Genomic DNA, 58,398 nt, shown 5'->3' with positions numbered 1-58,398 from the left:
AAGAGTCAAGGTTGTAAAAGGTCATAAGAGACAACAACAAAAAAAGCCTATAGCCGTCTCAAGAAAGGAGATCTGAGATATATAAAACCACATGCAATGAGTGATTCCCGACTGAATACAACACTGGGGGTGGGGCTGGGGGGAGGAGTTGCTATAAAAGCCAATATTGGGACAACTGGTGAAATTTTCATGTGCGCTATTTATTAGATACTATTGTATCAGTGCTAGATTTCCTGAATTTGACCATCAACTTCTGGTTACATAACAGGAGGTGTTTGTTTGCAGGAAATACATGTGGTCGTTTTGTTTTGTTTTGTATTTTGGAGTCAAGGTACGTGATGTTGCCAACTTACTCTCAAATTATTCAGAAAAAATTAAGAAAAAGGATAAAAATGTATATATTCTTTATGCAATAGATTGTATACGTTTAGATTATGTTTATAGAGAAATATAAAGCAAAAGGTTAACTGTAGGAGGCCCTAGCTCAGGGGTCTGCAGACTTTTTCTGCAAAGAGCCAAACAGTAAATATTTTTGGCATTGAAGGCCACACAGTCTGTCACAAGGACTCGATGCTGCTGTCATTGCGAAGGCTGCCCCAGATGAGGTGTAAATGAATGGGCCTGGCCGTGTGCCAGTAAAACTTTATTTACAAAAACACGCTTAGCGCTGGTAGTGACCCCTGACCTAGAGGAAGGGTCTATGGGAGTTCAGGTCACCATCTTGCAACTCCCGTAGGTCTGAAATATTTTCAAAATCAAAAGATGAGTGAAGAAAATGTGGATTTCCTAACTTTGTGGTCAGATTATGGCCTCTAAATGTCATCTCCCATTCAAAGGAAGCGGGGCTCCTTGGAGAAACAGTCAGGTCCAGGGCTGGGGCTGTGAAGTATGGGATGATCAGAAAGCATCTCGCTGTGCCAGAACTATGAGGTTTTTTTTGTTTTATTTTTTTTATTTTTTATTAAAAAAAAATTTTTTTTGCTGCACCACACAGCTTGTGGGATCTTAGTTCCCCAACCAGGGATGGAACCCATGCCCCCTGCATTGGAATTGCAGAGTCTTTACCACCGGACTGCCAGGGAAGTCCCCAGAACTATCAGCTCTTAAGGCCACAGGGTCCCATCAAAAGGACTTAGGGGCCAACTCAAAGAGGTTTCCACTGGCCAAGGACAGAACAATATGGGCATAAGAGAAGAATAAGGGCTTCCTAGGTGGCGCAGTGGTTAAGAATCCACCTGCCAATGCAGGGGACACGGGTTCGATCCCTGCTCCAGGAAGATCCCACATGCCGCGGAGCAACTAAGCCCGTGCACCACAACTATTGAGCCCATGTGCTGCAACTACTGAAGCCCATGCACCTAGAGCCCATGCTCCGCAACGAGAAGCCACTGCAATGAGGAGCCCGCCCACCACACCGAAGAGTAGCCCCCACTCACCGCAACTAAAAAAAGAAAGCCCGCGCACAGCAAAAAAGACCCAACACAACCAATAAAATAAATAAATAAATAAATAAATTAATTTAAAAACAGAGAGAGAAGAATAAGACATGCAGTGGATAGAAACACATCCCACGTTACATCCATGAGTTCACAGACAAAAGAGAAAAAAAAAACTCTCTGGTGATCTTTTGTGGATATTGAGGAAGTAACTCATAACTCATTATTGTTAAAACTGCTACAGAAAAGTCAAGAATCAGGCATTTACCCTGTCTTTCCTGCACAGCCTTTATTTCCAGGTAACGAATTACTTGACAGGGGAAAGCTTTTTAAAATCATACTCCATTTTAAAAAGTGTTTTACATTGTGGTAAAAATACATGTGACATTAAATTACCATTTTAACCATTTTTAAGTGCACAGCTCAGTGGCATTAAATACATTCACATTATCCATCTGCACACTCCATCTCCACAACTTTCCCATCTTCCCAAACTGAAACTCTGTTCCCATGAAACACGGACTCCCCACTCCCTCCCCCAGCCCCTGGCCCCACCATCTACTTCCTGGCTCTGTGGATCTGACTCCTCTAGGGACCTCCTGGGAGTGGAGTCAGAGAGTATATGTCCTTCTGTGTCTGGCTATTTCACTGAGCCTAAGGTCCCCAAGGTTCACGCATGTGGTAGCGTGTGTCAGAATCTCCCTCCACATTCAGGCTGAATACCCCACTGTATGGATGGACCATATTTGTGTATCCATCCATCTCTCCATGGACACCTGGGTAGCTTCTGCCTGTTGGCTGTTGAGAACAATGCTGCAGTGAACACAGGTGTACAAATATCTCTTCAAGACCTTGCTTTCAGTTCTTTTGGGTGAGCTGGGGGGTTTTTTTGATAGAAAAATTCCAGACAATGCAGAAGAAATGAAAAGTATTTGAAGTCACCATTCTGACAAGCCCTAATGATGTATCTAAAAGCAATGACCATCAGTGACCACTAAGACCAGTAGGAGAGGGTTCATGGGGAAATTCACAGTGGATGAACCAGACCCCTGGACACACTGGTCCATTTTAACAAGGAGAGGAGGGAACCAACTGGGTGTTATGTTGTTACATGTCTTATGGAGAAAGACACAGACACAGAGAGAAAACAAACTAGATGTTATGTGTCGTCTGGTGACGCTCACACCACCTAGGAAGTCTGCTCGTGTTTCTAAGTAGATCAATTCACAGGGATCACAGGGGACAGAGGAACCCATTAATCCACACCTGGGAAGCAACTCACCAATCAGGAGGCTGGGAAACTCTACCAGACAAATGACCTGGTTTCTTCAATAAATAACTGGCAAAGAAATAAAGCTTGGGTGATGGTTATAGATGAAAAGAGACTTAAGAGATACAGCAACCAAATGCCACATGTGGGCTTTGTTTGGGTCCTGACTCGGATGAACCAACTGGGAAAAAAATCACGTATGATGTTCCATCGTCAGTGACGAGACATTTTGCCATCGTGGACCCACCCGTCCGATGCACTAAGAGGGACCCTGTGGGATTCTGGCCCAAAATGCATGGCGTTAATTACATCATAAGCAAACATCAGACAAGCCCAAATTGTGGGACGTTCTGCAAAATAACCAGGCAGAACTCTTTAAACAGGTCGTAACACAGACAAAGGCTGAGGAGCTATCACCGAGTAAGGAGACAAAACAGGAGGTGCAACGTGGAATCCTGGCCCGGAAGAACAGGAGAGGGAAAACTGGCCAAATCCTACCAAGTCTAGAGGTTAGGTAATAGGATGATGGTTGATGTTAATTTCCCGGCTTTGATAACCTGGCTTGTAGCATGGTTACCTAGGAGGTTCACATCAGAGGAAGCTGGGTGAACAGCGTTCGGGAACTCTGTGTATTGCTGCAACTTTTCTGTAAGTCTAAAATTATTACGAAATGAAAAGCTTTAGGGAATTCCCTGGTGGTCCAGCAGTTAGGAATCTGCACTTTCACTGCTGAGGGCCCAGGTAGGGGAACTAAGATCCCGCATGCCGCAAGCCCCACAGCCAAGAAAAGGGGGGGAGACTTCCCTGGTGGTGCCACAGCTACCTGAGCCCGGGTGCTGCAAGTACTGAAGCCCGTGTGCCTAGAGCAAGTGCTTTGCACCAAGAGAAGCCACCGCAATGAGAAACCCGCACACCACAATGAAGAGTAGCCCCTGCTCGCGGCAACTAGAGAAAGCCTGCATGCAACAATGAAGACCCAACACAGCCAAAAATAAACAAAAATAAATATTTAAAAGAGATGGATACCTCACTCAGACAGGGGCCCAAGGTCATGTTGACGGCATGTACTCGATATAATGGGACGAAACCTTCTTCACCTCTGTGTTTCTTCCTCCCTAAAATCCTAACCTTAGTCTAATCACAAGAAAAATGTCAGGCGAAATTCAGCCGAGGGATGTTTGACAAAATACCTGTCAGGAGATGTGCCAAAGTCCTAACCCTTGGTATCTGGGAGTGTGACCTTCTTTGGAAATAAGATCATTGCAGATAGAATCAAGTTAGGATGAGGTCATTCAGGTGGGCCTAATTCAGTGTAAGTGGTGTCTCTATAAGGAGAGGGAAATTTGGACACAGACACACACAAGAGGAGATGACCACGTGAAGAAGGGGCAGAGACTGGAAAGATGTGGCCACAAGCCAAGGAACAGATAGAACCACCAGAAGCTGGAGAAGGCAGGAAGGACCTTCCCCGAGAGCCTCTGGAGAGAGCGTAGCCTTGCTGACACTTTAATCTCAGACTTTGCCTCCAGAACTGCGAGAGAACACATTTGTTTGCTTTTAAGCCCCTCTGTCTGTGGTACTTTGTTTCAGCAGCCCTGGGAAAGTAAAAGGATAGCTGACCAGCACTCCTCGAAGGTCATCAAAATTGAGGAAAGCCTGAGAAACCATCACAGCCCAGAGGAACCTAAGAGACGTGATGATGAAACGTCACGTGGGATCCTGGGTGGGGTCCCAGGAGAGAAAAAGGACATTAGGGGAAAACAGGAAGTCTGAATAGAGAATGGATTTCAGTTAATAATGTGTCAATATTGGTTCATTAATTATAAAAAAGTACCATATTAATATATTAATAATATGGGAAATCAGGTGTGGTTTTATAAGGCAACTCTGTATCTGCAATTTTTCTGTAAACCTATTTTTAAAAATAAAGTTTATTTTTAAAAAAGTGGAACAAAACAAAACAAAAAACTGTTGAATGAATAACAGGATCTTGGTTTGGCCACCACCCACATGTGTAGCCTTAGTCAAATTATTCACTTTCTCTGTGCCTTGGTTTCCTCATCTGTAACATGGGGGGTGATGGGGCTTGTGCCACGTGGGGCAGCCCTGAGGATGGTGGGAGACCAGGATCTGGAGTAAGTGGAGTCATCTTCATCTCCATCAGAGATGGGTGGTGTCTGCTGCTGCTGGCATTTTGCATGAGTAGCAACAGAGGGTCGGCTCAAATGTCCCCCGGGGCCAGGGAGACAGGTTGGACTCCACTTCCTGGCTCCAAGTGCACACAATCCCCCACAGCTGTGGGCACCGTACCCTGCATTAGTGGGTGCATGACAAGTAGACCTTTTTCCTTCCTTTGCCATGTCGCTGTCCTGCCTGGGACAAGGCGACTTGAGATGGGACCGCGCGGAGCGGGAGTGGGGGGGAGTGGGGTGGGGGTTGTTACACAGGACGCCCCTGAGAAACCCAAGGTTTCCAGAATGTCATTTCTTTAATGTCCACCCTGCAAGGGGCCCCGCAGCAGGCGAGGGAATAAATACAGAAGGTTGTGAGATGCAGCGCGCCGGGCCCCAGCCTGGGAAGGAAGGGGGCATGCCTGTGGACCTCGGTTTCTTTCATCTGCAGACTGGGGCAGGACACACGCCGAGCCACGAGGCTCTGAAAAGGACAGCGTTTTCCGGGTGTGTCTTTCGCTTAAGGACACGGAAGTCCCTGAGCTGCGCAGACCTCAGGCTGCGGCGCCGGCTCCTGTCCGCCGGGGGGCGCCAGAGTCCGCGTCCCTGCGCACCAGGGTCCACGCCCCCATCCGGCGGCTGGTGCGTCGCCCCCAAAAGGGTCCCAGACACCTGCCCGGGAGGGGACGTACCTGGACGTGGGGGTCCTGAGAGAGCCCTATCCACCCAGGCCCGGGAGCCCCTGCTCTTCCCACCTTCCCCTGCACCCCGGCCTCCCAAACGGCCACCGTGTGCCCTCTCCGAGGAGACACACTGAGTCGCGGGCGGGGGAGAGCACGGAGGCCGGCCCGGCGAGGGGCAGACCAGGGAGGCGGCGGCGACGGGCCTCCCAGCCCGGCTCGCTCGCGGCCCCTCCGCCGCCTGGGCCTGGGGCTGGAGCCTGCGGAGCGCCGGCCCGCCCCGCGCCCAGCGCCCAGCGCCCGCACGTCCCGCCCGCCTCGCGCGGGTCCGAGTCCGGAGTGGAGCGTCGGGCCCGGGTCAGAGCAGGTTGATCTCGTCCAGGTAGCGGGCCAGGACCGAGTCCCGCACGTCCTTGAAGACCTTGCGGATGTTCTGCGTGTCCGTGGCGCACGTGTAGTGGCTGAAGAGGCGGCGGGAGCGCGGGCCCTTCCTGCTCCCGTCCCCGCCGTCCACGCAGCCGGCGTACATGCGGGTGTACATGTCCAGGATGAACTTCTTGGCTGCCTCCGCGTCCTGCTTCGGGCCTGGGGACAGGGGTGGGCAGTCAGGGCACGCGGCTCGCCGTGCTCCCTCCTGGGACCAAGACGGGCTCTGGAGACCGTGTTCCCGGTTTGGACACCCTCAGGACGGCAGGGACCAATCGCCAGCGTGCCTGCCAGCCGCCGCCATCTTTCGCCTTTCTAGCTGGTCACATGACTCAGGCCCAGCCAATAGGAGCATCAGGTATGGGCTCATATGGGTCACGTGACCTGGAACGGCCCAATGAGGCTGGTCTCTAGGACTTTGGGCAGAACTGTGTTAAAGAGAGACCTTCTCTCTTGGCTGGGCCTGGAGCTGGGAGGATGGGCGCCTGGCGCTGCAGAGACATACATGCTGGGGAAATGCAGATGGGGAGACCAAGGCCAAGAGAAGGGGAGGGATGGCTGTCCTGGTGAGGCATACATGGGATTCACCACCACCACCCCCATTCGTGTATGTGTGTGTATATATATATATGATATATACATATAGTGAGTTAAGGGCTTCCTGAGTCCAAGACTCACCGCTACTACATGCTAGTTGGGTTACCTCATGTGTTAATCCACCTAACCTCTATGAACCTTAGCTTCCTCATTTGTAAAATAGGGATCACAACAGTCCCAGGCCTCCCCAAGTCTTTGTGTGGGTTCAACACAATCATGTCTAGGGCTCTGTGCTCAGTAATCAGAAGCCTTCATACGTGTGTGCTATCATTATTCTCTCAGAAAGGCACGTTCACATAGTGGTTACGTCCTGCCAGCTTTGAATCCAGACAACCTGGATTGGAATCCTGCCTCTGCCAGTCATTGGCTGTGTGACTTTTGGCAAATGACTGTACCTCTCTGTGCCTGTTTCCCTATCTCTATAGTGGTGAGAAGGATGAGTGCTACTGAACAGGGATTTTAAATGAGGATTAAACAAACCAATACATGAGGGTGCTTCCATCAGTGTTAGATGTGTTAGCTGTTATTGGTTTATTACTATTATTATTATTATTTTTGTGATCCTGCCACATGGCATGCGGGATCTTAGTTCCCCAACCAGGGATCGAACCCATGCCCCTTGCAGTGGAAGCTCGGAGCCCTAACCACTGGAGCGCCAAGCAATTCCTAGCTTATTATTATTGTCATGAATATTATTTACTACAGAGGAAGGAAGGCTGAGAGCCAGAAGTTAGCAAAGGGCACTTCAGCCTCTGTGGCTGGGAGAAAAGGATGAGTTATGTAGGTTCCCTGTGACATGAAGAAAAACAAACCATCCTGAAAACTATCCACTTCATCCCTGTTCCCAAACTCGCCAAGCTATGGTCCTCCCAGTACTGCCCAGGGGGTGCTCTGGAAAGGGGAGGAAGGGGGGTGCCCAGGCCCCCACCCTGGAACAATTTGACACCTGTCGCCCAGACCCAAAGTCTTCTGGGTACAATTGACTGAGATTGGCCACATAGGCTCTGACAGGCTGGGGGTCACAGCCATGGTGATGTCATCAAAACTTATACACCAAGGGGACTTCTCTGGTGGCCCAGACTCTGCGCTTCCAATGTAGAGGGTGCAGGTTCGATCCCTGGCCGGGGAACTAATATCCCACATACCACAAGGCGTGGCCAAAAAAACATAAAAAAAAAAAACCCACAAGCCAGGCTCATGCTAAGGGCTTCAGTTACCATGGTTAATTGTGTATTAGGGCGAGTCATGTCCCCGGCCCGAGTCATATCCACTCAGAACCTAAAAATATGACCTTATTTGGAAATAGGGGTTTTGCATATGTAATTAGCTAAGTTGAAATGAGGTCATACTAGATTAGGCCAGGCTCTAAATCCAATGACTAGTGTCATTATAAGAAGACAAGAGACATCCAGAGAGAAAGTCATGTGGTGACAGAGGCAGAGATTGGAGACATGCATCTAAAAGTCAAGGAATGCTAAGGAGTGCGGGAGACCCCCAGAAGCTAGCAGAGAGGCCTGGAACAGGTGCTCCCCCGGAGCCTCCGGAAGGAACCAACCCTGCTGACATCTTGATTTCAGACTTCTGCCCTCCTGAACTGTGAGGAAAAAAATTTCTGCTGTTTTCAGCATCCAGTATGAAGGCTTCTGTTCTTTTATCCCTGTTCTACAGAAGGGAAGCTGAGACTCAGAGAGCTTGGGCAGAGGATGGAGATGGGTCTGAAACTGAGGTCTGTCCCTTTGCCTTTGAAACCCCACTGACTCTAGGCTGCGGTAGGGCCTGGGCCAGCATCTGTCTTGGGAGCTGCTTTTGAGAGGTGAAGGGTATAGAAAGTTCTAGAACCACTCACCCCGGAAACTGGGGAAGTAGGTAGCCAGGTGGGAGGTGGGGATCTTCTCCTCCAGGATGTCGGTTTTGTTGAGGAAGAGGATGACAGAAGTGCTTTTGAACCAGGGCAGTTCCAGGATGGTCCCAAACAGGGCCAGGCTCTCCTTCATTCGGTTCTGGATTGGGGGGCAGTTGGGGGGGGGGGCACAGGCAGGTTACTGATTCAGACGGCCAGCTCGGCCCAAACAGGAGCCCTCCCCCTACGTGGAGATGGGGCTGGCAGCCCACCGTCCAGCAGCTTGAGGCTCCCCAATCCCCGCCCGGCTGGGTCTGAGGGTGGTGTGAATGTCCAAGATGGTTTTGTGCCTTACTGGCTTGGCTAGACCCCCGCCGACAAATTCATGTCCACCTGGAACTTCAGAATGAGACCTTATTGGAAAACAGAGCCTTTGAAGATGTAATTAGTTAAGAATCGGTCACACCGGCGTAGGGTGGGCCCCAAGTCCAACGTCTGGTGTCCTTATAAAAAGGGGAAATTAGGACACAGGGAGACGGCCACGTGAAAATGGAGGCAGACATGCGGTGATGTGTCTATAAGCCAAGGGACACCAAAGGTTTCCAGTGGCCACCAGAAGCTGGGAGAGCCTGGAACAGATTCTCCTCCACAGGCTCAGAGGGAACCAGCCCCAATGACACCTTGACCTTGGACTTCTGGCCTCCAAGGCTATGAAATGATGGACTTCTGTTGTTTCAGTTCCGACTTCCCCCCACCCGCCTCCCAGTCTGTGGTACTTCATTACAGCAGCCCTAGCAAACTAGGGCACCTCGTGTGGCTGGATTGGAGCAAGATCTGTATCAGAACGACCTCAAATTGACTCTATCTGATTCAGCCTCAAATTCAAAATTATCACATCTGACCCCTGGATCCCGAAACTGTCTATGCGAAACTGTAACCCTGAAAAGTCCACATGTCAGAGATGATAACGTGCCTGACCTTCACACCGGGGGTTAATTGGGAGAAGGGTTCACAGACAGAAGAAGAGTCCTGAGTAAAAGCAGAGCATCACCGCTGTCCCCACAGTGTGACCCACATTCCCAGGACAGCTTACATTGTGCTCCGGGAGGTGCAGGGTGGGGGGGTGTGTCTTGAGGCTTGAGTGTCTGACCCTGTGTGTGTGTGTGTGTGTGTGTGTGTGTGTGTGTGTGTGTGTTCAGGGTCCCAGCCTCACACATGCTTGTGGATCTGCGTGTTGGAGTTCAATGATCTGACCACAAGAGTGGACTGTGAAACTCAAAGCCACGCCAGACACACAAAGCGCCGCTCAGGAGTGGCGGTGGGGCTTCCTGTTCAGCTGTGGGTCCCCAGGCCAAGGTGGGGGTAAGAAAAGTAGGGGAACTGGTGCCCCTGCATCCACCTTGGCCCCTCACCTCTTGGTTGTTCTCCTCCAGACACTGGTCGTATTCACTCAGCGAGGCCAGGTAGATGAGGGCGATCACGTTCTCGAAGCAGTGGATCCACTTCTTGCGTTCTGACTTCTGGCCCCCGACATCCACGATCCTACCAGGAACCACCCCCTTTTAGAGCTCAGGCCTAATTGGGACCTCTGTGACGAGGCACCCCAGACCCCAGTCATGGCCAGGACTTGCCACGATCGATATTAATAGCAGCAAGAATAGACGCCAGCCACCTTGTATGTTACTGCATTTCACCCCATGGGGCAGGTATCACTATTGTGTCCATTTTACGGGTGAGGAAACTGAGGTATAGGGAGGAGAGGGGACTTTCCTGAGGTTCTACTGCACTGGGCTGCCTGATTTCTACCCCATGGTAGAGGACAGCTGGTTGGACACATCCTCAGTCTGCCCTGGTTCTGGCTAGGTGACCCGGGGGGAAATTGTCAAACCTCTGCAGAACTCAGTTTCCCATCGCCTGTGTTCTGGCTGGTCATGGGAGCGTCCAGTGGCCACGTGGATGGGTGGACACCATACCCTCTGTGTGTGGCCCAGGGCAAGGGTTTGCCTCCACCCCCACACACACCACAACAAAAGCCTGGGCCCTCCCGCCTTCCTGTTCTCTCTTCTAAGAAATGTGGGTTACTGATAACAAACCCTGCGTCATTTCCCTGGGGATGAGACCATTACTCAGGCAGCTGGCAGGAAATGCCAGAAGCCTCAGAGCAAGAAGAGACTTGCCCAGCTGTACAGGAGAAAATCCAGGCTGGGGCCTGCAGCTCCTGATTCCTGAAACCAACCTCTCTCATGCTCCTGAGATTCCCTCAAACCCCGAATCCAGAGCAGGATGGGGGGTGCAGTGGCTGAGAGTGGGGCTCTGGAGGCTGAGATAGGAGTGGCGCAGGCTACTTGCCAGCCTCCCAGCTCGGCGTCTCAGTTTCCTCTGAGTCCTCACCTTTGGCCTAAGAACAGACTCAAGTTTCCCCATCTGAAAATTCCCCTCCTCAGTCCAGCCTTCCCTCTTGAGCTTCCCCAACCACTACTTTTACTCCTAAACTTTTACCGACTCACCCATTCATCTATTCATCCATCCAACTAATCACCCACCCACCCATTTATCCGCCTGTCCACCCACCACCCATCTATTTGTCCATACATCCATAGACCCATCTATCATCTATCTATCTATCATCTATCTATCTATCTATCCATTCATACATATATATACCCACCCACCCATATACCCACCCACCCATATACCCACCCATTGATCCATCCATCCACCCACCTACCCATCCATCCATTCATCCATCCACCCGTCCGTCCATCCACCCACCCACCCATCCTCCCACCCATCTATCCATCCACCCACCCATCCATCCTTCCATCTTTCCAACACTCCCCTCACATTTACAAACTTCCACTCTGACCTTCGGCTGATCATCACTAGTGACGCAGGAGAATCAAACTCAGCCCCTAACTTTGAGAGGTTCTCCATCCATTGGGAGGAGACCCAATGCCAACAGAAAAATTGTGAATCTTCCTGGTAAGAACTATTGCAGAGGCCAGAACAGCATGGGGCCAGGAGCAGGGGCCATTCAAGGAAACAAGGGATCGATCAACATGGGTGGGTTGAACACTGGAGGGTCTCAGGCATCACCCTGCACCCTCCACAGCTCCCTGCCATCATCTTGCTAAAGTCACTGAAGATCCTCTAAAGGCCAATCCCAGAAGTTGCTTCTCTTGCTGTATTCTTCCTGACCTCTTCTTGGCCTTTGACACTGACCATGACTCTGCATAGACCATCCTTTGCTGCACCGGCCACCCACACCTCTGTCTTCCAGTTCAGGCCTGTGTGCACCCAGCCAGCTCCCAGATGCCCCGGACCCCTGAGACCCAACCTGTCCCAAGTAGCTTCATCATATTTTCTAACACATCCCATCCCGTCACCACCACTGTGGCTCCACCATCTACTCTGTCATCTTGATGGGAAACCCATAGGCAGTCACTTTTGACTCCCTGCTCTAATTCACGCTCATCTGGTCCTGCCCATTCTACATCAGAAACAATTCTTGAACCATCCCCTCATTTCCATCCCCAAGGCCACTCACTGCCCAGGCCCTTCTCTACCTTTTCTGCCTGAACCATGGCTCCTGTCTCCTCCTGGGTCTCCTGACCTCCAGCCTCACCCCCTCATTGGCCACTAGAGGGATCACCCTCTGAAATTCACCAGCCCCAAATCAATCCCTCTGGTCTAGCCCTGACCACACAGTTTCTATCTCTTCCTTCCCATCACCTCCTAGCTCTAGTGAGCTCCTATTCATTCTTCAATGCCCTGATACCAATGTCCCCTCCTCCAGGAAGACTTCCCCTCCCAGAGGTCTGGGGGCTCAGTCTGAGGTCCCCCCGGTCCCAGTCCTGACTCTATAGAGGGGCTGGAGGTCTCTATGTCCAGCTTTGCCTCCTTCAGCCTGGCAGCCCCTTTGCAGACTGGGACTAGGCAACTCCTACTCATCCCTCAGTGCCCCAGTTCCTTTGCCCCTCCTACAGGAGCCTTCCCCACCCACCAGGCTATGTGCTCACCGCAGGTTGGTTTTCTGCACAGAGAAGCAGTACTCGTTGATGCCAGTGGTGGGCATGCGGCTGCGGAGCACGTCCTGTGCAGTGGGGATGTAGCCCTCCTCAGTGATGCGGTCCAGATTCGACAGGTAGCTGTGGAGCCAGAAGCCCTGAGTCCCGGCCTTGCAACCTGCCTGTGCTTCTCAAGCCCCCCACCCAGGGCCGGGTGAGGACCTCCTGGGGGATGAGAGCCCCCTGGGGAGGGGCCAGGTCTCTGGGGTCCCAGGTGACTCAGGAGCACAGCCCGATGCCACGGGAGCATCGGGGAGAAGCAGCTTCCCCCTCAGAGCAGCGTGACGCCAGGACAATCTCGCTGAGGAGGGCATGTCACCTGAGGTGTGTCCCTGCCCCCAGAACAGGGATGGCCTGGAGCACGAGACGCCCAGGGCTGCACCCAGGACAGTGTCCCTGTGGGATGATGAACAGTGGCACCCCAGAAACGGTGCCACCCTAGGAATGCTGCCACCCCAGGAACCGTGCCCCCCATGAGCTGTGTCACCTGGGGAGCAGCATCACCCCAGGAACAACCTCACCCGGGGCCAAGACCACCCACAGCATCCCCCAAAGTAAGAGCCGGCCAGCCTGGGGTCCCTCAGTGGGCTCCGATCCCCGGGACTGGGTCTCCTCTGGCTGCGCTTGGGTACCACCTTGCGCTCTGCATCCCGGCCCCGCGCCCTTCCCACTGACCCCAGACTCACTACACTGCAGAGTCAAGCAGGTGGAACTCGCGCCGGCGATCGTAGCAGGCGCGGATGCCGGAGTCCCTCCACAACCACTGCATGGCCATAGCGTAGTGCTTCTCGAAGGTGGTCACCTTGTAGGGGTCCTGGCTCATAATCAGGTTGGCGTGGTGCTGGGGAGGGACAGACGGGGGCAGGTCAGGGCAGCCGGGCGCGACGGGCTGCCCTCCTGACGTCTCCATCCCCTTTCACCTGTGTGACCCTGCCCGGGGCAGTAACCTCTGCTCTGTCTGTCCCCTTTTCTTTGCCCCGGAAGCAGGCTCTCATGTTGTTCATGACTGACGATAGGGTCTTTACAGAGGTAATTAAGTTACAATGAAGTCATGGGGGGGCCCTAATCCAATGTGACTGATGTCCTATAAGAAGAGATTGGGACACAGACACACACAGAAGGATGACCAGGGGAGGACACAGGGAGGAGACGGCCATCTGCAAGCCAAGGAGAGAGGCCTCAGAAAGAAACCAACCCTGAGGTCTTGGGGGTTGGAACCCTCAGACACTGCTGTGGGGAATGCAAACTGGTACAGCCACAGAGGAAAACAGTATGGAGGTTGCCCCCAAAATTAAAAATAGAGCTCCTGGGATTTCCCTGGTGGTCCAGTGGTTAGAACTCTGTGCTTCCACGGCAGGGGGCACGGGTTCGATCCCTGGTCAGGGAACTAAGATCCCACAAGCCGCATGGCACAGCCCATAAATAAATTTTACATATATATATATATATATTTAAATTATATTTTAAATTTAAATTTTATATATATATGTATATATATACATATATATATATATTGGCCACCCATGCAGCATGTGGGATCTTAGTTCGCTGACCAGGGATCAAACCTGTGACCCCTGCAGTGGAAGTGCAGACTCCTAACCACTGGACTGCCAGGGAAATCCCTAATAATAATAATAACTTTTTAAAAATAGAGCTACAGGGGCTTCCCTGGTGGCACAGTGGTTAAGAATCCACCTGCCAATGCAGGGGACACGGGTTTGATCCCTGATCTGGGAAGATCCCACGTGCCGCCGGAACAAGTAAGTCTGTGCGCCACAACTCCCGAGCCTGCCCTCTAGAGCCCGCAAGCCACAAGTACTGAGCCCACGTGCCACAACTACTGAAGCCCATGGGCCTAGAACCCGTGCTCTGCAAGGAGAAGCCACTGCAATGAGAAGCCCACGCATTGTAACAAAGAGTAGCCCCAGCTCACGGCAACTAGAGAAAGCCCGCGTGCAGCAACGAGGACCCAATACAGCCAATAAATAAATAAATTAAATTAAATTAAAATAGAGCTACCACTAGATGATACAGCAATTCCACTCCTGGGTATTTATCCAAAAGAATTGAAATCAGGATCTTGAAAAGATATCTGTACTCCCAGGTTCATTGCAGGGTTGTTTACAGTAGCCAAGAGGTGCAAAGAAAACAGATGTCCATCGATGGATGAATGGATAAAGATATAGGCATAGGAAGTACTAAGAGCCTTTAAAAAGAAGGAAATTCTGCAATGGGGGCAATATGGCTGCACCTTGAGGACATCATATTAAGTGAAATAAGCCAGTCACAGGACAGGTCCTGCATCATCCCATTTATACGAAGCATCTGGAAGAGGCAAGTTCATGGACACAGCGAGTAGAATGGGCTCGGGGGAGGGGGCTGGGGGAGTTGGTATCCATAAAGTTTCCCTTAAGCAAGGGGAATACATTCTAGAGCTCTTCTTGATGACATTGTGTCTGCAGTTACTGCTCCTGTATCGTGCACTTAAAATTTGCTATGAGGGTAGATTTCACGTTGAGTGTTCTTCACACAATAAAATACAAATTTTAAAAAGAGAGGTGGGCTTCCTAGGTGGCGCAGTGGTTAAGAATCCGCCTGCCAATGCAGGGGACACGGGTTGGATCCCTGCTCCAGGAGGATCCCACATGCCGTGGAGCAAATAAGCCAATGCGCCACAACTATTGAGCCCATGTGCCACAACTACTGAAGCCCACGTGCCTAGAGCCCGTGCTCTGCAACAAGAGAAGCCACCGCAATGAGGGGCCCGTGCACCACAACGAAGAATAGCCCCCACTCACCTCAACTAGAGAAAGCCCGTGTGCAGCAACAAAGACCCAACACAGTCAATAAATAAATAATAAATTTATATATTTTTAAAAAAGGGTGATGGGACACACGGTCTGCATAGCAGCCTTCCCCCCAGCAGGGCGGGGCCGGACGTAGGAACCGGTCCACTGTACTAATATTTCTAGAACGCAACGGCGGGCCGAGTCAGGACTGCTACCAGGCATCATGGGGTCCAAGGGAGAGACGGCTGAGCCCTGGGGGTCCTCCATGGGGACCAGCGAGGTTGGTTTGGGGGGCAGAGGTGTGCCTGCTGATGCTGAGCTGCCTGGAATGCACCCCAGGATCCCAGGACACCTTGATGGGGGTGGTTCTTAACAAGGACTTAGGGGATGTGAGGGGATCCCACCCCAAGGCCCTGAGGGAGCCCCTCCCCGGGTGGCGCCCACGGGGCGAGAGCCGGGATGCTCACCTTGCTCTCGGGCCAGCTGAAGGGGATCTGCAGCCGCTCCATGGCCTCGATCATCGTGCGCATGGAGACGAAGATGTTCTGGTAGACCAGGGGCCGGAAGCTCCTGCGGTCCTCCTCCGAGTAGCCCGCCCCATGGATGATCCGCATTTGTTTGATGAACGTGCTCTTCCCGCTCTCTCCCGGGCCTGGGGGGGCGGACAAGGCGGTCAGCGCAGCCTCGGGGAGGGGGCGGGGCGGCCCCCCGCCAGCCCCCGGCCCCCCCGGATTCACAGCCCGGCTGCGTGACCCTGGACCAGCGCCTTCACGGCTCTGTGCCTCAGTGTCTCCACCTGTGAAACGTGGTTTGCTGGGTGGACGTGGAGGGTAAACTCGTTCATTCAAACGTGGTCCCAGGAGGGGCGGCAAACCACAGCCCGTGGGCTGCTGTTTGTGTTTTTGGGGGGGTCTTTTGGTTTTGTTTTTTGTTTTTTTGCAACACCTCCTGGTTTGTGGGATCTCAGTTCTCCGACCAGGGATGGTCCCCTGCAGTGAAAGTGCCCAGTCCTAACCACTGGACCACCAGGGGATTCCCCACCACCACCTGTCTTTCGCATGACCAGAAAATTTTTACAGTCTGCATGGTTTTTACATTTTCTCATTCTTTTCAGGCTTACAGGTTTTGTGTTTTTTTTTTTTAATGGTTACAGTTTTCATATTTTTTAATGGCTGAGAGGAATCCAAAGAACACTATTTGGTGACACCTGAAAATTACATGAAATTCAGGTTTCAGGGCCGGTGAATAAAGTTTTATTGGCACATGGCCATGCAAATGATCTGGGGCTGGTTTCTCACCACAGCAGCAGAGTTGAGTCAGAGACCCTCTGGCTTGCAAACCTGATAAGATTTACTACCTGGCGCTTTACAGAAATAGTCTGTGGAGCCCTGGCTTAGAGCCGTGCTTTGACGTAGTAAGACCTGTATTTGTGTTCACTAATATTAGCAACAGTAGTCGTCACCATAATTATAATTACTATTATTATTATTTTCTATAATAATTTCAGGTAGAGAAAGTTTTATGAAGGAAATACAATAAGAGAAATAGTGATTAAGTGACTACTACAGCTAAGTGTCCTGGAAGGCTTCTTGGTGGAGGTGACATTGGTGTTGAGATCGAAGGCAGGGAAGGTTGGTCTCATGCCAGGATCTGAAGGAGGTGTGCACCAGGCAGTGGGCACAGCACGTGCAAGAGCCCTGGGGCAGGGCCGTGCCTGGTGTGTTGGAGGAACAGCGAGGAGGCCCGTGTGGCTGGAGCAGAGTGAGCGAGGGGGAGAGAGGGAGGAGGTGAATTATGATTGTGAAAGGGGTTCTAAGGAGCCGGGGGTTTTGAGCTAGGCCGGGCAATCTAGGAGGGCTTCACAGAGGAGGTGACATCTCATCTGAGACCTGGCACATGACAGAATTCATTAGAAGAGAAGAGGAGAGAGCATTCCTAGCAGCAGGCACAGCCCATGTAAAGGCCCTGGGGCAGGACCATGCCTGGCGTGTTGGAGGAACAGCGAGGAGACCCGTGTGTCTGGAGCAGAGTGAGCGAGAGGGAGAGAGGGAGGAGGGGAGGGCAGGGAGGGGACGGGGCAGGTCATGCAGGGCCTTGTGGGCCAAGGGGAGGACTTGGCCTTTTACCTCGAGGGAGGTGGGAGCCTGGAGGGCTGTAAGCAGAGGAGGGGCGGGGCCTGACTCAGGTGCTCTCAGGTGCCCTCTGGCTACTGCGGAGAGGGCAGGGTGGGAAGGGGTGGACCCAGCCAGATGGGACTGCTTGTCCAGGCCAGACCCAGGTGGCCAAGTGCAGCTAGAGAAGAGGACATATGCATGAGATATTTGGGAGACGGAATCCACAGAACCTTGCTGCTGGACCAGAGCGGGGAGAGGGGTCCTTGCAGGCTCACCTACAGAATTTCCAGGGCCAAGTGCAGATGGAACCACAGGGAGTACAGGGTCCACTTCCAAAAGCCAGCTATGGGTCTGGGATAATAACACTAGAAGCTTCGGGACCCAGGGCCAGAAGCTCAAAGAGCAAGGCGCAGCTCCCTGCTGTCTGAGGCCCTCTATCTCCCTTTCTGAGCCTTTGTTTTCTCATCTGTGAAATGGGCGTGATAACCTGGTGGGAGGTGCAGGGCCAGGAGGCTCCCCCAACAACTCGTCACACGGCCGGGGGACACGGGCGTGGGGTCCTTCCATGGGCGGGAAGGAGGACTCATGCAGGAGGAACTGGGACCAGCAGCGAAAAGGGAAGGGGTGGCATGGTTGGAGGCAGAAAGAGGAACCGGGAACAGCAGGAACACATCAGGGAGGAGGCGGGGAGCACGGGAAGCGGGGGAAGAGGGGCATGGGCTCTCGTCCCCTCCCATCCCCAGCACATCTGAAGGTAGTGAGGGCGGGACCTGGCGACACCACTGCACTCGAGGTCCAAGGAAAAGAGTCGCTTTTCTGTTCCCCTAAAGGACATTCATGGGGACACCAGGAACGAACGCTGGCGGGATGTGATGGGGACGGGGTCGCAGCACTTGTTCCACCTGCTCTTCACCGTCCTGGGGAGTCTTTGCTTTTTAGTGGGACTCAAACCCACTGAAGTATTTGGGGGATAAAAGGTGTCAGGGCTGCAACTTTACCTGCTAATGGTTCAGAAAACAATGAATATGTACGTATTAAATATAATATATAAATGTATAGGGACTTCCCTGGTGACGCAGCAGTTAAGACTCCACGCTCCTAATGCAGGAGGCCTGGGTCTGATCCCTGGTCAGGGAACCTGACCTCATGTGCATGCCGCAGCTAAGAGTTCACATGCTGCAACTAAGGAGCCCGCCTGCCACAACTAAGGAGCCCACATGCCGCAACTAAGGCACCCACATGCCGCAACTAAGGCGCCCACCTGCTGCAACTAACTGGCACAACCAAAGTAAATAAATAAATAAATAAAACATTAAAATAAATAAATAAATGTATAGCAAATAAACTATAGCTATGCATTATGTAAATTGTAAGTGTATGTACACGTATACTTATATATATATAGTTGTGTGTGTGTGTATGTGTATATATATATAAAGAGAGAGACAGCACAGGGTGGGGTGGGATAAAGGGCGTGTGGTGAAATGTTAACATTTGTGGAAGAATCTGGTGCAACTTTCCTATAACTCTGATAGCATTTCAAAATGGAAAGTTAAGAAAGGGGAGAAAAAAAGACCTCAAATGCCACGTGAGATGTTGCATTGGAGGTTGGAACAGAAAAAGGGCCTTGGTGGGAAAACCAGTGAAATCTAAAGTCTGGAGTTTAGTTCACGGAAACATAGCGGTACGGCTCCCATGTTAACATCTCAGCTGTGATAGTCACACAGCACTTATTTAAGATGTCACCATGAGAAGAACCTGTTTAGACGGAGGCAGGAACTCTCCGGACCATCTTTGCCACTTTTCTGTCCATCGAAAATGATTCCAAAATAAAAAGTTTCCTGCAAACAAACCCACAACAAACAAAAACCACCCCCAGAGCTCCACAATCTGAAATGCTTCGTGTGTACGGAGCCACGTGTGTCTCAGTTTCTGGAATTCCTTGGGATTTCAGGACAGGGATATATCAAACTTGCTCCATATTCCTGCAGTGGAACACCTGAATATCACAGTCAGTGAGATAAACCCACAGCTTCGAGAAACCTGGGGAGACGGGCTGGTCTTCAGGGTTTCTGCAATTTGGAGGTGGCAGAGGTGGCTGTGAGCCTCTCTGTCCTTCCTAGGGTGCTGGGCAGGGCACACGCACCAGCTCGCCTGAGCCTACATGAGGAACAGCTCTTGGCACCACTTTTCACGTGGGGAAACTGAGTCCCACATTGGTTGGGTCCTGCAGCTGGTGAATGACCAAACTGGGACTCAGACCCAGTTCTGAGTCCAGAGCTCACGAGCTCTTTTAATAACCATTCTGGGAAGTTCCCCAGGCACTGCCTGAATCATCATCACCAAGATTCCTGCCGTTTTCCCATTCACGGTGGAGATGTGGGGGCTCAGAGAGGTGAACTGACTTTCCCAGGGTCACACAGCTAATGGAGAAGCAGAGGTATAAACACAAGCCCTTGTGGATCCTTCACCAACAAAATAGGACGTGGCCAGTCGGCTGAGTCAGGTGTCATCAAAGTGTCAGTTCGTGTGATGTTTCTACGGATGCTTGGAAGCTCAGCAGTTTGTCTAGGTTGCCCCCAACAGTGTGGAGAACAAACAAAGATCTGACCAAGCAACAGTTAATTTTGTTGCAATGCACTGATTTTTTTTTTCTCTTCTGTTTCATTAAAGAAAAAAAAAAATCCTGCTTGCCACCCACAAGTTGGGTTTTGTGACTCACAAGTGGGTCACAACCTGAAGTCTGAAAAACTCCACCTTTGCAGCTGTGACTCCCTTCAGAGCCACTGAAGATTCAGGAGACTCTCCATGCCCCGCCCCCACCCCGCTCCTGGTGTGGTTCAGGAAGCCCCCAAATGGGGCTGGGGGCTGCGGGGAGAGCTGTTTCCACCTGGCCAGGCCTCCCAGCCCAGACTGGAAGTGATTGCCTGCTTCCAGGAATGGGTGAGGAAGTGGACACTTGCAGGGGCCAGGCGCCAGGCCAAGCCCCAGGCATCACAAGATGCCGTGTGGCTGCTTCCACGGGTGAAGGCAGCCCCAGCCCCACTGTCCATCCCCAGGAAACAGGGCCCCTGGGACACAGGGAGCTGCCTGAGAGCGGGCAGCTCAGCATCTATGCCCAGCTCTGCCTCAAAACCGGCTGCAGACCCCAGACCCATCCTGCCACCTCCCTGGGCCTCAGTTTCCCCATCTGTCATTGGGGTTCCGTGGAGGCACATTCACAGTGCAGTCAAGTGTGTGGATTTTGGAACCAGAACTCTAGGTTCCGCTCCTGGCTGTGTGACCTTGGGCGAGTCGCTTCACCATTCTGGGTCTCAGTTTCCCCGTCTGGAGGGGTTCCTACCTCACGTAGTACAGACAGAGCTGGCTCCTTTAATTGCTTTGTTCTGACTCTTCCCCTTCCTCAATGTGGTGACTACTTCCTGTCAGGGACAGACCCCCAGCCCCTTGGCCTTCTTCCTCAAAAGGATCAGCCATGTCCCTCCCCCCCAAAAAAACTTTTGGATTCAATTCCTGTTTTTAAGAAGGAGGGCAGGTGTGGAAACAGCCCCCGGGGCTTGGATGGGGTGTTGAAACCACAGTCCAGCGGGATGGCCACAGGGCCACCATTGGTGCTTGGGCACATGGACAACCTCCCCACCCACCTCTCCCTCCCCCACCCCTACCAGCAGACGTGGCTTCCTGATTTGGGGCTGGCTGTGCAGTGGTCAGTGGGACAAGGGACTTTCCCAGCTCCAGGCAGATATGGTACAGCTCTGGGGAAAATCATCCCTGAAACGGGATTCATTTATTCATTCCCTCATTTACAAAGCATGCGTCAGGCATCTGCTCTCTGTCAGGTCACTGTACTCCTGAAATAGACACTGGGGACACAGGAGTGAATAAAATGGACATGGTCCCCACCTCTGTGTGGCATGCCGTGTAACTGGAGAGACAGACAATAAACAAGGAAACAAGAAAACACCTGAGAGAGTGTCAGCGAGTGAGCAGTATGAAGAAAAATCAAGCAGAGGGAAAAGGATGGGGCTGACTTTGAAGCCAGAGAAATCAGGGAAGACTTCTCTGAGGAGGTGACACTTGAGCTGAGACCAGCCTTGAGTGAGAGCAGTGAGAGCACCAGCTGTGCAAAGCCTTGGGGGATGTTGAGAGCCCTTGGCAGGGAGAATGGCAAGTGCAAAGGTCCTGAGGTGCAGTTAAAGGACCTTGAGATGTGCAAGGAAGGATCACTAACACTGGCAAACCCCTAGTCCGATGGGTCAAGAAAAACGGAGCAAAGACAAAGGATGAAAAAGGAGACATCACTACAAATCCTACAGATGTGAAAGGATGACAAGGGAATGTTATAAACAACCTATGCCTATACATTTGATAACTTTGAAGAAATGGACAAATTCTTTGGAAGATACTAATAACCAAAAGAAAAGCAACCTAAATAGCCCTATTTATTAAAAAAAATAGTAAATAACATATCACACATATTGATACTATTAATATAATACGAGCCTAGCTATTTCAGAAAGTGAATAGAGGTAGCTATGAAATTAAATTCTTAATTAAAACTTTCCAGGCTCAGACACCTTCACTGGGGCCCCATGCTCCCAACCCTCTCCTCTCTCTTAACCCTCAGGGCTGCCCCTTCCCACTGAGCAAGAGAAGAGAGAGGGCAGCCATCTAGATGACCAGGCTCTTTGTCCTGGGGCAGGCAGATGGGACTTTGGGTCACTCAGGACCTTCCCCAGCCCTCACCCAGCGCTCAGGCAGTCCCAGGAGACCCTCCAAGGCTGGTGTCCCCGGGCTTAGGCCAGCGGGGCCAAAGGCAGGACAAGGTGGCTGGGGAAGTGGACACACATGGACAATAAGACGTGAGGTCTCAGAGGGCACAACGTCAGCACCTCCCAACCTGCCACACCCGAGTCACCCCCACTCCCTCACTGCGTTCTGTTTTCCTCCTGTTCTTCTTGCCACCGGAAGTTATTTTACCTGCTTATTATTTTTCGGGTTTAAAGTCTGTCTCCCCCACCGGAAGCTGAGGTCCCCGGAGGCAGAGAAACACACCATCTCCTCTGCGGCTGTGCACATCTTGAATGAACTAACTGATCAGTCAATCAATCAATCAAGCAAGCAAGCAGAGGCGCTTGGCCATGCTTTGCCCACAGGACCCATGCTGATAAACCACCGGAACAAACCCAGGTCAAGCCCTCCAGAGGCGGAGGGCGAGGCTGGAGCTCTGGGGCTGGGCGGCTCATTCCCTTCCCATGACGCGGGAGCCGGGCTGGAGGGCTGGGCTGGCCAGGCGGAGCCGGGCCATCTGGCCGAAACATCTCTGTTCCTGCAGATGCCCGGGAGGTGACCCGGCCGGGGGACGGGCCCACAGCTCACCCCTTGGGACTAGCAACCGGGCCTCAGTCAACTCATCCTGAAAGTGGGCTCCCAGGCTGTCCCGCCCGGGGTGGCCGCAGACTCACCCAGCAGCAGGAGCTTCAGCTCCGCCCGGTCCCGCTTCTTCTGCTCCAGGAGGATCTTGTTGATTTCCTGGTCGATCCGGGCCGCCGACTTCTCATCCTCGGTCAGGCACCAGGGGCAGCAGTGCCAGGTCAGCGAGCGGGCCATGGCGGGGCCTCAGCGGGCACGAGGCGGCATCGCCGCCGCCCCCCACGCCCCGGGAGGCACCCCGGCCCGGCCGCTCCGGGAAGGGCTCCTGGCAACCGGCGTGAAGGGTCTCTCCTCGAAGTGGGGGTCGCCCCCCCAGGGGACCCCGCCCCCGGCTTGCGGGCCTCGGGCACCCGACCGCCCAGCTCGGCGAGGCCTGTGCGCCGGGTCGGGGGTGGAGGAGGAGGAGGAGGAGGAAGAGGAGGAGGAGGGAAGATGCCGGCTCACGGCTCCCCGCCCATCCCCAGACCTGCCCGCCCGGCCGGACAGGTTGACGGCCGCAGAGCGAGAGGTGAGGCGGGCGCCCCCGGGGAGGGCGGGGCGGGACGAAAGGCCCCGCCGCCTGCAGCCTGAGTCCGCGCTGGGCTCCTTCCTCATTCTGGAGAAGGGGTGGACCCCGTCCTGCTGGGCCTCTGACGCCGGCCCCGGCCCAGCCCCTCTCCCCCTCCCCCGGGCCAATTAGAAGCTGTCATCGGGAGACCCATCGCGATCTCCTTCAAAAGAACCGCCGAGGCCCGGAGGCACCTACTGTTTTAAGTGCTTTTGTGTTTTGCGGGGGGGAGGGGGTGTCCCGGGGACAGCGCCCCAAGTTCCTCGCCATTCGCGCTGCACAGATGGGGACACGGAGGCACAGCCAGGCAGCGACTCCCCGGGGAGCCTCTCCCACCCGTGGGGTCCCAGAGTCTCAACCGCAGAGCCGGCAGCTTTGGAACTTTGGGTCAGAGCCATCCATTCTTCCTGCAGACATTTATGAGGCGCCTACCGTATGCCAGGCGTTCTACGCGCAGCACGGACCCAAATGACAAACTGCCGACCTCCCCGCCTTATACTCTAGACAGACAGGTAAAGAAATACCTTAAATATATGTCTATCCGAGCCTATCCGATGGCGATAAATTGTGAGAGGAAAATAAAAGCTGGGAAGGGGGATGGGAGATGGGGGGGGTCCCATTTGTGGCTTGAAACAGGGGGGTCAAGGAAGGCCACTCTGAGAAGACGGGCATCTGGGACCAGGAGGAGAAGTCGGACAGGCAGCCTGGCACAGGGAGACCTTGGGAGTCGAACCCGTATCCCAACAACGCGATGAGACCACCGTGCCCTGACCCCTCGGCCCTCGGGACCCTAAAAGTAGGAGGTGACATGGGGGAGCCGGGGTGGGGGGGGAACATGTGGCTGCTTCTGCCCAAAATGTCTTCAATCCGGCAGATCTTTGCCGTGTTTGGGAGCAGAACCCTCTTTGAGAGGTTCTAGAAAGCTCTAGAAAGTTCTCGAACTTCCCTCCCCTGCCCAAGAGATACACAGAATCCGGGAGCCTCCGGGCCCCTCCTAGAGGCACTGGTGAGGCTCAGAGAGGGTGCGGGCCCCGCCTGGGGTCCCACAGCCTCAACCGTCTCCCTCCGCCACACCCCAGCCGGCACCCATGCGGTTTTCTTCGCTGTTAATTTCTAACGACTGGCAGATGGGAAGTTCGATAGGGGCTCCCATTGGGTCACCGGCACTGGGGCCTGGCAGGCGCTGCCCTGCCGACCCCTGTTCCTGTCCCCGACCGGATGGCCGCGAGGAGGGGTGCTCCCCGGGCCCAGTGGCCTGGGTGACTTCCTATTCCGGGGCAGGTGAAGAAAAGCAGAAATAAGTCTGAGCCAGGCAGCGGCAGAACGGAGGTAACCAGCTTGGCAAAACCCCGGAGGCCAGGCTGAGTCACAGACTGGAGAGAGGATGGCCCGGCGAGGCCAGGAGTGGCTGGAGCCACCCCGTGTCCATTTCCAGACGGACCCCAGGCCCCCAGCACGTGACATAGGGTCACAGAGGCAGGTCCTGGTCTAATACCTTCCATGGCTCCTGCTCACCTCAGAAAAAAAAACAGCCAGGCGCCTTGATCCTGCACCACACCCACCACCCCAACTAGGGCCCTGACTCTGTGAATTTCTCCAGACTCATAACAGATTTCCTTCCCACTTCCCCAAACAGGTGAGGAGCTGCTTCCTCTCCACGTGCCAGGTGCCCTACTGGCGGGACACCTGTCATCTATTAGTTCATTCCAGAATAACAGGGTGAGCTGTGTGCGTGTTTAAAAATACACATGGTATATGCTGTTTATTGTCTGTTAACTGTATCTCAATAAAGGTTCTTAAAAAAAAAAAGAAAATACACATACGGACTTCCCTGGTGGTCCAGTGGATAAGACTCTGCCCCCAACGCAGGGGGCGTGGGTTCCACCCCTGGTCAAGGAACTAAAAATCAAACACATACACACACACACACACACACACACACACACAGAAAACACGTAAAACACACACCTAATGATTTCCTGTGAAACCAACACCCACATGATCCCCACCAAGGCCAAGAGTCAGGGCATCTTCAGCCCCACGAAGGTCCCCAGATGCTCCTTCCAACAGGAACCCCTCTTCCTCCTCCTGTCAGGCAGTCAGCACTGCACTGACTTCTATGGCATTTCTCTGTTTAGGGGGTGCTTTTTGGTAACCAGATTTATTTTAGTTTTTGTTTTTCTAATTTATGTGGCTTGGTAGGTGCTTTCTTTGGTGTATGGTTGGGGGGGGGTGTATGTTTTAAATAAATAAATAAATAAATTTATTTATTTATTGGCTGAGTTGGGTCTTCGTTGCTGCATGTGGGCTTTCTCTCGTTGTGGACAGTCGGCGCTACTCTTCATTGCGGTGGGTGGCCTTCTCATTAGGTGGCTTCTCTTGTTGCGGAGCACGAGGTCTAGGCATGCGGGCTTCAGTTGTTGTGGTGCACAAGCTTAGTTTCTCCGTGGCATGTGGGATCTTCGCAGAATAGTGATTGAACCCATGTCCCTTGCATTGGCAGGCAGATTCTTAACCACTGCGCCACCAGGGAAGTCCCCAGTTTGGGTTTTAACAAATGTACAGTGATGTCAATTACGGGTAAAAGTTGACAGAATATGGTTCTGTCACCTGAAGAGCACCCTTCAGGTACCTCTTTGTAGCCAGACCTTCACCCCAGCTCTCACCGTGGAAACCATCAATCTGCTCTTTGTTGCTAAGGTTTTCAGAATCTTTTTGAGAATGTCATATAAATGGAATCACACACTGTAACTTTTGAGGCCGGCTTCTTTCACTTAGCATCTGAGATCCGTCTATGCAGCTGGGAGTGTCAGGAACCCTTTCCTTTGGACTGTTGGGTAGTTTTCCGTTGTGTGGGGGCATCACCCTTTATCTTTTCACCCATAGAAGGCCATTTGGGTTGCTCCCAGTTTGGGGGTGATCACGGAAAGGGACGCTATAAACATACCCTATAATCATCAGGGGTGTTCTTTCTCTAGGATAAATTCCTAGAAGCGGGATGGTCGCGTCATAGGGTCATCGTACGTGTAACTTTGTAAGAAAAGGCTGAATGGTCTTCCGATGTGGCTTTCCCATTTTGCATCCCCACCAGCAACGCCTGAAAGTTCCCCTTTTTCGGCTTCCTCATCAACCATTCTAAGACACGTGTAATGGTACCTCATTGTAGATTTAATCTGCGTCTCCCTGATCAGCTAACGATGTGGAACATCTTTGCATGTGTGTATCTTCTTTGGTGAAGTATCTGTTCAAATATTTTGCCAGTTCCTTTAGGGGGGTTGTTTTCTTATTATTGTGACTTGAGAATACAAGTCATGTATGGATGGGGTGTGGGGTTTGCAAATGTGTTTTCCCAGCCTGTGGTTTGGCTTCTAACCCTCTTGCTGTGTTCTTTGTGTTTCAGTTTGACGATGCTCAGCTTGTCAGGTTTTTTTTCCTTCACGGATCATGCTTTCGGTATTGTCGCTAAGAACTCTTTGCTGAACCCAAGGCCACAAAGAAGTTCTGTGTCTTCTTCCAGGAGTTTTATTGTTTCATATTTTACATTTAGATCTATGATCCATCTTGAGTTCTGTTTCGTTTAGGTGGGGGGGGGGTTCTTTTGTTCAGTTGGTGGGTGGGTGGGTTGGTTTTTTGCATACAGATATCCAGTTTTTCCAGCACCATCTGTTGAAAAGACTGTCCTTTCTCTGTTGAATGGCCTTTGTACCTTTGCCCCAAATCATTTCACTGTATTTGTGTCATTCTGTTTGGTTCACAGTGCCATTTAGATCTCTGTTCTTGCTAATATCCTGTCTGCTGATTTTACCAATTACTGAGAGAGGACTGTGAGAGGTTTGAAATGTACTTGTGAATTTCTCTATTTCTCTTTTCAGTCCTGTCATGTTTTTCTTCATCTGTTTCGTGCAGACACATTTGGGATTATTATGTCCTCTTGGCGAACTGATTCTCCTACGATTCTCTTATGTAATGTCCTCACTTTGCTTTATCAGTTTACAGCTGGATGATGCAACCCTAAAAATTGCGTTCATTGCTTGCCATTTTTGAACTTTCTGTGAATTCTGGTCTGTCTGGTTTCTATCTATCACTCAATGCTTTGCTTGTGTCATAAATCCTACTGTTACATGTGGTTGAAATTCATTAATTCTCACTGCCATAAACAATTCCATTGGGTGAATATCCCACCATCCATTTATGCATCCCTTTAAAAAAATATTTATTTATTTATTTGGGTGCATCAGGTCTTAGTTGTGGCAAGCGGGCTCCTTAGTTGCGGCTCCAGGGCCCCTTAGGTTGTGCCTTGTGAACTCTTAGCTGCAGCCTGTATGTGCGATCCAGTTGCCTGACCAGAGATCGAACCCGGGCCCCCTGCATTGAGAGCCCGAAGTCTTATCCACTGCGCCACCAGGGAAGTTCCTTGTGTATCCTTCTAGTCAGCATTTCCTTTTTTTTTTTTTTTAAGTGAGATATAATTGATAGGTAATGTTTGCATTTCAGCTGTACATCGTAATGACTCTATATTTGAATATATTGTGAAATGATCACCACAGTAAGTCTAGTTAACCTCCATCAGCACACGTAGTGGTTTTCTTCTTGTGATGAGAACTTTTAAGACCTACTCCCTCAGTCACTTTCAAAGTACAATACAGTCGTTTTTTGTTGTTTGTTTTGGCCGCACCATGTGGTACGCGGGGTCTTCGTTCCCCGACCAGGGATTGAACTTGTGCCGCCTGCGTTGGGAGCACAGAGTCTTAATAACTGGACCACCAGGGAAGTCCCAATACAGTATTACTAACTGTCATCACCTTGCTGGGCTAGTCATCTCTTCTACTGTTGATGGGCATTTGGGGCTGCAACAAGTAGGGTGGCTACGGACTTTGGGGATGTGCCCTTTTGGAGACGCTATGTATGAGTGTAAAGAAATCCCCAATTGTGGAGTTGCTGGGTATTTCCCAGATAGGAACTCTCTTTTGCCAAAGTGCATGCATCGATTCACAACCCCAGTAGCTCTGGTGAGTTTTTGTTTAATTTTTGCCAGTGCCACGGGGCTTCCGGGATCTTAGTTCCAGGACCAGGGATGGAAGCCATGCCCCCGGCAGTGGAAGCCCAGATTCTTAACCACTGGACCACCGGGGAATTCCCTCTGGTGAGTTTTTGTAGACCTAAATCTGTCCCATCCAAAAGTCTCTCCTTTATTCAGAAACGAGGATCTCCTTGCTGTTCTTTTGGTATTTAAAATGTCCTTTCTGTTTAATGAGGAATGGGATGTTTACATAGTTTCAAAGTACCTCACACTCCTCAGCTGATGCGAGGCCACATCTGGGTCCCTCCCTGGCCGCTGCCGTTGGCCACACCCAAGGTCATGCCCCCACCCCCACCAGGGTTGGCCCAAGGCTGGGATACAAAGGTCCATCCCCTCCCTTTACTGAAGAATCATGGATTTGATTCCACTTCTGCGGGTGTATCCAAACTGAAAGCAGGGTCTACAGCGGGTCTTTCGCACCCAAGTTCACAGCAGCATCATTTACCGCAGCCAAAAGGAGCAAACACCCAGGAGTCCTTTGCCGGCCTAGTGGGCGGGGGGCCCGGGCTCGGAAGTTTTCCGTCTTGAAAGCCTCCTGGTTTTGTAACAAAGGGCCCTGCGTTTTCACTTTGCAGCGGGTCGCGGCTGGTTCCCAGGCCCGGGGGCGCCGCTTACCGTCAGGACAAGGGCCCGGCCGCTCGGTGCCTCGGTTTCTCTGCTGGAACCGGGATGCGGAGAGGACCTCCCCGGAGGATGCGCTGTGTAGCCGGCAGGTGGGAGGGCGGGCGGCTGCGGAAAGCGGACGAGCGGCACCTGCCGGCCGCGGGGGGCATGACAGCCAGGCGCGCCGGCAGCATCCGCGGGCTCCCCCCCACCACCACCCACCTCTCGAATCCCACTCCCCTCCTCGGCCTCCACCTAGACAACCCCATCCTTTCCCACCTGGACCAGCTCAGTCCCCTCCATCCAGGTCCCCGGTTCCTCCCTCAACCCCCAGTCTGTCCTCCCCATAATGGCCACCAGAGGCGCCCGTGAGCACCTGAGTCAGCTCCTCTGCGCACAGCGCTCCAGGGCTCCCACCTTCCTGTGGTAAAAGCCCAAGTTCTCCCCGAGGCCCACAAGGCCCTGCACCACCTGCCCCGTCCCCTCCCTCCCCTCCCCTCCTCTCCCTCCCCCTTGCTCACTCACCAGGCCTGATCCTGCCCCAGGACATTTGCACAGGTTGTGCCTGCTGCCTTGGAACGTTTTCCCACAGAGCCTACCACGGCCCCATCCTTTCACTTCTTCCAGCATCCTACTCACATGCCACCTTCTCAGAAAAGCCATTCCTGAACAGCCTGTCTGAAACGGCCACGACTGCTCCCTGTGCCTCTTCCCTGCTGCTTTTCTTCATAGATTGAGTGGTAAGTGCTGTCTCCTCCCGCTACAGGCAGTGCCTAGGACAGTGCCTGGCACACACGGGGCCTTCGGGGCCCTTCCATCCCCCTGATGAATGAGTAAATAAAACTGGAGGGGGATGTGGAGAAATGGGACCGGGGTGCACAGCTGGTGGGAATGTGAAATGGGGCGGCCGCAGTAGAAACAGTCTGGCAGTTCCTCAAACCGTTAAACATAGAATCACCATGTGACCCAGCAATTCTGCTTCTGGGTTTATATCCAGTAGAATGGGAAGCATAGTCTCAAGGAGATACTTGCACACCCATGTTCATGCAGCGTGATTCACGGCAGCCCAAAGGGGGAAACACCCCAAGTAATGGATAAACGTATGTGGTCCCTCCACATGGAATTCGGCCTTAAAAAGGATGGAGATTCTGACATCTGCTCTACCATGGATGAACCTGGAGGACCTGATGCTCAGTGAGACAGGCCAGATACAGAAGCACAGATACTCTCTGATTCCACTCACGCGGGGTCCCTGGGAGTCAGATCCATAGAAAATAGGACAGCGGGGGCCAGGGTCTGGGGGAGGGGGTGGGGAGTTACTGTTTAACGGGTACAGAGTTTCTGTTTGAAATGATGAAAAGGTTTTGGAGACAATTCGTGTTGATGGTTGCACAAAGTGGTGAATGAAATAAATGTCACTGAATTGTACACAAAAATGGTGAAGATGGTAGGGAGTATGTGTATGTACCATAATTTTTTTTTTTAATGTTTTAAGGAAAAAAGACTGAGAGATGGCAGGGAGATCGCTGGTCCAACATCTTGGTTTACAGAAATGGGGGCGGGAGAGGGGCATGTCTTCCCAAAAGCCCATGCGACAATGAGTGGCCAGTTGGGCCAGGAACCAGGGCTCCGCCCCGTCGGTGCCCTGCCCCCATGAAGAGGGGCATCCCTTGCAAAACGCCCAAACCCGCAGCGCAGCACGTCGACTTGAAGTCAGGGGCAGGAGGAACACCCTGGGCGGCCAGGCTGCGGCTCCTGTGAGCTGAGACCCCAACCTCAAGGTGCCGGGGCCCCGCCAGCCACAAGGGAGTCAGGTGACACCCCAGGGGCTTCAGGGCCCCTCTGCTGCCCCGCCCCCAGACAGTAACAGGAAATAAGCTAGAAGGGACCAAGTGTTTAGGAACAAAATTTATTCCAATTTAAAACAGAATTCATTTCAGGAGAAAGGTATGAAAAGTCAATTTCCATCAGGTATCTCTGGATTAAGGGGTCAGGGCCCCGACACGCTGCCTGGATGTGGGCGGCTCCGGCCCCGGGAGGTTGGCACTGCGCTGGCGGCGCCCGTCCCTCAGCCCGCACAGACAACACATGCACTTCAAATGACAAAAGGTTTAAAAACAGCATTTTTATATAATATTCTTTTTTTAAATAGATTAAGGTTTAAATTGTCTGAAATCAGGACTGTTTAATATACAAGTACAAGCAGGCGAGGTTGCCCCCGCCGGCCGGCATGGCCCCTCACGCCACTGGGGCGTTGGCACTCAGAGGGCAGTTCTGCTGGGTGATGTGACACAGTGGGGGGGGGGAGGCGGGCACACGGGGAAGTGCCACGGAGGTGAAGCTCACACACGGGGCAAGGGTGGGGCCAAGACCTGCTGCCACATCCTCCCAGCACGCACGCGGGGTGGGGCCAGGCTGGCGAGGTCCCAGTGGGCCGGGCGGGGAGGTTTGGCACTGCGGCCAGGCTTGCCCTGGGATCTTGGCACACTGACCCCTCAGGAAGCTAATACTCTGGGTGCCCCCCGCCCCAGAGCCCAATCCAGTTCCCTGCGTCATGTGGGCCCGAGGGAGCCCACCACCAGCGGCACCTCCTGCCCACCGGGCGCACCTCAGGGCCACGGCCTGAAACCCCCAGTGGATGCATGGCACAAAAGAGGGCCCTTTGGGTGGAGACGCCAGAGGAGAACAGGCTGAGAAGCTTGCCCCCCCCCCCCCGGCTCTGCTCCCCGCCCCAGCCCCCCCCCCAGCCTGTGTATCAGGCGCAGGAGGGAGGCAGGAGGTGATGGAGGGATGGGGACAGGGCTGGCGCGGGGCTACTCAGACTTTCGCGTCACTTCTCTGCACTCACTGGTGGAGGGCTGCCCCGAGCGCTCACACGCAGGGCCCAGATGCACTGGGCAGGTGCGGGGGCACCACTGGTGGGCCACTCCTGTCACGCTGGTGCAACAAACCAACCGCGTGAAAGCAAAAGCGCACCGCTCGGTCCACGCTGCATGGAACGGCCACTCCCACTCTCAGAAACTGGCCCTGAGGCCCTCTGGGAGGCGCCTAAGTGCGTGACCGTGGCCGTGGCCATGGCCAGGCTGAGGGCCCACCTCTGGCTGCCACAAGCCCCGACGGCTCGGTTCCGGGCAGAGTGCAGGGTGGTGGGTGCTCCTGGGCGGCCAGGGACCCACGAGGGTGACCCTCTCTCCCGCCCTGCCTCCCGGGGACAGACCTGAGAAGATTTCTGAAAAAGTCCCCACCCTACCCTCACTGTTTCCAAATTGGCTACAAAATGGAACAAAATGAACAGTGGCTCCCAGTCCAAGTGGGCCTCCTCCGGGTTGCGGACAGACCGGGGCCCAGGAGCGCTCCCAGCAGAGCCCCAGGGAACCCCAACGCCCCCCCACCCCAGCTCCCACCTCAGGCAGGGCTGAGGGACAGGGCCTCCGGGGTGGCGAGCGGTGTTTCCTCAAAAAAAAGAAAAAAAAAGGTTAGGCACTTCCCAGGGCGGGCAGCGGGGGGCGCCACCCACCCCCACTTCATGGAGTCCGGGGCAGAAACACGGCGACAGTGGTGAGGGCGTCAATAACTTAACAAAGGAAGAAAGATAAGTCCCAGCCTCTGCGTCTCCGCGCCTTCCTCCACCATCAGAAGAAACCAGGCCGAGAACCGCCACCGCCGGGGCCGGGTCTCCTCTCCGCCCATCTTCTGTGGGTGTGGGTTCTCTTCTTTTTTCTTTTTCCTTTTTTTTTTTTTTTTTTTTTTTTTGGTTTTTTGTTTTTGTTTTTTTTTTTAGAAAAAAGCAAGCCACAAGTTAAGGCCAAAAAAGGCGGCCTCTGCCACGGACAAAGATGAGAAGGTGCACGAGGTGTGTAGGAAGAAAGATGTACGTCCCCTGATAACTGTGAAATAAAAACCATTTGTTTAAAAATAGGAAAAGCCCCGACTCCTGGGGCCGCCTGGGCGGCGGGCTGGCGGGTCCGGGCTCACACCAGGTTGTACTCCTTCAGGTTCAGCTGCAGGATGGTGTCCTTGACGGCGGCGAACACGAAGCGGATGTTCTCCGTGTCGGTGGCGCACGTGAAGTGGGAGTAGATGATCTTGTCGCTGTCGGGGTTCAGGTCCACGAACATCTTCAGGATGAACTCCCGGGCAGCCTGCGCGTCCCGCTGCGGGCCTGGCGGGGCGGGGCGGGGTGAGCGGAGGGGAGGCTCCTGGCCCACGTGCCGCTGCCCCGGCACCAGCTCCCGCTCACCACCCGCCAGGCAGACGGCGCTGCGGCCGCCCACCTCCCACCCGCACCTCAGAACCCCCGTCCACACCACACCCCACACTCGGGCACGCGGCCACACACGCACCTCCACCCACAGCCCGGTGCCCCCTCCCGGCGAGCCTCCTGCTCTGGGCCCGCCACCCACACTCCTGGCCTCCCGGCTGCCTGGAGCAGCACCTCCGGGGAGGTGCTGGGGGGGGGGGGGGCGGTGTCGGCGCCGCTCCTTGCTTCCCCACCCATAACCCCTGCCATCCTGCTGGGGAGGGAGGAACCCTGACCACCCCTCAGAAGCGCCCCCGGGGGTCTCCAGGTGGGGAGGGGACAGTAGGGGGGTGCAGACACAGCAGGAGGAACTCGGGCTGAGCCGGAGCCGTATCCCCCGCGCCCCCCCCGCCCTCCCCCACCCCTAGCACCTCGCTCCTCCCCGTGCCTGGGCCCTGGGCAGGAGGCGACAGGCTGCCGAGTGACCACAGACGACACTCCGGTGGGGGCACGAAGGTCTCCGCCTCCTCCGGGGCCCGGGGGGCGCGCGCCAAGCTGCAGCCGCACTCACGGCGCGGTGGCCTCCGCGCAGCCTCGGGAAATCCCGTCCCGGCGCCTCACCGTCGAACTCGGGGAAGTAGTCCACCAGGTGGGAGTGGAGGATCTTGTCCTCCAGCAGGTCCTTCTTGTTGAGGAAGAGGATGACGGACGAGTTCTGGAACCAGGGGTAGGTGACGATGGTGCGGAACAGCGCCTTGCTCTCCTCCATGCGGTTCTGCGGGGCCGGCGGCAGGTTGGCGGCGGGCCCCCCCCACCCCAGGGCCTGCGGGCGCCCCCGCCCCGCCCCGCCCCGCCCCCGGGCTCAGCGCGGGCCTCACCTCGTTGTCCGACTCCACCAGCACCTGGTCGTACTCACTGAGGGCCACGAGGAACATGATGGACGTCACGTTCTCAAAGCAGTGGATCCACTTCCTCCGCTCGGACCTCTGGCCCCCCACGTCCACCATCCTGCAGGGTCGGGGGGCGCACGGGCTCAGCGCGGGGCTGCAGACGACACCGCCCCCCACACAGCACCCCCCACCCCAGCACAGCCGCATCCGCCAGAGCCACGAGGCCCCCGACAGCATCAGAGCCACGAGGGCCCCTCAGTGCTCCGTCAGAGCCAGCAGGGCCCCAGGACCGCAGCGGCCGGGAGGACACAGCACAAGCCGGGGCGGGGGGACCCCCAAGGGGGCCAGACGCCTGCGTGCGGGGGGAGGGGCGCTGGTCTCCAGGGCCCGGCCAGCGACCGCCGATGGATGTGCCACATCTGGAGACCCATCTCCCCTGCTGGGCCCCGCACCCCCGCCACCACGGCACCCTGGACATCACAGCTGGTGACAGGTCCCCACTTTCTCCTTGCGAGCTCCCTAAGTTCTCTGTGACGGGGACACGATGGCAAGAAAGGACAGCAGACCGAGAAGGCAGGGTCCCCAGGCCGGGCCCGTCCACGGCAGCCGGACCGTCGGGCAGGAGCGGCTGTCTGGGCACGGCCAGCAGAGGCCAACCCGCCTGGCGGGGAGTTGGCAGGGGAGGGTCCAGCAAGCACAGGTGGACGGCGGACGTGCCAGGGTAACCGAGGAGACGGGAAGGGGCGCGTGGACACCAGGCCCGTGCCGGCTGCTGCGGCCCGTCGGGGGAGGGGGGCACCGTCGGGCCAGCGGCGTCAGAGGCCACCGCCTCTCTGAGGCCGAGCCTCCCCAGTGTGGCCGGGCCCCCGGGCTCAGGCTACCACCCCCCGCCCCGTGTGGGGCCAGGCTTGGGGTTCACCCATCAGGCCAATCGCACCGTCAGCGGATGCTGTGTGAGCTCCCATCAAGGTGGGGGCTACGCGCTGGGCCCTGGCTGCCCTCTGTGAGCGCAGCACCAGACGAGGGGGGGGCTGGGGGAGGGCTGGGGGGAGGCACGGGGGGGCGCGGGGCCCCTCTACAGTTCAGGCAGCAGCAGAACTGCACATGGGCTCGGGGGAGGGGTGGGAAGGGAGAGGCACTCCTGATAGAGGGCACAGCAGGTGCAGAGGCCAAGGTGAGGCCACGGGAGGGGACCCCGGGACGTGGGGTTGGAAGGCAGGCTCGCAAGAGCCCCGGCCTGCACCCTGGGAGCCTCTGAGGTCCCAGACCCTGTCATGAATCTGACCAGAGGAAACCAAGATGCTGACCTCTCCCCAGGCACGTGTGGGACGATGCCTACAGCTTCTGAGGGCCCAAGGGAACCCCGGGGACGCCGACGGGTGAGAAGAGGATGGGGGGCCAGGCGGGGGGCGCCCAGGCTCTCTCCCCACCCCGGGAAGCATCCGCCTGAGCAGTGGGGGGCCCCAGGGGCAGAGGTGGGTCTCGGGTCTCCGTGGGAGGGCGCCTCAAGGCAGCCCCGACAGGCTCCCGGAACACCCCCAGCGCTGGCGCTTCCCGACGGCGGGGCGGGGCCTCCGCAGCAGCACTGTCTCTGGGGCCCCTGCCCGGAGGCGCCAGCGGCCCCCATGGTGCGCTCGCCCAGCAGAGGGGACCCCGCGTAGCAGCGGGGAGGGCGGGCTCACAGCCAGAGCAGGACCCCCACCCAAAGCCTGGGCCTCGCAGCCCTGGGTGAACCGCGTCCCCCAAAGTCGGTCTGCCGGGAACCTGGGACACAGCCTGATCTGGGGGTGGGGTCACGGCAAAGGTCACTAGTTAAGACAGGGCCACTCTGGAGTGGGGGGCCCTGAATCCACTGACCGGGGTGTCGCGTAAGAGGGAAATGTGGGCACAGACACGGGGAGGGCCCCTGTGATGACGGGCGTGGAGACGGAGCGCGGCTTCTACCGGCCAGGGGCCACCGCGGGCTGCCGGCACCGCCAGAGCTGGGAGGACAGGACAGACACCCCTCAGCCCTCAGGAGGACCCCACCCTGCCGACACCTTGACGTCAGGGTTGGGAGTGGATACACTTCCGTGGTTTGAAGTTGCCCATCTGTGGTCACATGTTACAGCCGCCCCAGGAGAGGCACTTGGCCTTGCCGCTTGGCAGCTCTGCACAAGCTGTGACCTCGCGGGGTGGGAGGGCCCGTCCTCAGGGACAGCCCCGAGTCCCCTCTGGCCGCATGACCTGCGGGACTGGGCCGCAGAGGGGTCTGGACCCGCTTCCCCCAGGGGCCCTCAGGTCCCTCCACCAGCCAGAGCACCCCTGCCCCGGCCTCGACTTCAGACCACCTAACCCCTGCACCCTGCCCCGTCTGAGGCCCGTGCAGAGGCCCCACCGGGAGGCCGTCGCCCCCAGGCCGCCTCCGTTCAGCCCTGCCGGCACACGAGGGCCGGGCTCACTGGGACACCCGGTGCCCACCGCGGACAGGGACCCTGTCGCTGCCCCACGGGGGGCCAGGGCCACAGGTACCTGAAGATGATGTTTTCCAGGTCGAAGGGGTACTCGATGATGCCGGTGGTAGGCACGCGCACCCGCAGCACGTCCTGCTGGGTGGGCAGGTAGCCCGGGGTGGCGATGCGGTCCACGTCGGCCAGGTAGCTGCAACACAGCGGTGGGGCCGCTCAGGCCGGCCCGCGAGGGGCCTCCTGGCCAGCCCGAGTACCCGGGACGGGAACGGACGGGGACAAAATAGGCTGCAGGGAACGCCTGGGACAGAGCCCCGCCGGCTCTGAGGGACGGCTGTCCAGGGACGGGGACGGCACAGGGTTTCGAGGAGAGGCTGTGGGCTGGAGGGGTGGCTTTTCACATGCAAACCTGTCACTTTAGAAAAGTTTCAGATACACAGAAAAGGGGCAGAGAGACGACAGAAAATCCCTGCAGACGCCTCCCTCCCTGTAGGAAAATCGTCTCGTCACAGCTAAGGAGCCGCCGTGCAGACCCCGTCCCCGTGCAGACCCCTCCTCCGCCCGGCCCCACTCACTACTTGGCAGAGTCGGAGAGCTGGTACTCGCGCCGGCGGTCATAGCACTCCTGGATGCCAGGGTCGTTCCACAGGGTCTTGATGGCGCTCACGTACCGGTGCTCGAAGGTCATCACCTTCTCCACGTCCACCTCCCGGATCAGGAGCGCGTTGGCCTGTGGGGGGCGGGAGGCCGGGGGACACTCAACGCCAGCGCCCGGCGACCAATCGGAACCATCGACTCTCGTTTCCCATGAACACGAGCCACAACAAAGTGAGGGCGACCGGAAGTGACTGCCCCCCATTGTGAGGTCCCCAGGGCAAAACGCGGATGGAGGCGGCTCCGGGAGCAGGGCCTGCCCACCCAGCCACCGCGCCTCCGTGCCCAGGTGCCCAAAAGAGGGGTCGGTGGCCTCCAAATAGGACAGAGGAACAAACACCCCCAGCAGCTCCCACATGCCCAGGTCGCAGGTGAGGAAACCAAGGTACGGAGAGCCGCTGTGACGTAAGAAGAAGCTGCCCCCGTTTCCGGGCCCACGGCTCCTGAAGCCGCGGATCTCTGAAGGGTCGCCGTCCTCTCGTGTGCGGCCTGGGATGGGGGCCGGGGACCGGGGGCCGGAGCGACCCGCTGGGGCGGGGAGGCTGCACTAACCGCGACAGCCCAGGGGTCCAGTGGCTCACGCGCCCCGGACGGAACCTCTACACACGCCCTGGGCCACGGGGCTCGGAGACCCGAGAGCTGCGCCGACAGATGCCCCCCCAGAGATCCGCCCGTGCACCCACGCACGCACGTGCCGTACACACACGTACACACACGTACACACACGTACACACACGCGACACACACGCCACACCGGGGGCCGAAGGCCCGCAGGAGACCCCCATCTCTCCTCCAGCCCGCTCCACGTGCCTGTGCTCAGGGTGGTCCGGGCCACATGGCTGAGGGGCTGGGGAGGGGACAACCGCTGAGCCCTGACAAGGAATGAGGGGGCCCCAGCCTGGGCTCTGGAACCCACGCCTGCCCCCACCCAGGGACGCTCTCCCGCCCCCAGCCCTCACTCAACCCTGTCCTTCAGCCCCCACTCTCAATCTGGGCCTAGAGAAGCAGACACCGCCCTGGAACCCCCCGACGGTGGATGCACGTAGGTCAGGGACCAGATGTCTGTTTCTAAGGCCACACTGCCCCTGCTGCTGCAGCAACAGCCTCCACGGGTGACACGGACGTGGCCTGTGCTAGTAGAGCTGCACCTACAGAGACAGGCCTCGGTCTGCCGACCCGGTCCAGACGCTGCGGGACTCGCATGGTCAAAGGGGGACTAGACCTGGAAGTGCCTCGGCTGACCTGCTCCTACAAACCAGAGGGCGAGAGGCTCCAGCAGTCCCCACGTGCGCGGCCCCACAGCCAGGCGGCCGGGCCCCCAACCCAGCGCTGGGCCCTGTAGTGTCCCTCAGGACGCGTGAACCAGGCATCAAGGCAGGAAGGTGCCAGTATCAGAAATCTGACTGACTGGACTTCTTAAGCCTCAAAGCAAACGGATTAATATAAACTCTACTGGACACACACGGACTCTGATGCCACATGTCACCCCAGGCAAGTTTCTGGGGTTGCAAAAGCCCCCGAAAACAGATCCACAACAGCAAAGCCAAGGGAGGCCACCGGTGAGAGCCCACTGGTGCACGGCCAGGGGAACGCTGCTCAGACAGCAGGCCGCAGCTCTTCCGGAAGACAGACCAAGCGTGACCCTGGACCGCACACCTCCACAGCTGGGGACATGCCCAGGAGAAACGAGGGCGGGTGTGCAAACGAAAACCTGCACACGACTTCCCAGCAGCATATCCACAAGGGCCAGAAAGTGGAAACACCCACGTGTCCCTCAGTGGATGATGGGTGCATGTGTGTGCCTGCGTGTGTACGGTGTGTGCACGTGTGCGCGCGTGGATCTCTAGGGCAGCGTCTCTCAGCACGGCTCTCGGGTCACACGGGAGCATCACTTGGCTATGAGAGAAGCCCTGACACGCGCCACCACAGGGAGGGACCCTGAGGACACGAGGCTCAGGGAGAGACGCAGACACAGGAGGACACGCAGGGTGTGACTCCACGGATGGGAAACATGCAGAACAGGCAGCTCCACAGACATGGGGAGTGGGTTCCTGGTTGTCAGGGGCTGGGGAGGATGTGGGGGGACTGTTAACGGGCGCAGAGCTTCTTTCTGGGGTGATGGAATGTCCCGGCTTTAGAAGCAATGACTGCACACTGTGAATGTTAAAAACGAGTGAAGTGCACCCTTTAAATGGGTAACTTGGTATGTAAAACGTCTCAATAAAGCTGTTACTGAAGAAAATAAGAGAAAGTGCCACCCCCTGGGGCCACAGAGGGTCCCGTACAGTCGCGAAGCGCCCGGCAGGACGCGGGCCCCCGGAGGAGGCTGGGACCCAGCCCTGCAGGACCAGGCCGCGAACAGCTGCCTGGCGCGGCCCAGGCCTCACCTTGTTCTGCTCGTACTTGTAGAGGATCTTCAGGGTCTCCATGGCCCGGATCATGGCCTGCATGGCGGTGAAGATGTTCTGGTACACCAGCTTGGTGAAGCCCCGCTTGTCCTCCTCCGAGTAGCCAGCGCCGTGGATGATCCGCATCTGCTTGATGAACGTGCTCTTCCCGCTCTCGCCCGTGCCTGCAAATCACCCAGTGAGACCCAGGGCCGGCCACCCGGACGAGGGGCAGCCCCGCCCCGCCCCCACACAGAGGCCTACACTGGGAGACTGGGAGGCTCGGAGAAGGTCAAGACCACGAGGTGGGCAGGAGCCGGAGGGGGGCGGCACCTACGGTGACCCGGGTCTGAATTCAGCTCCGGCCACAGCCGAGGAAGCGGAGGGCAGGAGCAGCGACGCGTCTGCCCCAGACGCCGCCACCCCCTCCTCCGGCCGCGCGGCTGCCTCCCGCTTCCCACACACCCTCGTGTGACAACGTCCGGCAGACCCCCAGCCGCTCCTCTTCCATGACTTCCAACCAGAACAGCTGTCCTTCGGGGCACCCGTCTGGCGTCTGCGTCGAGGCCACGCCAGGCCTTTGCAGGGCGCGGGGCCATTCCCCACCACGGTCCCCAGAAGCTCCTCCCCCGGCAGCCCCTGAATCTGTACCTCACCCAACCGCACGCCACCCCGAGGCAAGCGTGATCCTGGCGCTTGGACGGCCCCGGGCCCGTGTCCCTGTCCCCCTCTCCGTCCCACCACCTTCCGGGTGCCGCAGCCCCACCTCAGAGAGGGGTGCACGGAGGCTCTGCCTCCTGGGATAGAGGGATGAGAGCCGGCCAGAAAACCCCTGAAAGGGGCCACACGGCCGCCGCGTCCCCCTCCTGCCTGCCAACCTGCCTCCATGCTGGGGCCCCGCCAGCCCCGCCCAGCACCAGTGCTGCCCCAGGGCCTCTCCTGCTCCAGCCTCTCACGGCCTGTCGCCAGCTAAGCGGCAAATTCACCTCCCCACGTGGGTTCACCCCCACACGCGGGGAAGGCGGTGTTCGTGGTTTTAACGTGACCTGGCATCTCTGTGAGGTGCAGGGGTGGCGCCTGACGCCCCTCCCCAAGGGCAGGCTGGACTCAGCAACTCCCTTCCAATCAACAGGACCTGACCAAGGACGGCCTGTCCCTTCCGAGACAGTCCCTGGGTCCCTGTCCTCTCTGGGACTCTCTCAGGGGCCGGGGGCAGCCCCGTGGGGGCCAGGTGGACAGGAGCAGCTCTCCGGCCCCATCGGGCCTTCGGATGAGGCAGCCCCAAGCTGACATGTGCTCTACAACCTCCGGGGAGACAGGCAGCCAGAACCCCCCAGCCTCCTGACCCCCAGAACCGGCCTGGGTGTTGTTTTCAGCTACTGAGTGCCAGGGGTTTAACTGCACGGCAGGAGAGAAATTCCACATCCTAAGGACACACGGCCTCAAACCCCCACTTGATAACCAACACAGGCCCCCACCCACCCACGGGCGGAAGCCCCAGGGTGCCCTCTTGTGCACTCAGAATGCCCCAGACGCGCCCCGCCCCCCTGCCCAGGCCCCCCCCGCCCCCCCAGTTGCCTGCGCCCCCCACCCCCGGGCGGGTCTGAGCTGGTCCTGCCCTACACGCCATCGGGCTCGCAGCCACCTGTGCCCTGGGCAGCTCGCTGCTGTGCTGGGGTCCATCACCGCAGCCCGTGGGGGGCCTCCCTCGGGCATCTGCTGCCCGCCTCCTTGCCCAGGAGCTCCTGGAGAAGACACAGGTTCTGAGTGCCCCGCAGGGACGACACTGTCCTGCAGCAGGAGGCCCTCCCACCCATGTCTGAGTAACTGACCACGGGTGCCCAAGGCCACCTGGGGAGACCCGAGTCCCAAACTGGACAAAGCAGGGGCCTCGCCGCAGCTGCCCCTGTCTAGGACCTCCATCAAAGCCCTGGGTCCTTTCAAGAATAAATTAAATGTGAACTGGTCCCTCACCCAGCAGTAAATACCCTGGTACGGCCCCTCCCTGTCCTACCTCTGCCACAGCATCAAGCAGGGCCCAGTTACCCACTCCCACCAAGCCCCCCCCACCCCAGTGCCAGGGCAGGAGGGGGTGAGGACCTCTGCCGACCCCACAGCTCCCCGAGGGACCCGCACACCCTCCCTCACTGCAGGGGGCGGGGGGAGGCGGCAGCACCCAGGGGCGCCACGTCCTGCGCGGTTTCCTTTGGACCAGGGTCTCCCAGGCGCGGTGGGCTGTGAGCAGCATGCCTGGCCCCACCCCTTCGATGCCGGGAGCCCCTCAGTGTGACAACCACAGGTGTCCCCAGACACCACCCACTGTCCTCTGGGGGCAGATCGCTGTGTTTCTGACACACTGCTACTGTAAAAAGATACATGCCCTGCTGGTCGTCTGGAGGGTCTCTCACTGGAAACGCCAGACGGGTAGTCACTGAAGCCCGCACCCTGCAGCCACAGGTCCGCCGAGGGGGCGATGGCGGCCACTCAGGCCCCGGGGCACGACCCCCACGTCCACCCCCTTCAACTGCAGGAAGGGCAAGCGTGCCGCGTGGGCATGAGGGCGTGGGGAGACCGGCAGCGAGCCTGCCGACCGCAGACCACTGCCAGCGTCCCCAAGACGGGAGAGAAAAGAACAAGCAGCCCCCCCAGAGGCAGCGCAGGGCACCAGGGGTCTCGCACACGTGCACGCGGCCCAGCCGACAGCCAGGGCATGGCAGGCGTCCGTGCAGGAGCTCTGCTCGCCGGCCAGAGAGCGGCCGAGGGACAACGGGGGACGGCCTGGGTGCCCAACACAGACAATGCAGCTGGGACACGCCCTGAAAACCGAGAAACGGAATACAGACCCTGCGGAAGCCAGAAACACGATCGGCCCTGGAGATGTCGGGGGCCCTGGACGAGAGGAGGCGCGTGGCCCAAACCCTGCCATCGGCAGAGGAGCCACTGTGAGGACAGCACCGTGATCCGGTCCAGGAGCAAAAGGCACTGGTGAGGGGACAGACCTAACTGGCGATCACGTCACAATGCATGTGTCAAGTCCTCACGTGCACCTCTTAAACCACACAACACTCACGGCACTTACATCTCAATAAAGCTGGGGGAGAACGCAGCAAAGGGACACCGGGGTGACAGCGCAGCCCTCGAAGTGGAACGGTCAGTGACCACGCCCGGGCTGTGTCACCTTGCCAGGAAGGACGAGAAAGGAGGGTGTGGAGGTGGTGGCCGCAGAGGCCCGGCCCCTGAGGAAAACCCCACCAGCCACGTGTCAAAGGTCACGTGTCCCCTGTGCTGGGGGCCAGCAGTGACTGAGCCGCAGGCTCCAGCCCCAGCGGGAGCCCCCGCAGGCAGAGCTTCCACATGGGAGGCAGCAGCCCATGGGCCCTGGGCCCTGGAACCCAGCTTGGCCTGAGCTGGGCCACCACCGGCCCAGGAGGGAGGAAAGGCTCTAAGCGACTCGCAGCCGCCCCCGCGTCCTCTCCGGGTGCCCGGCTCCTGGGCTAACTCAGCCCACCTGCTGCCAGCAGCCGGCCCCGGAAGCTGGGTCCCGGGCCTGACACCCTCGACCCAACATCCACCTGCCCAGAGAAGTCTCGGGGTGCGAGAACCACCCGGACCTCACGGCTGGGCCCGTCTGCTATGGCCGACGCCCGGGGGTCCCGAGCAGCCCCAGCTAATCCTGCCTGGCCCTCGGTCAGTCCCCCGAGGGATCCGGTCAAGATCCGGTCACATGCACCCTTCAGTTCAAAAACCTTCAACAGCTGTCCACCAGGGAGAAGAGCAAGGCCCCCCTCAAGCAACACCATGCGAGAGGGGTTTCCCTGGTGGCGCAGCGCTTAAGAATCTGCCTGCCAATCCAGAGGACACGGGTTTGAGCCCTGGTCCGGGAAGATCCCACCTGCCACGGAGTAACTAAGCCTGTACGTCACAACTACTGAGCCCGCGCGCTGCAACTGCTGAACCCTGCGCGCCTAGAGCCCTTGCTCCGCAACAAGAGAAGCCACCACACTGAGAAGCCCACACACCACAGCAAAGAGTAGCCCCTGCTCGCCACAACTAGAGAAAGCCCACACGCAGCAACAAAGACCCAATGCAGCCAAAAATAAATAAAAATAAAATAAAATGACAGGAAAAAAAAGCAAAATTACCTTAAAAAAAAAAAAAGACTATGTGAGACCCCGTGACACGTCTCATCCTAGCCACACACGTGCGCAGCTGATGTGCCGAGGACCCCTACCACCACACCCCCTCCCAGCTAGGACACCGCGAGCCCGGGCCCCTGCTGTCGCCCTGCAACGCGACAAGCCCAACGTTGCCCAAGGGCCGCTGTGGCACTCGCGGCCCCGTGCCAGCGCTCCACACCACTGTCCACCGCTGTTCACGCCGACCGCCTGTCGGGCCCTTCCCCTCCCAAACGCCACCCCAAGTCCCTGCACAGAAACCCAAATTCTCATCTTCCCAGAAGCACCCGTGTCACCAACACCCCACCTGTTCCTGGCCCGCTGGGAGCCGGGTCCCCGAGGGCGGGGGTCTGCGGGCAGACGTGCGCCCCAGCCCCAGCCCAGTCCGGCCCACAGCAGGCGCCGCACACATTGTTCCTGAATGAACCAAATGAACTTGGCCCCAATCCACGGTCCCGGCTCTGTCACACGTCCCCCTCAGGTCCTCTGCACCCCGGTCCTTACTCCAAGAACGGGGGCCACTGGGGGCACAACCCAGGTGAGGGGTCCTGCCCCTGCAGGCCTGGTGGGGGTCAGACGACACCGCAGGCCGGGACCCCGCAGGACGCCCTCTGGGCGCGCTCGGTGGCGTCACGGGCAGCCTAGCTGAGACCCGCTGGAGAAGAGGAAGGGGAAGAGTAGCCCTGTCCCTGCGACAGAGGGAGAAAGCCGCCACCCACCTGTGCTGGTCGGCCAAGACCCAGGGCCGCGGATCAGGAGCAAGTAAGTCTGAGCCGGGCACCCACTCCTCAAACGTAGGAGAGAAGAGGGGCAGGGAAGGGGCCTGGAGGGCAGGAAGGATGGTGCCAGTCTGACATCAGCCCCGAGGGACTCAAGGTGTACAGCATCTGTGACCCCCAAGGCAGGCGGCCCCGATCTAGCAAGAGAACACTCGCGTCAGAAGCTGGGGTTCGGGGCTGCCGCCCGGCTGTCCCCAACTCTAGGACGTGAGCAGTGAAGCCAGGAACCCCGGCACCCCAGGAGGCCCAGGCGAGCGCACCACCGGGATCGGGGCTCCTGGAAACACAGCCTAGAAATCCAGCACGGCCCTAGGCTATGTCAACAGGTCTGAGATGAAAGAGGGGCACGGACCTTACGCTGGGGACAGAGAAAGGGCAAACCCCGCGTGCCGTCGAGGATGGCGACTGCACACTCCCCTCGCCCCCGCTCCTCCATTCATTCATTCAGGGCTACTCCCGCTGGACAGGTGAGAGAGCTGAGGCACAGAGAGCTCAAGCAGCTTTGCTGAGGTCACACAGCTGGTCCCTGTCAGACTTCAACAGGCTCAGGTCTTCTGGCTTCACGTCCATCCGTCTCTCCATGGTCCACAGCCCTCCCGGGCCAGCCACAGGGCCTTCGGAGACACCGCAGCAACGGCGGCACAGACAGGGGCCAGGAGGGAGGACGACAGGACGGACATCGGGACGCATCCCTTCATCTGACCTCTACGCTGTGGCCGCGGAGTCGGCAGGCCAGCGTCGCCTGCCCAGGTGGCTCAAGGCGCAGGTACGAGTCCCTCCAGGCCAGCCGCACTCTTGTCCCCACGTGCTGGATCCTAGAGCGGCCCTTCCTGAAGCCTGACTCTCAGGAGTCGGGGCGACCTGGTGTGAGCCCCCAGTCCCGCTCAGCCCCACCGAGCAGCCCGGGTGCCGGGCCTGGGAGGTGGGAAGGTCCCCTACCCTCCCATCGAGGCTCAGGAGACAGGACCAGCGGGACAGAGATGGGGTGACCCACCTCCTCTCCAGACTCCCACCCCTCGGGCCCCCGTGAGGAGTTGGACCTTCCAGCTCTGGGCCTGACCGGCAAGCATCCACGGTAGGTGCTGAGATCAGAACAGGGCCCCGCTCTGGGGACCAAGCTCTGAGACCCGGCCGCAGGCCAGGGAGGCCTCACGCAGTGGCAGAGGGACCGCAGGCCAGGGCGACACCGTGAATAAAAACAAGGGCACAGTAGGGCGAGTAGTGACCGCAGGAGAGGACAGAGCCTCGCACCTGCTGAGCACCTACTGCGTGCCAAGCGCCTCGCGGGCCCCGTGGCCTTAACCCACGACAGCACTGTGGGCGGGGAGCCGAGGCTGTTCTTGCACGGGAGCCCCCGCCACACCCGCTCACGCACGGTCTCGGGAGAGCGGCGGCTGCGTGCCGTCGTCCCCCCCGAGTCCCTGTCTGTCCACCCGTCGGAGCGGAGGGCCACCGGCAGCGGCAACGGGCCCCTGTGCAGGGAGCGTGACGTCCAGGCGCGATGTGAGGGGGCCCGACGTCAGGGAGCAGCAGCCCCATTCCGCCTGCCCTCAATGAGCCGATCGAAGTCACCCAGCAAACATCTCGGACCCGCAGGGCTATGTGCTGGACCGTGGGGCGGCAGGGCTTGGAGGAGGGACGCGGTGCGGGGAACGAGGGGCAGACACCTTGGCAGTGACGGGCCAGATGCCCAGAGGGCAGAGACCACGGCCACCCGGGGGATGAGGGGCCAGGGCGTGGTGGCACAAACTCCCGCAGCCGGCAGGGCTGAGGCCTGGGGCCTGGCTCTGAGGGCAGCTGGAGTTCCGCCAAAAAATAACACCACACACGGGCGTCCCCGAAGCCCCTGGAGACGCCCCAATCCTGTCCGCGGACACTGGGCTGACAGGCCCTGCAGCTCACTGTCCTGATGGGAGACGAGTGCCCTACGGGGACCAGAGAGGGCCGCGCTCCCTGTGTGTGGCCCAGCTCCGCACTCCCCGCCTGGCCCGGGGCCCAGACCAGACCCGCCCACCCGGGGCTGGACTTTGCCCCCAAGGCCGTCAGGACAGAGAAGGCACAAACGGGCTCCCATTCCTCCTGCCAGGGATCCCCCGCTCAGCTCCGTCTGCAGCCACTCCAAACTCCCAGCCCAGGAGCAGCACTGACCGCGACCTGCTCTCGGGCTGCAAGGAGAAGGGCTCCACCACAAAAATCAGAAAGTGAAACCTTTTGTGGTTACACATCGGAGGCAAGGCACTTCCTCAAGGCTCTCGGCAGCGACCAGAGCAGCTCAGCCGAGGCAGGGAAGCGGCTATGCTCGCAGAGTCCGGGACCCAGGGACATGCCTGGCGAGGCCACGCTCAGGCCTGCGGGGAGGGAGAGAAGTCCCGGCCGCCCGGCGCAGGACAGCGAGTGACAGACAGGGGCTCCGAGAGCAAGCCTGGGGTCCTTCCCCTCCAGGGACAGCGCCCACCCTTCCAGCAACACACAATATCTTAATTTTGAAGCCCCTGAGACGCATCCTGGGCTGGGCCGCAAGGGGACACAGGGGTCTGCAGGGGACACGCTAGGCCACCGCCAGGAGCCACGGCCACGTTCCACTCGCGCCTCAACGCAGGGCAGGCGCGCCCTTCCCACTGGGGCCACCACACCCCAGGCCGGATTCCGGGCCTTTCCACCGCTTTAGGGCCACAGCGGGCCCAACAGGAAGCCTGAGGAGCTGGCCGCCTGCTTTATTTAGAAATCCCAGGGCCGCTCAGCTCCCGGCTCGGCGTTTCCCGTGGCGGGCCTCGGGCCTCAAGGGGAAACCTGCCCTAAGAAACAGACAAGGCGCCCCCTCAGTGGTTCTCTGCGGAGCGCCAGAGACGCGGGGGCCAAGGGCTGCACCTGCACAGGGGGGATCCCGGGAGGCAGAAGCCGGCGGGCCTGCCCGGGACCCCAGCCTGGAGCTCCTAACCAGGCCCGGGGGTCCTCCTGCGCAAAGCGGGAGAGCGACAGTGAGCCGTGGGGACCGCGGTGTATCCCCTGCAGGGACGCTCGCTACCTGCGTCCCCCACCACAGACGGCCGTCCACAGGGACGCGGCCTGGAGTAACAGGACCAGCGAAACCGAGCACACCCATCACGCACGTTCGCAGACATGCTGCGTGTTGCGTGCACACGCGTGTGGCTTTGGACCGTACACACATAAGCGTTCGCTTTCTAAGCGTCCACAAAACATCAGGCGAAACAACCTCCACTCATCACACACTGGCTCTGCAACACGCGTTTCACACGTGTACTAACATGGGGCACGGCTGGTTCTGATAACACAGCTGGGGCTGATCCTGCCCCCGGGGGACGCTGCGCCACGTCTGGGGGCCCGGGGTGCTCCCGGCATGGAGTGGGTGGGGCAGGGATGCTGCTCCGTGCCCCGCCCCGGCCCCCAGCACGTCCCCTGGACCTCGCCCCCCCACCCCACCCCCCCGGCCCTCTGCCCAGCATTTACAGCCGCCCTCCCGGTGTCATAAACCTTCACCTTGGACCCGCAAGCTCTCATCTTCCTATCGGCCCCATGCCTAGGACTTAACAGCTTCCTGGACAGGCGAGTGCAGACGCCTCGTCCTGCAAGCCAGGAGGGGAGTGGAGGGGTGGGCCCGCAGACCCAGGCGTTCCTGCAGTCAGCATGCCGCACCCACTGGTGGGCGCTGGACACAACCAGGTCCCCTGCAAGGCTCCGCAGCCCTGGCCCAGGGAGACCAGAGACACACGGCGAAGCTTCAGGAGCACAGGCCACTGACCTACATCCTTGAACCCCACATCCATCCGGAGCGTGGGTGCCCACAGGGCAGGCGGCGGGGGCCTGTGCAGGCTCACGAGGCCCCCAGCCCCCAGGCAAGGCCGGCCATCTGGTAACATTAACATGCCGCTAACTTCTGCATCTCCCTCTGAAAATAGTCCACCTCTGCTGGCAAAAGGCAGCCAGGGCCGTGCTGTCCTCCCAGGTACCCCTGAGACCTCACGACAAGTTTCCTCCAAACTTTATGGTTACTCACTCACGGCCCGTCTGTTCTTCAAATATGGCCCATTTTATAGCCTTTAGGTAAAGTTGAATGTTTGGGGGAAAAAACCAGGAAAGGTATTTTATCAAACCGAGGACCCGGAGGGTCCCGCAGGTGGGAGAAGCCAGGCAGTCTCGCCAAGACCCATGGCCACCAGCGCCGGTGCCACCCACCCTGCACCGTCCTGCGCGTGGACCCCTCCGGGCCGGCCCCTCCTCCACCAGGGGCCCATCACCCGCGCGTTTCCAAGCTTCCCTGCAGTGCAGGAATGCAGCAGAGCTCCGGAGAAGGCTGGGCGAGGGCTTCTGTTGTGTAAATGACCTTCTTGCCTTTGATTGTGGAGGTAAGTCCTCCAACAGCCCTTATTTGGGGTGACAACACTTTCCCTACCGCCGGGCCCACTGGCTCCGTGCAACAGGTGTGCGGTGCGGAGATGCAGCCGCGGACAGGAATCTTCTCCGGGGGTGGGAGGGGGAGGACCCGGGAGACCTGGCTCCTACTGGGACCTAAGGAGAGGGGTCGGGGAGGGCTGCTCCTTCAGGGCTCCAGCCGCCCGGGCCCCAAGAAGAGAGGAAAGGCTGTCTCCTTCCCCGCAGGCTGTGCTCCCCGGGGGAGGGACGTGGGTTTTCCCGGCAGAGGGAAGGGAGGCAGGCGGCCGGCCTGAGAGGATGGGGGGTGGAGGGGGGACAGGCCCGGCGTGCCGGGAGCAGGGCTCCACCTGGTGGGAAGAGCCGAGAAGGGATCCCAGGAGGCGAGGGGCGCGTCTCGTGGATTTCAGCCCAAAGGTCTGGCCCTGCAGGGATGCTGGGGGCACACCTGTTGGCGCAGGGACGGAGGGCCAGACCCGTGCAGGGAGGGGGCTCGCCTCCTGAGAAGGGGCAGAGGGCAGACCCTCGAGGGTTCCGGGGGCCCGACCTGGACAGCAGAAGCAGAGGCAGGCCCCGCAGGGGTCAGGGGGCGGCCAGCATAGACGGGGACTGAGCCCGCGGAGCCCCGGGGTCCCCGCCCGCACCGCAGAGACAGGGGCTGGTCCTGAAGGAAACTGGGACCTGGTCCGGACAGCGGAGGCAGGGGCTGGGGGCCCGCCACGGACAGCACAGGCGGGCGCCGACCCCGAGGGTCTGGGGCGCCGGCGAGGGCCGCAGAGGCAGGGGCGGGCCCCTCTGATGTCACGGGCTCAAGGCGGACGGCACGGGCCGCGGGGATCGCGCGGCCGGGAGGCGGACAGCGCTCGGAGGCAGGGCTGAGCCCGCCCTGGACAGCCCGCCCGGCCCCCGCAGGCCCGGCCCCACTCACCGAGCAGCAGCAGCTTGAGCTCGCGCCGGGCGTCGCGCTTGTCCCGCCGCAGCTGCTTCTCGATCTCGGCGTTGATCCGCTTGGACTCCTTCACCTCATCGCTCAGGCAACACGCCATCATGGACTCCAGAGTCATCGTCCCGGCCCCGGCCGCCCGCCGGCCGCCCCCGCCGCCGCCGCCGCCGCCGCCGCCGCCCCCCGGCCCGCCCGCCCCGGCCCTGGCCGCGAGCCGCCCCGGCCGCGCCCGCCCGGCCCTCGGCGCTCGGCCCCCGGGCCGGCGGTCCGCCTCGGCCGCCCGCGAGCGCCGGTCCCGTTCGGCCGCTGGTCCCGCCCGGCCGCCCTCCGCCCGCGCCGCCGCCGCCGCCGCCGCCGCTGCCGCCAACCGCAGCCGCCGCGACCGAGCGACAGCGCCTCACAACCTAACCCGCGCGTGGACAGCGCCGACGGGCGGCTGGCGCGGCCAATAGGAGTGGGCGGAGGCCCGCGCGCCTGCCACGGGGGCGGGACCAGTGGCCGGGTGGGGCGGGGCGTCGCGCGGGCGGGGCGGGGCGGGGCGAGGCGGGCGTGCCCGCGGGTTAGGTTGCGCCGACGTGGGAAGGGGGACGCGCAGCCGGGAGCCGGGCGGGGCCGCCCGGGATTGTGGGAATGTGGCGGACTCGGCCGGCCGGCTCGGCTCCGCTCGGCTCCGCTCGGCCCGGCGGCCCTTTGGGCCCCGGAGCGAGGGACTGGGACCCGCAGCGGCGGTCGCGGGGCCGAGCGACCCACGCCCCACGCGAGACACAGGGGTACCAGCCCTCACGGCCTCCCGGGGCGCCCTGGCATTGCCCGACCGGAAACGAACCTTCCTCTCATCCGTTCTTTGAACGAGCATTAATAGAACGCCTCCTGTATACCAGGCATGGGCTTAGCATTAATGCGGAGCCTGATATATGCCAGGTATGGGACGAGCATTAATGGAGTACCTGCTGTATACCAGGCATGGACAAGCCATTAATGCAGTGCCCACTGTATACCAGGCATGAACCAGCTTTTAATGTGCCTACTGTGTAACCAAGCATTAATGCAGTGCCCGGTGTTATACCAGGCGGGAAACAAACATTAGTGGAATGCCTACTGTAAACTAGGCATGGGCCAGGCATTGATGCAACATTTGCTATATCCCAGGCCTGGACCAGGCTTGAGGGTAGTGCCTGCTGTATTCCAGGCAGGGGACGAACATTAATGAAGCGCCTACTGTATACCAAGTACTGCCAGGTTGGTCTTATGGGACTGTAGCCACACCCATTAATTTATGGAGCTCGGCTACTTTCACCCTGCACCAGCAGAGTTGCAGAGTTGCAACAGCCTTAAAATACGTACTATCTGGCCTCTTCCAGAAGGAGACCTAGAACGAGGCCTACACACACAGGAGGTGCTCGGTGTGTGTGTTTTGAATGATGGAAAAAGAATAAAAAGCTTGAAGTGGAGACCCATTTCACAGAGGAGGAAACCGAGGTGCCCTTAGGCACGGTTCCCTGGCGATGGCACCCCTCCCAGCCCCAACCTGGCCGGAACCCACACCCTCTCCCTACCTGGCCCTGCCCAGATCCCATCACACACCTTCCAAGCTGTACCCTGACACACTGTGCTCGTCGGTCTTGAGATAAGGCGAGAGGAGAGGGTCAAAGTCTCCATTTATTAGTTGATTGGGACTGAGGGCAGGTTGGTTCCTAGAGACATTCATCTTGGGGGCTTCCATCCCCAGCCCAGCAGGACACGCGCTGGGGCAGAGGCCCGCGGCGTCCCCTCACCAACAGCGGAAATCTCCACTTGAACAAAGAACCGACAACCAGAGAAACTGAACAGAAACACTGTCCCCCAGGCCTTGGCTCCAACATCCCCTCCTCCGGGGGAGGCAGTCAGGCCAGGTCTTCCCTGACCATCCTTTCCAATGACACCCCACCCCACCCCCGCACCCTACTGGACGACCCCATAGCTCTTTCCATGGGCCAAAATCATCTTCTTTCTTCCCTTACTGTCCTGTTCCCTCCCCACCATATTGGAGGGTCTCTGTCCTGATCCCTGCTGCATCTAGACCCTGGCCTGGTACACAGCAGGTGCTCAGACAGGCTGGGACCCGGAACCTGGGACCTGGGAGGCTTTGCTGCAGTGCTTGCCCCTGAAAAAGCATCTCCTGGAGCAACAAAATACAAAAAAATAAGGGACTAAAAGTAACTGTGAGCGTGTGCAGTTGTGGCACATTACGGACAGCAAGATACAAAAAGACCAAAAAAAAAAAAAAAACCAACTGCCCGCTTCTGAAGAGCCAGAAGCAAAAGCCAGGTGTTGGAAGCAAAAGCAGGATACTGCGCCTGCCGCTCGCACTCAACACCACCAAAGGGGTGGGCAGACCACCTAAGTCACCTCTCTAGCCCAACTGCTGGACACACCCCTACCCTCACCTCATATAAGGAACCAGCTCCCCCCACCCCAGGGAGCAAACAAGCAAGGGAACCTGTTGCTGGTTCTCCCTCCCTCTCCTCCGCTGATGCAGGGGCCCCAGTAAAGCCTTGACTGAGTTTCTTGTCTGTCCTCTTGTCAATTCCTATTGCTTAAGGAAGCCAAGGACCCTGGTCAGTAACCAACAAGCATGGAAGGGAAGAATGGATGAGTTCTCTGTTGTCTGCATTCCATCTCACCCACCAGACTGTGAACGTCAGGAGGGCCGTGACTGCGTGTGTCTTGGTCACCCTGGGGTCCCCCACGTCCAGCACAGAGCCTCGGGCCTCTTCCCTCCTCTGGCAAAATGGTGAGCCAGTGCCATCCTGGATGGTGATGGGTGGCATCGCCCACCCACGTGTGTGTGTGTCATGTGCTCAGGAAGCTTTGTCCATCTTGCTCTCTGCAGGGTCCCCACAGCCTAACACAGCACCTGACATACCGTCGGTGCTCAATACATGTTTGTGAACTCGATGAAGGAACCCAGCTCTCCTGGGTGCTTCTTCTCTTTCTCCGGAGGAAAAAAAAAATAATTACGCTTTCTTCCCATCTCTGTTCCTGTTCCTTGCTACCTCCGCATCTTCCTCACGCGGGGACTTAAACCTCAGGATGGAGCCTTCCTCTCGCCACTTACTCTGGTGTAGACTGTGAGTGGGTGCCTTAACCTCTCTGGGCCAGTTTCCCCGTCTGCAAAGTGGGCAGACTCCACTGCTTTTCAGAGAGCCAAGGAGGAGGGTCTTGTGATGTATGCAGTGAGTGCTTAATGTTTGCTGAAATATTCAACTACTAAGAGACACTGGTAGATAAAGTCTAGGATGGGTCCCAGTGAGCTCTGCTTCCTAGTATTCATGGTCTTGTGTAATTCACCCCCCTGCCTAGGATGTGAGTTGAATTTAGTGATTCACTTCTGACAGATAGAATATGGAGGAAGAGACTTCAGAGATTTGGTGAGAAAATGCCTTTTGCTTCCATTGTGGGCTTCCCCTCGCTTGCTCTTACAGCAAGCTCTATACGGATGTCTAGACCATCATGTCCCGCTGGAGAAGCACATGTGCAGGAGAACTGAGGCCTCCAGAACCATCCAGTGGCATCACTCGCAAATTTCTGACCCTCCCAAACTGTGTGAGGTCATGAATGTTTATTGCTTTAAGGCAGCAAGTTTGGGGGCGATTTGCTATGTAGAAATTAATAACAACACGTGTACCCAAGAGAAATGAAAGCACAGGTGCACATAAGACCCGTACACACAGGACATCCCTGGCGGTCCAGTGGTTAAGACTGCACTTCCACTGCAGGGGGCACGGGTTGGACCCCTGATCGGGGAGCTAAGATCCCGCATGCCTCATGGTGTGGCCAAAAAAAAAAAAAAAAGACCCATACACACATGTTATAGCAGCTTTATTGATAATATCCCCAAACTGGAAACCACCCAAATGTCCATCCACAAAGTGAGTGGATAAACAAAATGGGGTCTATCCCTACTCTGGAATATGGTTAAACCATAAAAAGGGAAAAACACACAACATGAATGAATCTTAAATGCCTTATGCTGAGTGAGAGACGCCAGACCAAGAAGAGGATGTACTGTATCATTCCATTTATATAAAATTCTGGAAAACACCCACTATGAAAAATCTATAGTGACTGAAAATAGACTGCTGGTTGCCTGGGGCTGGAGGGTGGGGGCTGGGAGGGGCACAAGGAAGCTTTCTGGGGTGATGGCAATGTTTGTTCACTATCTTTTTTTTTTTTTGGACACGCCACGTGGCTTGCAGGATCTTAGTTCCCTGACCAGGGATGGAACCTGTGCCCCCTGCAGTGGAAGCATGGAGTCCTAACCACTGGAACGCCAGGGAAGTCCCTTGTTCACTCTCTTGATTGTGCCAATGGTTGGGGTAGACATATCACAAAACTCATGAAAATGTACACTTTAAACACCTGCTGTTCGTGGCATGTCAATTACACCTTCATAAAGCTGTCAAAGTGAGAAGTGTCCAAAGAGGTGGTTCTTGTAAAGTACATAGTAGATGTTTAATAAGTGCTGAAATTGTTTCAAAGGACACTGAAACAGGGGGCAGAATCCACAGGGGGTGACTCGTCATTCTTAGCCATTCACCAAGCACCCTCCTTGTGCCGGAGCTGGGTGGGGACCAGGTCGGGAAGATGGGGAACAGAGGCCCACGAAGAGATGAGGAACCGGTCCCAGGGCCCAGCTGGTGGCTAATTACTGACTTTGGCTTCTGCACCCAGAGGCCCAGAGAGACAAAGTCCACAGCTGCACGCCTTGATGACTAGGAGGCCCCGTCCTCCTGTCCCCATGGCCTCCTCCCTTCCTCTCATCCTTGGAAGTCGGCCTCCCATCCCCTGAGGGGTTCGATTTTATGAGGGGGGCCAGGGGCCAGGGAACAAGGCCGTTTCCTGGTGCGGAGCTGAGAATGTGAGCAAAGGTGAGTGGGGCCCAGGCTGGGGGCACCCAGGGCAGAGGGGCACCTGAGGCCAGAGCACCAGCCCCGAATCAGGGGCGGATTCCACCACGTTCAAGTCCCTGTCCTTTTCCAGGCCTCACAGCTGAAAATAGGGAGCTCATCACCCACGTCCCATGGACACTCCGCGTCGGAGGCACCAGAAAAGGGTCCATCCTCAACCCGGCTTATGCCCCAACCTGCAATCCCCGAGGGCATTTATTATTTTCTTCTCTTTTTCTGGCCCCACTGTGTGGCATGGAAGATCTTAGTTCCCCAAGCAGGGATGGAACACACGCCCACTGCAATGAAAGTGCGGAGTCCTAACCACTGGACCACCAGGAAAGACAGGGACATCCCTGGTGGTCCAGTGGCTGAGACTCCGCTCTCCCAATGCCTCCCAATGCAGAGGGCCCAGGTTCGATCCTTAGTCAGGGAATTAGATCCCATATGCATGCCACAACTAAGACCTGCTGCAGCAAATAAATATTAAAAAGAAAAAAAATAGTCAAAGACAGTGCCATCCAAGAAGATCAGGGTGACGGGTCTGAGTCTGTCTGGGTGACAGTTTTGTACACGTGCCCTCGTCTACAGCAGACACACAATGTATGTTTATTGCACAACTCCATAAATATCACCTTTTACTCTTTACCAAGAAAGACACACAGGTGGCCAATAAGCACATTAGGAAAAAGCCCAGGAAAACCTCAGTGAAGGGACCTCACTGGTGGTGCAGTGGTTAAGAACCCCCCTGCCAATGCAGGGGACACGGGTTTGATGCCTGGTCCCACATGCTGCAGACCTACTAAGCCCATCAGCCATAACTATTGAGCCTGCACTCTACAGCCTGTGTGCCACAACTACTGAAGCCCATGTGCCTAAAGCCCATGCTCTGCAACAAGAGAAGCCACCACAATGAGAAGCCTGCACCTCAAGGAAGACTAGCCCCCGCTCTACACAACTAGAGAAAGCCTGTACGCAGCAATGAAGACCCAACACAGCCAATAAATAAATTAATTAATTATTTTAAAAACCTCAGTGAGATGCCACCCACCAGAATGGCTAAGACAGAAAAGTCTGACCATACTAAGTGCTGACGAGAAGCGGGGCAACTGGGACCCTCATCCACGACAGCTGCTGGGAACGCAAAATGGGGCAGCCTCTGCGGAAAACAGAGTGGCTGTTTCTCAAAAAGTTCTTAAAATCATATACCTGCCAGAGGATCTAGACACTCCATTCCTAGGTATTTACCCAACAGAAATGAAAACATACGTCCATAGGAAGATTGGCCAACAGGTGCTCACAGCAGTCACATTTGAAGCTAGTAGGTAAGAATCAAACTGTCTGGTCCTTATTGCAGACACACTCCCCTGCAGGCTGTGTGACCTTCAGAAAGTGGCCATCCCTCTCTGAGCTTCCGTTTCTTCATCTGTTAAAACAGGGGTGATGATAAGAATTTCCAGGTACCACTAAGCACATGAAAACATGCTCTGCTCACAACAGACACCCAACAGTCGGTTTGTGTGAATTAAAAAAAAAAATGTTCAGTGTCAGCCATCAGGGAAATGCAAATCAAAAACCACAGTGAGATACTATTTTACATCCACCATGATGGCTATGATAAGAAGTACATAATAACAAGTGTGGGCTGGGATGTGCAGAAACTGGAACCCTCATGCACAGCGGGTGGGAAGGTAAAATGGATAGTCCCACCGAAAACAATTTAGCAGTTCCTCAAAAAGGTAAACACAGAGTTACCATTTCACTAGCAATTCCACTCCTAGGGATCTACCCAAAAGAATTGAAAACAGGTGTTCGAACAAAACCTTGTACATGAATGTTCACAGCAATAGTATTCACGGTTGCCCCTCCACAATGCAAACAACCCAAATGCCCATCAACAGATGAACAGATACACAAAATGTAGTCCATCCACACACTGGAGTATTATTCAGCCGTGAGAAGGAGAGAAGCCCTGACACGCTCTACCACGTGGAGGGACCCTGAGGACACGATGCTCAGGGAGAGGAGCAGACACAGAAGGACACACAGGGTGTGACTCCATGGATGGGAAACGTCCAGAACAGGCAGATGAAGAGGCAGAGAGTGGGTTCGTGGTTACCAGAGGCTGGGGAGGAGGTGGGGGTGACTGCTCATGGGGACAGGGTTTCTTTTTGAGGTGATGGAATGTTCTGGAGTTGGATAGTGGTGGTGGCAGCACAACATAGTAAATACACTAAAAACCACAGAATTGTACACCTTGAAATGGTAAATGTATGATTTGTGAACTATATAGCTCAAAAAATGTGTCAATGATAAAAAAATAATAATAACTATTCTCACATGGACTGGCGCACAAAAGGTGTTTAATAAACCTTCAAGGTTATCATTATAATGGGTTGAATGGACACAATAGAGCCAGTTTTTTAAATTAATTAATTTATTTTTATTTATTGGCTGCATTGGGTCTTCGTTGCTGTGCGCGGGGCTTTCTCTAGTTGCCATGAGCTGGGGACGCTCTTCCTTACAGTGCTCGGGTTTCTCATTGTGGTGGCTTCTCTTGTTGTGGAGCACAGGCTTTAGGAGCGTGGGCTTCAGCAGTTGTGGCACATGGGCTCAAATAGTTGTGGCGCACGGGCCCAGCTGCCCCACAGCATGTGGGATCTTCCTGGAGCAGGGATGGAACCCGTGTCCCCTGCACCAGCAGGCAGATTCTTAACCACTGCCCCACCTAGGAAGCCCGAGCCAGTTTTTTAATCAACATTTATTGAGCACCAACTGTGTGTCATGGCTCTGGGTGCAGGGATACAGCAATGAAAACACAGAAAAAAATTCCTGCCCTCATGGAGCCAACGTTCTAGGTGAGGGTAGGCAGATAATAAACAAGTATAAATAAATAAAATTGATTGGGACTCAGGGGTAAATGCTTAACAGAAGGGAGAAAAAAGCACAGTAGGGGGGTTGGGAAGGGAACAGAATTTCAAATACCGGGATTAGGGCAAGACCCCCTGAAAAAGTGAGCAAGGCACCCATATATCTACCTGGCAGCAGGGACAAAATGTGCAAAGGCCCTGGGGCAGGACCTGTGCCTGGCATATTGGAGGAACAGCGAGGATGCCCGTGTGACTGGACCAGAGTGAGTGAGGGGGAGAGAGGGAGGAGGGGAGGGCAGGGAGGGGACGGGGCAGGTCGTGCAGGGCCTCTTGCACCTCGGCGAAGGACTTGAGCTTCTACCCCAAGGAGGTGGACCCTGGAGGGCTGCCGGCAAGGTGGGGGGCGGGGCCTGACTCAGGTGCTCACGGGCGCCCTCTGGTGGCTGCTTGGGGGAGGACAGACGGTCAGGGGAGAGGATGGCAGTCTGGGGTACCAGATGCAGGTGACTGTGTTGGTCCATGTGAGCGATGATGAGGGATGGACCCAGATGGAGGTAGAGCTGGAGTGCTGTCTAGTGTCCTAAGCACATGAGGCTGTGACGTGCTCACAGAGAAAATACGTGTGTTAGATGAGCTTGGTGCA

General features: G+C 57.0%; 3 protein-coding genes across 11 annotated transcripts; 1 reads left to right on the top strand and 2 right to left on the bottom strand.

Moving 5' to 3' along the window:
* Positions 1-1,540: 1,540 nt before the first annotated feature.
* On the bottom strand, positions 1,541-23,000 carry GNA15 (G protein subunit alpha 15). 3 transcript variants are annotated; one of them, XM_057708183.1, is made up of 7 exons: positions 22,856-23,000; positions 15,744-15,928; positions 13,174-13,328; positions 12,440-12,568; positions 9,833-9,962; positions 8,427-8,580; positions 5,779-6,142 (listed from the first exon to the last, which is right to left on the bottom strand). In XM_057708183.1, the coding sequence occupies exons 1-7, from the start codon at positions 22,998-23,000 to the stop codon at positions 5,916-5,918; spliced, it is 1,125 nt and encodes a 374-aa protein (XP_057564166.1). In that variant the 3' UTR covers positions 5,779-5,915. The 3 variants fall into 3 exon arrangements, with proteins under 3 accessions (XP_057564163.1, XP_057564164.1, XP_057564166.1); XM_057708180.1 differs by lacking the exon at positions 8,427-8,580 and having other exon boundaries at positions 1,541-6,142; XM_057708181.1 differs by lacking the exons at positions 8,427-8,580; positions 22,856-23,000 and adding an exon at positions 22,371-22,552 and having other exon boundaries at positions 1,541-6,142.
* LOC130836153 (uncharacterized) lies at positions 22,999-31,757 on the top strand. 6 transcript variants are annotated; one of them, XR_009049131.1, is made up of 6 exons: positions 22,999-23,331; positions 23,784-23,882; positions 25,007-25,089; positions 28,406-28,513; positions 29,681-29,793; positions 30,104-31,757. XR_009049131.1 is itself a non-coding variant. In XM_057708186.1 (4 exons), exons 1-4 carry the CDS (start codon positions 22,999-23,001, stop codon positions 26,949-26,951), a joined length of 696 nt encoding a protein of 231 aa, XP_057564169.1. In that variant the 3' UTR covers position 26,952. The 6 variants fall into 6 exon arrangements, 2 of the variants coding, with proteins under 2 accessions (XP_057564169.1, XP_057564170.1); XR_009049133.1 differs by lacking the exon at positions 22,999-23,331 and adding an exon at positions 29,026-29,163 and having other exon boundaries at positions 23,404-23,882; XR_009049130.1 differs by lacking the exon at positions 28,406-28,513.
* A 1,002-nt stretch (positions 31,758-32,759) lies between these two features.
* GNA11 (G protein subunit alpha 11) lies at positions 32,760-50,332 on the bottom strand. Of its 2 annotated transcripts, none has more exons than XM_057708184.1 (7): positions 49,943-50,332; positions 39,672-39,856; positions 37,206-37,360; positions 36,695-36,823; positions 34,172-34,301; positions 33,915-34,068; positions 32,760-33,215 (listed from the first exon to the last, which is right to left on the bottom strand). In XM_057708184.1, the coding sequence occupies exons 1-7, from the start codon at positions 50,076-50,078 to the stop codon at positions 33,025-33,027; spliced, it is 1,080 nt and encodes a 359-aa protein (XP_057564167.1). In that variant the 5' UTR covers positions 50,079-50,332; the 3' UTR covers positions 32,760-33,024. The 2 variants fall into 2 exon arrangements, with proteins under 2 accessions (XP_057564167.1, XP_057564168.1); XM_057708185.1 differs by lacking the exon at positions 49,943-50,332 and adding an exon at positions 44,566-44,717.
* Between the last annotated feature and the right edge of the window lie 8,066 nt (positions 50,333-58,398).

This window comes from Hippopotamus amphibius, chromosome 15, assembly GCF_030028045.1.
Source record: "Hippopotamus amphibius kiboko isolate mHipAmp2 chromosome 15, mHipAmp2.hap2, whole genome shotgun sequence".
Taxonomy (NCBI): domain Eukaryota; kingdom Metazoa; phylum Chordata; class Mammalia; order Artiodactyla; family Hippopotamidae; genus Hippopotamus; species Hippopotamus amphibius.
This window is presented reverse-complemented; position numbering and strand designations above follow the sequence as displayed.

Coding starts and splice junctions, on each gene's coding strand:
- GNA11 (XM_057708184.1), bottom strand. CDS start 50,078: ATGACTCTGGAGTCCATGATGGCGTGTTGCCTGAGCGATGAGGTGAAG. Junction 34,302..36,694: donor CTGGAAAACATCATCTTCAG/GTACCTGTGGCC, acceptor CCGACCCTGCAG/GATGGTGGACGTGGGGGGCC. Junction 34,069..34,171: donor TGGTGGAGTCGGACAACGAG/GTGAGGCCCGCG, acceptor CCGGCCCCGCAG/AACCGCATGGAGGAGAGCAA.
- LOC130836153 (XM_057708186.1), top strand. CDS start 22,999: ATGGCGGGGCCTCAGCGGGCACGAGGCGGCATCGCCGCCGCCCCCCAC. Junction 23,332..23,783: donor TGACGGCCGCAGAGCGAGAG/GTGAGGCGGGCG, acceptor TTCTTCCTGCAG/ACATTTATGAGGCGCCTACC. Junction 25,090..26,770: donor GTTCATTCCAGAATAACAGG/GTGAGCTGTGTG, acceptor TTTGTGTTTCAG/TTTGACGATGCTCAGCTTGT.
- GNA15 (XM_057708180.1), bottom strand. CDS start 23,000: ATGGCCCGCTCGCTGACCTGGCACTGCTGCCCCTGGTGCCTGACCGAG. Junction 12,569..13,173: donor CTGCTTGACTCTGCAGTGTA/GTGAGTCTGGGG, acceptor CTGGCTCCACAG/CTACCTGTCGAATCTGGACC. Junction 9,963..12,439: donor GTGCAGAAAACCAACCTGCG/GTGAGCACATAG, acceptor GGTTCCTGGTAG/GATCGTGGATGTCGGGGGCC.